The sequence below is a fragment of the Rissa tridactyla genome, chromosome 1, assembly GCF_028500815.1.
Source record: "Rissa tridactyla isolate bRisTri1 chromosome 1, bRisTri1.patW.cur.20221130, whole genome shotgun sequence".
In the NCBI taxonomy this organism is placed as follows: domain Eukaryota; kingdom Metazoa; phylum Chordata; class Aves; order Charadriiformes; family Laridae; genus Rissa; species Rissa tridactyla.
In genome coordinates, this window is record NC_071466.1 from 185,802,660 (window position 1) to 185,874,566 (window position 71,907).

Genomic DNA, 71,907 nt, shown 5'->3' on the forward strand with positions numbered 1-71,907 from the left:
GACTAACCTGGCAAAGTTTATATTGCTTTCAGGATGTCAGGACTGTAAAAAAAAAGCCCAGCAGGAGGTAGGAAGAGAAGTAAGTGTCGAGGCGAACTGCCTCCTCAGAAATTAAAATGGCAACAACAGGGTGCCCCAAATCTTCTAATGTTGTGGGCTGGATGCCAGTTTTGCTCCTCTCTCATAAAGCAGCTGTGGCTTGCAAGGTTTGGGAGGCTTGCAAGTGGCTTGTGTGGGCAGCTACAGCGGAAGCCCATATCAAACACAAGCCCACCCAGGCTCTCCCTGAGGCTGCCCCTTGCTGCTGCATGCAGAGCAAGACAGCAGTGGAGCTTCCTACTCCATTTTCTGAACTTCCATTTCCTAGGTCTCCCAATGCAGAGAAAATATCTCCAAATGGAGAAAATACTGAGCTGTCACAGGACCCCAGCCTGCCCACAGAGTACAAATCTAATTTTCCTCTCCTGGCATTAAACACTTGTCCAGCAAAAGTCTGCAAAGTGCAAGTCACCGCAACATTTTTTGGTGTAAGCTACCCTTAAGAGGTCAGCTTATAACACATTCATGCCTCACATCTTGCAGGTGTCATACTTTTTATTTGAACTGTGTCCTAAGGTTCCTGGTACACAAAGCAGCAGGTGTAAGCCAGAATAGTTTGGAGACGGTACAAGAACAAAGAAATAAAGTTATGGTCAAAACTTAAATCCCTCCTGCAGAGCTGGAGCTTTGCTCCTAGTTTGCTGAGTACCTGCGGTACTTCTATCACTGCTGTTCTGTGGTGTCTCTGGGTTGGAGATAACAAGAGTAGCTTGCACCCAGGTTAGCATAACCTGACAGTGAGTTGCCTTCTCAGCCAGGACACTCAGCCTCCCCATATATGATGATCATCAAAATGTCAAGGGAGTGATTTTTGAGTGGAGAGGGGAAATTTAGAGCAACATCTGCCTAGAAGTCTACAGCAGCTCTGCAATAATGACACTGCCCAGCCTGAGCTTGCCAAGCTTGTTATTTTTTTGAAGAACATACTTTTGCAGACTGTCATCTACCCTGCTGAGGTTAGACGAAACAGTGTGAGACACCTACCTCCAAGAGTGTGGAAAATGCATCTAACTTAGAAAATGGCAGATAATGATGTTATTAGAAGTGCATTTTGATGCGTAAGTCCTGGGCATTTTTTGCCAGAGAACTTCAGGATCAATCTCAAGAAGTGCATGTACACTTTGGCAGGACTCATGTCTTTACCTAGATTATCACTCCAAAGCTTACAAGCAGAAAAGTAGAGGGAGTATGGCATTACTTTTGCTGGAAAAGCGAAGTTGGAAATAATAAATGAGTGAGTTCAAATAGATGTCTCCAAAGTGTCATACACAGAATCCAGTAAAATTACGACTGGGGAGAGCTGCCTTTAGCATGCTTAAGAAAAGAGAGCATTAGAAAAGACCTGTATTCAATTACCTCATCTCTGTCTACTGCAAGCGGGCGTCTGTTTCTCTGTAAAGAACCTCATTCTTGGCTATATGGAATCAAATGGCAGTAATACAGTTTGAGCATCCCAGGCTGCCAGAGAGGAACATTGTTTGGAAGCACAGAGGCAGACGGTTCACACCGTGTGAGGTCTTCATACCCAGAAATGGCAGGTGTGCTGAAGTTTTTGTGTACCTGATTTTAATAGAATGTAAAAAGCATTTAAATGACTAATTTATCTTAAATCCATTTTAGGCATTTTATCCATGCTGATTGGAGATGCTTTTGGGAAAACTCGTAGTAAGAAACAGCACAGTGTGAACTTGCCCTGAGCTAGGTAGGACTCTTCCCCCTATTTACATGCTTCTTTTCAATTACAAGGCTTTTCAGCTGCTGTTGTTACAAGGTCCTGGAAAATACACCTTTTCCTGAGATACCTCTGCTACCAGTTTCCAACATAGCTTATGCAGTAAAATAAAGGGGCCTCCAGGAGCCTCCCCATTATGCTTTAGATACTTTGGAGTAATTTACTGGAGTGCAGACCTAAACCATAGCTGCTTAAACCTTAAGCAGCTGTCGTAGCCAGGGAGGTTCTCCTTGTCAAAAAGGGCTTGCAAAAAAAATTACATGTATGTAAATATGGCAAATAATGCGGATGCTGATTGAATCTGGTAGAGCGTAAAATAAGGAAATGAATAAAGAATTGTTTCTGTTATTTGGGTTTTGTGGTTGACTGCTGCAGCTTATGACTAGCCATATATTTGGCAGCTTTAGAAGAAAGTAAGTAAAATGTCAACAAGTTAGTAAGAAATTGCTGTAAAGAAAGTTAAGAGGAACATCTGATGCCTAATATGCATGCTTCCCATTAAGCAATGGGAACGTTTCTAAGAAAAGTTTGAACTAATGGCAGGATTCAGCTTAACGTGAATTGCTACAGGGAAGGAGCTGCAAGGGAGAGATCCCCCAGCTCAAGGATGGAAATGCCATCTGAAAAAGGACAGAGCTGATGTTAGAAGAGGGATCATTAGGATCATTAGGGAGACTTTGATTTAGCTGCACAGATCTGTTGCTTGGTATGTTAAATTAATTGTCTGCCTTGGCAGTAAGACCGTACCCAGGACTCCCAGTGGGGAAAGCATAAGAGAGAGTGCTGAGCATTTCAGGTATGTTTCATGTACCCCATTTTTTAAGGTCTGCCACCCAAGAAGTGTATCTTCATGTTTTCCAATCACCCAATACAAGCCAAGATACCCAGTTAAGGCAAACCTTCTTTAGTCTGGTTAAGGTAAAAGTACATTAATAAATTGTCAAAATCCAAACACAGAGGAAGTACCTTCCAATTTTGCAGAACCAAATGAAATGAGAGCTATTCACCATGCGAATAACATCTCTACCTACTGTATGTATCCAGGTAATACACACGCAATGACTTTCCAGGTGCGTGGCTAAGGATCTGTTTGTCACACATTGCCAGGCTGCATTCACCGGAAAGGATCTGGGTTTAGGGATGCCACTAGTTTTTATACTCAAATCAGTTCCTACTCCAGATCTGAATGAAGAACCTATACTTTCTTGTACTGTGCTTTCCAGCTTTTGACAGGTAACATCTCTTGGGTCTGACTGTAGCTGATTATCACATGCCCAGAGGATAAACAGAAGTTGCTAGCTACTGCTCAGCAGGGCTACGGGCATGTGTCCCAGAGACAAAGTGCTCAGAGGCTGCCCTGCTCTAATGAGTTCATTCAGCTATTCTACTCTACCACCCTTACTTAAGCTCACACAACTGGTTTCAGGTCTGTACTGGGAATCTCTTGAAAAATAGTATTTCCTGACTGTCTTATTTAAAACCTGGATGAGTTCTCTGATCTGGTTCAAGGTGCTTTGTTGGTACGGCTACGAGAGTGCAGCCAGAATATGAGTGAGAGGCCACTGACAGATGAAAGTGGGAGAGAGGAAGGGAGCTGCTTGAACCCACATTGCAATGAATGGGTTGCACTCTAGAGCAACAGATGAAGCCTGACATGAGTTGTTAACCAATCCTGTGGCAACTGATCACTCTCTTCCATGGAACACAGCGAATTGTCAAATGCTACGTGCGTTGGGCTTGTATTTCACAGAAATGTGCAACTTGCTAATCACACTTTACTGAACTACACAGCTGAGATTAACACAATAACACTTTGGCATGAGAAATGGCTTTGGAGGAAACCAAACCCCAAGCCTGTCTTTGAAGGCTACTGTCTTTGACAACCATCTTTTCCTTGGTGAATACCTTTGTTATTCATCCAGCACAGCTGGATGGACTAACTATACTTTCCCAAGTACTGAATTATGGTTTTCAGTATCTCAGGCCCTTGGGAACTCTGTGAGAACTTGGTCAGTGAAAGGAAAGACAGAATAAATCCTTAAGCGTGAATAAATTTATGAAGGGTAATTGGAAAGGCAGCAATGCTCAAAAGCAGGTGCCCTCCTGGGAAGAATCCCATTTCTGCATCTTAATATTACAATGATGGATATTACCTTCAGATGTACTCTGGGATCCGCCAGCCTAGATGCTGTCCTTTTCCATGGCAAGAGGCAACTCCGGTCTCAAAATGCTCACAGGTAAAATATTCGCATGAATATCTTGACTTTACAAAGATGAAGGCCTTCAGATCTGTAAATATAAGTGCTTAAGATAAGAACGGTCAGAGGATGGGAGTGTATCAGGGCAAAACTATCAGATACGCTCGTCATGGTCTTGCTCTTCCTCACACAGCCACTGCTAAAGACAGAAGGTCAGACTACATGGGCCCCTGGCGTGAAGCATCCTTACCAACTCTTAGGTTCCCGTTCACTGCAGGTAAAAACATCTTGGTGCCAGCAGAGTAAGTGCCCAAACTCTGGAGGGCCAACCTATCAAAGGACGTGAAGGAAAGCTTAGGACATCTAAGTGCTAAATTCACATCTCCCAAGGTACTACTTAGTACCGCAGCAGTTAAACCATCTTTCCCGTCTGCTGTCTGAGGACATGGATGCTTCCACTTCGCCAACTGGCTTTAGCTATAACTACCCTGATGTCCAAGGGATTATGTCCCTCCTGCTATACAAAAATAAGGGACACACCTGCTCCAGAGGATTTTGCAGGGAACATCCTTGAGATAACACTGGTGATTTTGAAATAAAAGGATTTCTCCGCAAAACAGGGAGATGCTTTCAGGTCTTTGGGAACGGCATCCGATTTTAACTTTCTGCATGTGTGTTTGAACAGGAAAATGAGACATCTTTGCCACATTACATGGTTTGAAGGAAAATAAATAAGAATACGTGCAAGGAAGCAGAAACAGTCAGAGCCACCCCTGCCAAAGGATGTTTATGCCAACAGAAAGCACCGTCCCACATCTCCAGGAAAACATGATTAACAGCGCCACGCTGATCTTAATCAGATTTATTGAGACAAATGTTGAAAATCCAGCGTGCGTGTGTGCATGCGGGGGGAGGAGGGGGGAGGGGGGGGTAACTAAAGGAAAAAAAAAAAAATAATAAAAAAAATAAAAAGGCCAGATAAAAATATCCAGAGGGAGTGAGCTAATGACTATCTTCCCATTACCTCATGGGATCATGAGGTCGACATGATTTCTCCGCGGCCAACACCGGAGCCACCTCCGCGCCGGGACGGAGGCCTTTCCCTTCCCCTCCACACAGGTGCAGCCCCGCAGCGGGAGGCCCGGGCCCGCCGCCATGTCGGGAGGCCGGGGGCGCCCCATCGGGGCGCCCCCGGCCTCCCGACATGGCGGCGGGCTCGGAGGGGGGGCGGGTAACGCGGGGCAGCCACCCCCGCGGCCGCTCAGCTCCCCGCCCTACCCCCTCCTTCCCCCGGGGGGCTGCCGGGCAAGGCGGCATTGTTGGCCGCGTCCATCACTCCCCGTCCCCCGGCTGACATAATGAATGCGCTTGGACACACCTTCCAGCCCCGGCGAAAAAGCGCGCCGCGTCTCCGCCGAGAGCCCCGCCGAGCTCTCCGCTCCCTTCCCCTCAGCCCTCGGGGAGGCGCCCCGCAAGCCCGCCCGGCCCCATAGCCCGGCGCCCCGTCCCAGCCCAGTGAGGGGCCGCGGCGGCCGGGCCGGGCTGGGCCGGGCCGGGCAGGGCGAGGGTGGGTTAAAAGCCCTCGCTATGCTGCCCAGCGCCCTGTACTGGGACCTGGTGGGCTCCTCGGCTCTCCTCAACCTGCCGGCGGCGCCGGGCTTCGGCAACCTGGGCAAAAGTTTCCTCATCGAGAACTTGCTGCGGGCCGGGGCGCCGCCGAGCCCAGCCCAGCTCCGTCCCCTCCCCGCCAGCCCCGTCCCCCTCAAGCTGTGCCCCGCGGCGGAACAAATCAGCCCCTCAGGGGGTCCCTACCCGACAAGATGGGCTTTTCAAGTGCTTAACCCCGCCGCGGCGGACAGCGGCCGCCTGCCAGCGCGGGCTCCGGCGGCAGAGAGAGGCGGCGTCTTCCCGCCGGCAGCCACAGGTGAGCGCCGGCCCCGTCCCGCGTCCCGCCGCCGGGGAGATGGGGCAAAGAAGGGGCTTTCGCGAAGGCTCCGCGCCTCCGCACGGCGGGGAAGGGCGGCAGGGAGATGGGGCGGCTCTTCCCCGACTAGCCCGGAGGCGGCGGGAGGCCGTGCCGTGCGGCGGGGGCTCCGGCGGAGGGTCTCGTCCTGTCGCCGGCGAGGGGACCCCGCGGCGCGGGTGAGGGCGGCCGGGCCGGCGCACCTGTGGGCGTAGCGAGTGGTTTTCACAGCCCTCGGTCGCTGTTCCGTCGGGTCTGTCGGCCCTTCGCAGCCCGAAGGGATGGTGGAAGAGCGTTACCGCCGACAGGCGCCCGGGATGGGATGAAATCCCTCGTTTTGGGAGGAAGACGAGCGGCCCCGTTCCCCCCGGGCAGCGACAGCGCGGGCGGCAGCGGCCCCCGGCCCAGAGGGACGGCGAGGGGTGAAGGGCTGGGCTCTTCCTACCGAAAGGAACATTAATTCAAGCAAAGCAGGCAAGGTTATGCGTTAAAGTGACGTTTTAAAGTATTTTTCGGAGTGCGCACTTCTCTCAGCCGTGGAACCGATTGAAGTTGAATTCGAAGTTAATTCATAAAATTCGGTACTAGACTCATCAGGTATATTGTATTTTGCCTCTCTGTCACGATATATCAATTTATTTCAGCCTTGTCTGCTCTCTTCGGAATTTTTGATTACCATCATGCATTTTTAAATGTACCTAAAATGAAAATTAGACAAACTGAATAATATGTATTGAAGTAAGGCTTTAAAGGTATGAAGCCAAAAGGCTCGTTTTAGAACCAGAATGAATAACAGTTGTTTTCTTTTCAAGCATAATTTTACTTCAGTTAAATCCTACAAACTGTTCCGCAAAATCCAAACCAGTTTTTGATCCTTTAGCATGATGTAGGCAGGAGAGAGTCAAAGAAGTGTGCATTAACATTTCTGAATATGCCAGACCTCAGCTGCAGTAAGTGTTATCTTAAGAATATCAGTTATTTAAACGTGTTTATTTTAACTAACTATAGGCCTGGTCAGGAAATGGGACAAATATAATTTTTCGGGAATTGGGTGCATATTCTTCCAGCTCCCAAAAAGCTGCAGACAAAATGCTACGTTTATGTGTACAGAGCACATGTAAAAGGGAAGATAGTAGATGCCCCAGCACTCACTGCTATAGGTAAACTTTTTTGAAGTATTACAGAAGTTCCTGGATGCCGAGTTTTTCAAATGCTTGCTTCCAGGATTAGTTCTTTCTTTGATTGGCCTACTGCGGTACTCGTGAATTTAGCAAAGTGCTGCAGGTCTGCCTGGTGATTTGGAGTCCGATCCTACATTTCTTCTGATCCTGCAGGGATTTCAGAGGGAGCTTTGGGCAAAAGCAGCAGGCCCTTACATTTGAGCAGTGAGAAATACTAGGTTTCCTCATGCATTATGCACTCAGAAAAAACATGTCCTGCAAATGTAGATGTACAACAAAGATGTATATATTCTAACAGGGATCTGTTGATTCTAGTCTGAATTAATGTCTTAAAGTGATGAGACATCTTAGGTGTCTGAACTTTTATAAATGTAAATTAGATTGGAACTGTCCTGCTGAGCCAGATTTTGTGGTTTCTAAGGAGTTTCTAGTTCAGGCATATGCTGGGGGAACTGTTCGAACTGGGCACTTGCGTTTGTGAGTAAGCCTGGGGTGTCTTGTTTATGCAATGATAGGACAAAGGAGTGTTTTTCAGAATAAGAATTTTAGCCTTCAGGTACTAATGAAGGTATTTTAACTAAGGAATTGGTACTAGGTAGGGTTTTTTTAATTTACTGGGTTTTTTGTGAGTATTCACTGATTTTTATGATTTTTTGGAAGAATAAACTCCTATTTGGACCCCCCAAATCATATAGCACTTTGGAAAATCTAGGTCTAAGTGTTTAGTAAGACTATTGAACATGATAAAGCAATATGTTTTTTTAATCTTTCTGAACTAGCAAGTGCTTTATAGATCACGCAAGGACTAAAAGTGCTCTGACAGACTAGCTTGGCATAATACAGGATTTTTAAAATTAAAAAAAAAAAAACATAGAAAAGAGAATTGAAAAATATCAGATTTTCTGGAATCAGTAATCTATGTTGCTTATGTAGTCCCAAATTCTGGTGAGGTCACCAAAAGCTCTCAGAAAGGAGGGAATATAATATCACACCAGGGACTGAACTGAATGAGCTGAACCTTTTTACAGTTCCAAAAACAACATGTATCCGCAGCACCTATCAAGGAAAGACATGAAGAAAGCACTCCGTTTTAGGGTACCTTTTAACACTCCATAAAAGTGCCAAAGAATGAAAATCCTGTGTTCTTCCTGTAAACTGAAAAACTCTTATCCATGGCTGCAGAGGAGACGGAGTGGGATGGCACGCTTCATCTGTGACGTCTGGTCATGGTAGCTTTTCCCTTTGTAACTCCTCATCAGCAGAAGTTTATCAGCAAATTTCCATTCCCATAATTTGCAAATTTAAAAGGATTTAGTTTGACCATTTAAAGTGCTTGTCTGCTACATATTTTGAGTTCTGCTCCAAAATTATCCTAAAAGAAAAAAGTACTCTCAAAGTATCACTCCATAAGATACATCATCTAATGAGTGGGCTTGAAATAAATATCTTTATGTTGTCTGTAAAAGATTAAAATCATCACTTTCCACAGTTACACTGATTTTTAAAAATGAAGCGTAATTAAATCATAGGTTTTCAAAATTAATTTAGTTTATTTTGACTTGAGAGTACAACCGCATGAATGAGCGGTGCATTACATACAACTTAAGAAGGAGAAGCTGAAAGAGCATTATTGCTAGAGGATAAACTCGCCTGCCTTCTGCAACAGTATGCCAGTTTATACCAGCCTGGGATTCCCGCAGACTTTCTGGCATCTTGCTCTGCAGCCCCAGCGCGGGTGACGACATGCTGAACTGGGCCCACCGTCCCCAGCGGGCATGGTGAACATTTCTATCCATCTGAACTGAATTTCTCCTAACCTCTTGTGCTGGAGGGCCTGATTCTTCTCTTTCAAGACCTTTTGCTGTGATCAAATATATGCATAAAGCTGCCTTCTGCTTTGTGAGAACTTTGCATATATGCTGTGTATTTGTGGCCCTGACTAGGTAAAGCAGTGCAGAATATGGTTCTGCTTTTTAAACACTGGATGCCCCAGACTGTGTTCTTCCTGGCTAAAAACTTTTTAAAATGCAGCTTATACTTGCACTGCCTCTTGAAGGAGGAGGGAAGATCCAGATAAAATTTCTGAGCAAACTGATAGACTCTTAAGCATGGAGGAAGTCCTCCATTTCTGTTTGCTGATCTGGGATTTGGTCCCTCTGTTTGGACTCCCCTGCTATCATTACCTTCTGGATAAATTAGAAGACTTGACAGTTTTCCTCAGTGTTTTCTGACATAGGAAAATTATCCAGAGGATGCTGAGATGCAGTTTGTTGTGGCACAGGCGCTTGAGAGGTCCATTCCACATCTTGCCTCATGACTTGGTTTCCAAAAGTATTGTCTGACACCAAGTCAGAGTGAACTCTGTGAGAAATGTGCAGTTACTTTCCTACCTGCAATCTTCCTAAAATCTCTGCTCTTCTCAAGTAATTTGCCCTGGAGGAGGATGACAGTAAGCGCTTTACAGCCTGAATATGGTCGCAGGTGGTATGACCACGAATATGAGCATAGATGTCAAGAATCTGTCTTTCTGCTTTAATCTTGGCATTTTGGTATATTAACAGAGAAAGGAAACTGAGAAGCACAGTGGAAAAAAATAAAGCAAAAGGGTGATATGGAAAACTGGTAGCATTGCAGGGAAATAAAACCATGCCTTCCTCTGCAGGTTAACTCTTTGGACCAGCGTCAGTTTTTCCCCCTCAGGTGATGACAGTGATTCTATTCTGCAACACTCTTATTTTAATCTATATATTTTATTTCCCATTTTTAGTAGAATCTCTTGTGTTTATGGCAACCAGGAGATATTTGAATTACTGTAATTAGGTGGGGGGTTTTTCCTTCATTTTGGACCCCCTCTTAGTGAATAAGTGCTTATTTTTAATTATTATGTAATTATTGATTTCAAACCAACTGTCAGCCAGAGTGTGTCCTCAAGTGATATGTAACACTGTAGCTTTCAGTAAAATAAAAGGCAGGAAAGAGCTGAGTGTTTTATCTCATCTCCCTCTAGGCTTGCAGGAGCCTCTGGGACGTGCTACCCTCACGCAGGCAACAAGTTGTTGACTGAAGTCTCGAGATTTTCCCGTTTTGTTGGTGTTTTCTGGGGATGGAAAGTTTCTTTAGGGTGGGGAGATCTATTGGCATCTCTTCTTATGTCCCAGTTGCCAGGAGCATTGAGGCTCCTTCATTGATTTAAAAGTTTGTCTTTGGAGACAGAGAAGTTTTTCTAAGTATCAGAAATCACAATCTGATTTCTCCCTGGTGCAGCGTCTTTTCCTGCTTTGTCAACCTTTTAATGGAATCGGTTTGGGGTGCCCTGCATACCTTAAGAGTGGCTGCAAAATGACTTTTAAAGGACAAATCTTTGTCCTCATTGTAAGGCTGCCAGAGCCAGACTGGTGCCAGCTACAACTCCGACCCAGCCACCAGTCTGGCAGCCTGGGCTCAGCGGGGAATACGAGCCTTGACTGGGCAGTGCTCTTGCCTCTGGTGACTCTTGCTGCGCCGTCTCTGAGAAAGGAAGAGGATCTCCATCGTGGTCCTTAGTAAAGATTTAAGCACTGCCAGAAGATCTCAAAGCTGTGCTAGAAAGACAAGTGGTGGGGTTTGTAGAAAAGCAGTTCACTGAGGGGAAACCGTGGAATTGGTCGTGCCTTCAGTTAGCGAATTAACTTCTGTAAAATGTACTTTGTATTGCAAGATGAGCTGGTCCTCTGAAATCTTGTACTGTATTCTTCATGTGTTTAGAAAACACATGAATGTGGTAAGGATTAATCTCATCAGGCAAGTTCTCTACTTGAGTGCAGATTTCAGGGTTCATTGTACTCTGGTTTTTGTTTGTTTGTTTGTTTGTTTTTTGCATTAACAAATTTCCCTGAGTTTTAGAAGGCAAGTTCTCTGCCTCCATTGCCCACCAAAGATGTTATGCATTCTCATATAATGCAGCTCTGCAAAATAACTCCTACTCTAATTTTTCTGAGTGGTACTTTTGTGGTCAGTCATGACCCATAGCAGGTAATTTTTTCAAAATGAAAACAAGTTGCGGGTATATAGAGCAGTAGGAGGCTGCTTCACATGTCAGATCTGTAGAGCCCAATCCTTATAAAGTTAGGCACCTAAGTATTTTCTGCAACCGGGGCTGTGTTTCTTTGAGGTGAGTTCGTCATGTTGGAGAATAAGTGGCCTTTGCTTTGTGGTGAAAATCTCTTGAGAGTTTCCCTTGAGAGGCTGCCCTTTTCTCAAGTTATACCACATAATTCTGTTGAGGTGTTTTGTATGTATGTTAAGGATTTTACCTCTTCTGCATGAATCTTGGACAATTTGGTGTTGTTAAAGTCCCCACCCCTGTGATTTTGTGACTAGGAATATCTCTGATTTCAACTTGAAAATGTATTTCCTTGTACACATGTAAAAATACTAAAAACCTCATTTGTTTAAAAAAAATAAATCCACTGTTTGTTATTTTTTCATTCTAACAATGGTTAGCTGCTGTTGAGACTTTTGTCTGGTTGGAGCTGCAATACTGCAACAAGTAAAGACTGGTCCAGGTAGGAAATTCTAACTAATCAGTGCATACCACTGGAATAAATGGTGCGGTTTTGCCTATGGTAAGATTTTGCATTAGGGCTGCAACAATGAAAAACAGTGAATTGCCCTCTTGTAGCATACGACCTGAATTTTGCCTTGCTTGACAAAATTGTTTCTACATAAATTGTAATATGTTGAAAATCAAAGAAAATAACTTTACGGCCGAACTTTATAATTTTTTATGGAGTCTTTATGGCTGTACAGAGGATTGTATTCTTTTGACGTTACTGAAGAAGGATAAGAAGAATGTTATAGTAATTCAGCTGTTTATTAAAAAATAGGTGTCTTGTCTAATTTAGTTGTCTAAATACCTTGTCTAATCCATAGTCAATACAGAGAGATGCCTCTGGAGAATGGCACAACTTGTCTTCTTAGCCGTCTGTTTTAAGGTGATGAATCGTGATATAGAGCTACTTATTGCTTCTCATTGACTGCACAGGAGGCACAGACAAGGAGGTTAGACAACGCACTGAACTTTTAGACAGAGAAGTGACAGTAATGCCCCTTTTGACAAGAACCGGTAAGCAGAAAGTGCTGGGGCACACTAGCACATGGGCATCTCCCTCAGGAGGATGACAAAGCTGGTGACAAAGTTGGTCAATCTACAGCCTTCCAGATCCTCATCTTTTTTCTCAGTAGCGAGGCTGTGTACAAGTCATGGAGAGGGTGGAAGCCACCTTTACTGCTTACACCAGGACACCCATGGAGTCTTTGGCAAATGGTGTGAGGTTTGGTTGTTGCTTTGGGTTGTCACAGGGGTAGATTTGACCACACGTTGTTACCGGCCTGAGGCAGGCAGGGTTCCTCAGGTGGAGAAAACCCAATCATACCTGTACAGCAAACCATGCCCTAATAATAAGGCATGTGAATGACACATCTGAAATTTGGGAGTGATTCACGTGATCTCAGCTAATCTGCAGCGTGACTCTGTGAACCGCTACATTGCTGTAGATGTAAGGAAACGATGATGGTGCTGTTGACACTTTTCAGGCCCTTTTTGGTGTGACTACTCTGCTAATTTTTGGAGGCCCCACCGAGACCCAACATAAAAATGCAAGCCCACTTCTCATATCCACTTTTTGCGTACGATTTCAAAATACGTGTTTAGAACTTCAAAACTCTTTCTATAAACGTTTGCCAATATTCTAAAACTGATCCGCGTCTGCTGCTCTGGTCTGCCTTTTTGGCTTGACTTCATCTGAGCTTTCATGCAGTCGTGTTTTACAGGAAGGAATGGGAAGCGAATAGATGGTGACTTTGGGAATGCAGGAGAGCCAGCTCTGAGGCATGCTGTCCTACAAGCTCTTGCAGTAAATTTTGCGAGGTCCATGTGGTGGTGACTGCCTTTGCTGGGATGTGGCAGGGGCTGTTTCTTCCTTCTCATGGCCAGGGGCTCCTCTTCAGCTGGCTGAAATGCTTTGGGGGTGCACAGCTGCTGCTGGAACATTACACCCTAAACACAGGAACTGCCAGGGACGGAGCCATGGATCATTGCAGGACCCAGGGCTTGTGGTTCAGGGGCAGAAATGGTGCCATGTGGCTCAGCTGGACCACTAACCTGGCAGAGCCGCTGCTGGACTATTTGTAGGAAGCTCTTTGTGACATTAAACTTTCCTGCAGCTGTGCAAAAGCCTGCTTTAGTCATTGCCAAGAACGGACGTTGATAGGAAATTACAGTTTACTTGTGCCCACTTCATGGGCCCAAAAGCATCCGAGTTTCTCAGATGAAATGGGATCATTTTAGTGATAAGATTTTTAATTTGCCTGCCAGGGCTGGAGCCTGGGAATCACTGTGGAGAGCAGTTCATGTGGACATAGCGATACTTGGAGAATTCAAGGGCTGTGTTTACGCAGCTTGAGGTCTGTCTGTTCCTGTGCTTACAGTTTCTTGTTAGCTGGCTGTAGGCAGCTTTCTCAATCACTCTTCAGAGTGTTTCAGCTCTCTTCACAAGACTATACCATATTTTTATCAGTTAGCTCTAAAAACCCCAACAAACAGCATGTGCAGTGAAGGAGCTCTGTATGGGTAATACCCAAAGTTTACTGTAATTTTTCTTTTTCTCAATAGCCATTTTTCCTTCCCCCCTTTCCTGCTGGCTAATGGCCTACATTATTTCCCAAGTCATTTCACAACACTAGGATTAGGGACAGCGAACAGTGACTTGAATAATGTACCACTTTTAAGTTACATATCCATTTGAATTGAATTTTACTTAGGAACCTTACTCTCAAAATGGTGGATAGTCAGGGGGAAAACTTCTAGTCACACAGTTGGTATGACTTTAGTATGGGAGGGCTTTTGAATTTTGAATATCTTCAGAGCTGGCAGTATATTTTAAAATATCAGTATCTGAACTAACATCTGAGTTTTAGCACTGGATGAGCTTGAGGTCCGTTGGCATGTTTAGTATCACTTTATTGTCTGTTTGTAAAATGCTATGAATTCACAAAGCTGAATGTAAATGAGCATTATTACTAACATTTTGCATGCAGCAATAGTGTCAAAATAATTTATCTTTTGTGAAAAAATAGAAATAAATTATTGATTTCATTTTAGATATTTCATCCTTTTATATTTATAACCCAATAATTTTTCTTTCAAAGCATATAGTACAGTTTTTTTGGGGTGCCAAAAGACACTTATACCCTACTCTGATATTTAATTTTCATGCATCTGTGATGCTAACCTGTAAAGTCTCACTCTTGTGAAATGCTTAGTTCCACACACTCTCTGTTTTTATGAAATGGGAATGCTAAGCAGAAAAATAGATATCTTGAATAGAAATTATTAGAATTTGGCCCATGGTTAATGTGTACTCTGCACGGCTGGAAGCAACAGCTGCTTTTTAGTTACAGTGTCCTTCATTCTGGCCAATAAACACAGAACTAATATTCTGGCGTTTCAGCAATTTTCAGCCTTATGTGAACAGCAAACAGGGTTTGCTTCAGATCGTTTGACCAACAAATATTGGTAGAGTAGCCATGATTATGTTGCCAGAAAAAAAAAAGCATAGGCGGTGCTTTCTGTATGTTGTCCTCAGCACTAATGGTATTGTGTCATTCCTACAGGTACAATCACAGTATAATTCTGAATATGATTCTGAAATACATATACATTAAATACATCATTTTCCTCTGAGCAATTTTTATTCTGTTAATGCAGTTTCACGCAGACAATGGAAGCCATTTAATGCAATGAATATTCTTTGCTCTTTCTATCAAAGATAAAAAATATACTTGTGTGTGTTAAGTTGAAGCATTAACATTTTTCTTTACATAGGGCTCCTGAGGTACAGTTGAGTATCCCTGTATTATGCCAGATTTTTTAGTGCTGTAACTCTGTGTAACTGCTACACATTGGTTTGAATGGTTTGAGTGCAGTAGATAGGTGTAACAAACTACACCCTCAGGTCCTAATATAGAAGTCACTTGTGCATCGGTGTAGTTGGAACACATTAAAGACGTTTGTAAACTAGACACATTTGCTATAGGTTTAGGGAGACATAATGCCATTTTTTTTATTCCACAGGATCTAGAATAAATAAATCTCGAGAAATGGTCTCAGAAATCACTTGGTTCAGAGTTATATGAAGGTATCACCTGCATCTTATTTCTTAAGCAAATGTTCTGCCTTAGAGGGATATGCACCACACAGGCAGAAAAGGCAGTGGTTGGTTGAGGGGATTAAGTAAAATGCCCAAGAAAGCCAGAAGCACGATTTCCATCAACTTGAGCAGAATTAATGCCAAGATCTCTACTGTTTGCATCATGATGCTGTGCTAGTGCACTAAATCATTGCCAGCAACATCCATGGAAATACATAGCTTGTTTGGAGTTTCCTTATGCAACGTGCCTCAAGTTTTGACCCTGATCCATCTCCTGACCTTTATGCTTGCTGCTTGCTTGTTGAGAGGCATGGTGAATGGAGAAAACCTGTCCTTTCCTGTTCCTCTATCTTTATTTGCAAGACCATGCTATCTATCTGAAGCAATAGCTTATTCAATTCTGATTTATCCCAATGTATCCTGGATGTGTCACATATCATAGAAGAGAATCATAGAATACCTCACCGAACAAATCATAGAATCTTCATGGTTGGAAGGGACCTTTGAGATTGAGTCCAACCATACACACACAAAAAACCCCCTACAATCTCTGCCATTAGAGCATGCCCTGAAATGCCAAATCTACACGTTTCTTAAATACCTCCAGGGATGGTGACTCAACCACCTCCCTGGGCAGGCTGTTCCAGGGCCTGACCACTCTTTCGGTAAAGTAATTCTTCCTAATATCTAATCTGAACTTCCCCTGCCGCAACTTCAGACTGTTTCCTCTGGTCCTGTCATTATTCACCTGGGAGAAGAGGCCAACACCCACCTCTCTCCAACCTCCTTTCAGGTAGTTGGAGAGGGCAATGAGGTCTCCCCTCAGCTTCCTCTTCTCCAAGCTAAACATGCCCAGCTCCCTCAGCCTCTCCTCATATGACCTGGTCTCCAGACCCCTCAGCAGCCTGGCAGCTCTCCTCTGGACATGCTCCAGCACATATCATTATGAGCACAGCATTATCAAAAAAGAGCAAGGAACTGAAGAGAGTTAAGAAATCATAACAAGGAATATCAAGGACAGGCCAACGTCTAACAAAAATCATATGAGTAAGGTGCTCAAGCAATGATTAAGAGTGAATAGGACATCATGATAGTCAAGGAATATATGGGATGTGTGAAAAGGAAGCAAAGAAATTGAGTGTAATACCTTCTGTATACTAAGTTGTATTTTTAGAAGTGGATGACTGTAAGGGAAAGTTGATAATGGCATGAGGAACATGGCTCCCAAGGAAGGGAAGGAAAACACTTTACCTGGGAGTTCAGAAACTGCAGCAGATAAAACATCAGCAGCAGATAAAACGTATTGTAGAGAACAAGCTCTCATGTTCAGGAGGAATGGATGAGGTTACCTCGCAGGTATTTTCCTTCCCCATCTCCTGTGCTTCTTCAGTTAAGGTCAAATCCTTTCCAGCTTACACACCCCACCAGTTGCACTGAAGCCCTTTGGATATATAAGACAGGTAAAATTTGGCTGCACACTCTCGACTCTCTTAAGCTCCTTAGGACACAGTTCCACATGGGATGGTCTCGTGTGAAAGAGAAGCATTAGAATACTAACGCCTGATGTAAATCATTCCTTTTTGTAAATGTTTTGCAAGCATATACCTCAAAATAGGCAACTAGTTCCTCTAGGAGTATATTTGTGTTTCATTAGAAACAGTAAAGTGTTGATGAAAAGCTGTAGTAATAAAATGCTTATCAATTTGAAATTATAGTTGAAGAAATTTTCATCTAAGCTTGTATGAAATAAGACAAAAAATAGAGGCAAATATTTGCAAAATATTTAGAGTTAGGCTTCTACAGCAATAGTTTATTGCCTTGGGAGATCAGCAGATTTGAACATCCAAAAAGTTATTAAGATGCCCTAATATGTACCTAGGAACCTAATTTTGCATGATCTTTGGTTTTAATTTCAGTAGAAAAATCTTTAAAAATTGAGAACATGGCTTAGAAACATTTATCTATTTAGCTATCTTTCTTCCTGATTATTCTTCATTTTTTTTATCTAAGTATGCAGTTAATTTTTTTTTAATGAATCAGGTTATTATAGAAATTTAGAAAAACTATAGCACAAAGTCTATAGCTGTTTATTTTCTGCCTAAACCAAAACAGGAAAGTGACAAATGTTTTGATGCTGTTCCCATTTTACAAGTGTACACTTCTAGCAAGCATGATGTATCTATTTTCAAAAGAAAAAAGTACTCCAGGTTTCACAGCTGACTAGTACGAGCAGAAATTAATAGGTATTTAAGATTAATGGAAAAGCCCATGAGCTTAATAGAAAAAAAACTAAGGGATTATTAGATAATGAAGATCTTTCCAAGATCTGGAAGCACTTTTCAGACATAACAGGAATTTTGATTCATTGGTTCAAAAAACCCTATAGAAATTTTACCAAATATTACCTAATTCTGTGAAATGATTTTGCATTTTTTTTGTTATATTAAGCAGAGCCTTCTTCAGCAACTGTTTTATTAAATTTAGAGCTCTTTCTCAGCAAGAACGAGTTTACCATCAGGATGGCAGAATCAGGCCCTGTAGTTTGTGCCTGTAGAGCTCAGCTGGATCATCACGTTGCATTTTATAGAATTTATTCATAAAAGTTTCTTATTTATTGATGACCTTATTGGTTTGAGTACTAGTAACAGCATTGGAGTACAAGGAGAACAGACAGGATTCACTTTTTGATTCTGTTTTTCTAGGTTATCATGCTTACTAGAGTTCTTTAAAATAACTTTTTCAGATGCATTATACTCATTATTTCAACAGTGTGTTATTTAAGCAACATGTTCAATCCCAATATTTAGGAAAAACACTCCATAATTATAGCAATTACAGAAGTAAATTTCAAATCTGCAGGGTTTCATTCTTAACGATAAGCATATCGAGAGTTTTGCATATTGTATTTAAGTTACACATGTAAAATAACCTTGCTAAATTAAAGAGCAATTACTTGGTTTATCATTGTTTGCCTTAAAAATATCACCATCTTGAAAAAAGGAACAAGACTTTACAAGGGGCAGGACTTTACACACTGACTTTTTTGGAGGACTGTTGTTATGAATATCACCTAATCTCAATGGATAATCAATTAGATCTATGCTTTCTTTGCAGCTCTTTCCAAACACTTTTTTCTCCGAGCCCCGCCATTCTACTCAGCGTGCTGCGGTGGGTCCTGTCAGCACCCTGCATCCCCCACTGCTTTTCCAAGTAAGTTTTTATGCTTCATCAGTAATGCTTGAGTTATTCTGTAAACCAAAGCAGCAGGATTTAATGTGTTCTGGAAAACTAATTGGTGATGCAATGGCAGCAGCTAATTCCTTAGTAAAATCACAGCAATCCTATTCAGAGGCTTTCCAAAGATTTATCAAACTTAAGTACACTGAGCAATTGTGAGAGGTTTCTAATGGCATTGAGACACCCAGACAGAACTAACCTAGGAAAGCTCCTTGTTTTCAGTTTGCTAGAAAAGATTCTTTAAAATCAGTAACTCTTTTAAAAACCTGTGTCAATAAACGTTTGCAAATAAGAAAAGAAAAGAGCTGAAAGATCTTAAAATGGATGCTGCATTTTAATGTCTGTTAGGGATAAATTATGATTCAGGAAGCTCCAACATTATTTAAATAAAACAGTCACTCTTTTTGTGGCAGTCAAATGCATGCACATGTTTAATTTTTTTTTCTTTTTTAATTATAATTCCAAAAAAATGAAGTAAGTTGAAGAGAATTTTGGCCAGTATACACTATACACTCAGGATTAAGACCTGGAACACACTTCCATTTATTCCAAATCTAAATTTAACCTCGATTGTGAAGTTTGTGTGCCATAGTGTAAGAATGGGTATTCATGATTGTACGTGTTTATGGCTCAGGAATACAAACAGAAGAGGCATTTTGTAGTCCTTCAAAATGGAGAAAAAGCACAAATCGCCTTGCAAATCCAAATGAAAATTGGAGTTTATGTATGCTCTAGCATATCGGGGGTTTTTTTTATCACAGTTGCATTTGAAACCTTCATGACTACGTGCATGCGTTCTATGAATGTTTCAGAAGGGCAGTTGCTAAGTTGAATGATTCTTGACAAGTGAGGCAGCAAATGCTGGCAGTTTAATGAGCTGCAAGTTTCTGAGCACCTCTTTAGGGGGCTGACACTTTCCCACAGAGCGTTTTACATGGCCCCGGCTCTCCCACAATGCCTGACAGCACCATGACCAATCACCACTTTCACTTTACTCATCCACACGCGACCTCACCACAATTTTTCACTGTGCAGATGAACTTTAGGAACCATTTCACATTGAAAAGGCCTGGGCAAGGGTCAGTTGCCCTTTTGTATGTCCATAAAGCAATACTCTATGTGCCAGTCTTTTCTCCTGTCTCACATTCCAAGAGATTTTCTGGACACCATTTAAAGCACTTGACTGAAAAATAAAGCAGTGAATGAAACTGACTTTTATAGACTCATTCTAGCTCATCTTCCCATATAACCCTGTCTACCTGAAAAGGGATTTAGTGGATGAGCTGAGTGTATACAGGGACTTGCTGAATACATAGGCCCATTATCAACTGTGGGGATTGTTTATTAACCAGGACTGATACACTACTATTTTGGAAGTGACCTATTAATTGTCCATTTAACTAGAATGTATTGAATTCAAATGAAAAAATGGAAACCATGACTAAAGCTTTTACTTGCTCCTTCAAGGTGGTCTCTGCCATGAAGGCAAATGAAGATTGTTCCACAGATTAAGAGGACATTTATCACTATATATTAGGGTACAAAGGAAAGACTTAAAAAAACAAAAAAAAAACCAAAGCAAAACAAAAATCAAACCAGCAACAGAGGAAATAGTTGGTAACAGATTCACGTTTATGTCAGCAGAGCACTAAACCTTTTCATGCATGTTCAGACCGACAGGCTGCAAGCTGACTTATTTCATTTTGATGGAATTGTTGTAATGTACAAATGACTGCCTATCCCACTGTACTGAAAAATCCTTTAATCCACAAACTGAAATTTGGTTTTTGTGTGAGCAGTCGGAATGCACTTTGGAGTATGGGGTATTCTTAAAAAAATTCTCTAGGCTAGTCAGTTGGGGTTGACTATTCATTATCCCAAACATGAGTTGCAAATTTGTTGACCCAGTGGCTGTTTGCTGATGCTTGTGAGCATTCTGCACATCATTAAATTTTGTTTAGTTAGACCTTTAAAATCAGTCACATACTGTGCCTTAGAGTGTGTAGATTCTTCCCTATTAAATTAGTCTAATACAGGTGTTAAGCTGTACCCTACATACTGCCTGCACGGGAATTAATTGGCGCCTCGGGGCTCTGGCAGGAGGTTGTTTCTTTGCTGATTGACTGTTAACAACTAGCCAGGCAAGACAAATTTTAAGGGGTCACATAATCTGGCGTTCTCTGTCCTTGGCTGACAACTCCATTGTGGCATGAAGGCGGGCAGGCGAGGACCAGCCCTGTTACGCCTCTTCCCTCGCTGGTGTCTCTTGTCCCGCGGCGGGGATGAGGGGATGCACCAGCTCCTCCGCTATCAGACTGTACCTTCTAGTAAACTTGAGAATGGCAGATCAGAGACTACGTGGAGGCTACCTGGAAAAAGGTACCTAAATTCACCAAATTCGAGCAAGAAGGAGAGAAAACATGCTTGAGAAAGAAAGGCCAGTGTTTGCCCCCAGCTTCATGGGCAGGATGGGAGCTTGGGGTGGGGGTCGTGAGGGTGTGATGCACTCCTCAGAGAAATATGAACCTAGCTTGCCCTTTGCAGAAACCTTCATCGTGACATTTTGACTTTTGTTCTGCAGATAGTTTATTTTGGTTTGGATGGAGTCTGACTGTGTCTCACTGTGTCATAAATATCAGGACAGTAACCAGTAGGTTATGATTTTTGTATCTGATCTCAAATATAATTTTGAAAATTGAAATACATCTATATAAATTTAGACTGCTTTATATTGCAACATTTTAAATCATAATAATTACTTTTTGCCACAGGCTGTCATGGGGTACAAATGTAAAGGTGGCTTCTAAAGGTGTAGAAAAATTGAAGAAAGTCATGCCTAGCAGAATGCAGTCGTCCCTAAATCAGTTGTGTTTGACAGTGGCAGTGTATTTTAGGGAAGGATCATTGTATACTTGCTGAACTTCTAATGTTCTTCCTCTACTGGTCACAGCTGCAGGCAGGATACAGGGGTAATGGATGTAGTATGAAACCAGTCACACATACCCGACAACTTTAGTCAACTTTGCAAGACATACAGATATACATTTCAATTTCTCAACATTATACATAGACAGTTCTACAATATCCTCAGTGTACATGTGTTTGTTTCTCAGTGGCTGTTTAAAGATACACATACCCATGCGTATATATGTATAATATACAGAAGTTGAAGTGCGATGTAGCCCCAAGGAACAGTTTGTGAAAGCTGCACCTGGATGTAATTAGTATTTTCAAGGCCATTATATCCACTGAGCAAATGTGTTTAATCCCCCCTACCCCATTACAGCTGACTAGAATAGATAGACTTTTTCACAAAAAAGTGCAGTCTTTTAGACAATCTGCTTTACATGGGGAATTTGCCATTGGCTTTGGTATGTAAATGATCAGATCCTTGACAGAAATTGAACAGCGGCACACCTTTGCACCTGCTGTAACTATAAACCAGGACGGCAATCTTGGCCCATGTACGTGGGAAGGTGGACAACAGGACAACAGCTTGCACCTTTACAGTCTGAATTGAGTGGGAAATGAACTAAAGCCACATTCCTTGCTACCCTCCTACAGGAAAACCATTGGTGTCGGTGGCTATATAGCCATGGCACAGGTTCCTGAGTCAAAGTGCAGCTCTTTCGTGGCCTGCTTGCAACTGCCCCTTGCAATTGTCACATGCCATCCTTGGTGACAGGCCCTATTCAACTGGCCTCTGGTTCTGCTCCCTGGGAGAGCGTCTGGGGAAGCTGGGAGTGTTGGAGGTGTCCCCAGGCCTCACTAGGGACTGCTCCCCATACCCCACATCCTTCTAGGGAAGAGGGAGCAAGGAAAAGCACTATGGCTTTAGGCTTTATTGGGTGTGAGGAAAGCGAGAGATTTATCTGGATTTGGGGTTTCTGTGCTGTTTGTGAGGCCAATGAAGGGACAGTGTGAACACTTTACTTCTCCACTGCAGCTCTGTCCCCTGACTTTGAGGCTGTTTTCCAGGGTAGGGTTCCCTGTAGGCATGGATCAAGGGGATGTGATTGGATTCATTGAAAACTGCCCTCCCAGGACTTGCTATGAGATGTCAAAGGATTAGAAACCAGGCTGAAAGGAGTAAGTTCAAGTACTCCCCAAATCCCGTAATAAAGAAATTGCTGCGGTTTCTAGAATAAGTGAGTGAATGGCCAGGGATTTTCTGAGAAATAGTTCACTCTGAAAGCCTTTCATTAGTAAACAAAACTAAAGAAAGCCTATTTAGTTTCTTTGAAGCAGTATTACAGACCACTTTTATCTGGTTCTACGTTTCACACAAGGAGAAAATAAACTCCTAGGAAAACTTACTGCAGTTTACTCAGTGATGGTAACATGCAAAGGAAAAGTGGAGAAGTTTCTGCTTGACTGTATTTGAATTTTACAGTAGCATGGGCCCTGTGTTACTGTTCCTCTATGAACTCATCTGATTTACTTATTATCATGTCAAGGGGAGACTTTTGACCACTGACAACACCTCTAGATCCAAGTGAGGATTTAATCCTTAATGAACATGACTGAAGCATTACGACACACTTATAACACCAACAAATCAAAAGTGGGACAGTAGTCTGCTAGCATATAATGAACAGCGCTTAATATTTCTCTGATATGTGTTAGATATTATGTGAAACTCTCATCCATTTCCACTAGGAGAGGAAAGTGTCCTGCCTCTTCTGACCCAGGAGTCTAACTCCAAAGCCCGGAGAGGTATATTAAGAAGAGCTGTCTTTTCCGAAGACCAGAGGAAAGCTTTGGAGAAAATGTTTCAGAAGCAGAAGTATATCAGTAAAACAGACAGGAAGAAACTGGCCATTAGCCTGGGTCTAAAGGAGTCTCAGGTAAGGAGTGGCAGACCATCTGTGACTTTCTGTCTTTTTGAGGAAAAATCTTTAAAATGGCTTTGAAGGAGGAAAATCGAACAGCACAGGGGCAGCCTTGAGCTCCTTCACTGAGCAAAGACCACAGTAAATCAGTGGCAGTTTTAACCAAGGAATGCTTAAACAGGTTCCTAGTTTATTTTCTGAAGGTGTACATTCAAAATTTGATCACTTTATTTTTGCACAAAGTGGGACAAACTTCACCTCTGCGTTTCATTTCCAACTCCCATTTTGCTGTCTGACAGAGCCCCCTCAGGAGCTTTGGGGTGGGGAACTGTGCTCCATCCCACTGCCTGATAAGCAGTGATCCAGAGCATAGAGTCCTCCTGCATTCCTCTGAGCACCCTTTGCACTCACAGGTGAACAGCTAGTGACAATGCAATCAACAGCACTTGCTCTGAAACCATTCTGTCCCAAGGGACAGGCAACCATCCCTACAGAAAGAAACTTAGCTGCACAAGGAAAGAGATCCTCGGAGCTGGGAGAAACTGTAGAAGGAAAAATTTTGCAGGGTGACCTTCTAAAATGCTCCCACTTTACTTGCTAATTCACATTTTGTGTGATTTTTCACGTGGGTCTGAGTTGGCTTACTGCAGGACTTCAGAGTTTAGCTGAGGGTCTGATACCTCCAGTGAGCTGTTCTCACTCAACGAGTACATTAATGGTGGTGCTGAGTGTCAGTAGCCCAATCTGGAATCTCAGGGGCCTGACCTAGCTGCAGATAAAACCAAAGGAAAAGTGCCTGGCCTGAAGAGCAGAAAACCGGAAAGAAACTGGAAAGGGTGTTTGTGAGGGCATGTAACAACAGAAAATGAACATGGTAGCTGCTGGCAGGTGGGATTCTGAAGGTGCTGGAGTAGATGCAGAGCTCTAGAGTACAGCTGAAAGAGAGCAGAAGTACAATTTTATTTCTGCACGCAACAGGAGTGAAAGTGTTTAAGATGTGTATGGCAGAAGCTGTCTGGGGGGCAGAAAAGCCTGGGAATGGCAATGGGAGCTTTCATCATCTTTATTTTGGAGATTTTCAGAACTTGACAAGGCCCTCAACGACTTGATCTAACTTTGCAGTTGGCTTCACTTTGTGGAGGAGGTTAGATCTTCTGGTCTGTGGTGGTTCCTCGCAACCTGAATGATTCTTGACTCCATCGCAAGCACTACAACTATAGACAAAAAGAAGCTCAGTGTGATGAGCAGAGCTGTAATCTCTGCAGGATGAACTATTTCAATCAAAATGTGCACTTGCACTCACCAGTGTGCTACCTAAAAATTTCCCAATATGTAGTCAAATTCCTAATACTACAGTTGTTTCCTTGTGTTTTTCTTCTGTTCTTGTTATTCAAGAGAGCCCAGGGGAGTAAAAAATAATGAAATGACACACAGATAGCAACTACCACTACATGAAAATAATGTCATGATAAAGCAGATGATATGTCTCTCTCTCTCTCTTTTTTTTTTTTTTCCCTGAAAGGGAGAGCAGTTCCTGTGAAGGTTACTTCAATTTTCTGACCAGTTGTACTGGAGGAACAGTACCTGCCATCTAAGGCAACGATTGTCAGACCTTTGAAAGCATAGTCCCTTTGTCTCCGTATCAAATATCTAAATACCAGAACAAAATGCAAATATTTACTGGAAAACAGAACATAATCTGAATAATTTGAGTGATTCTGCCCCCCGCATTTCTTCTTCTTATGTAAAACCAGTTCCTAGATGTATATTTCCACAAACTTTTCCCAGCATTTCATAAATGCCATTGAACGCTTGTGATCAAGCTTTGCAATTCAAAGTTTTTGAAAATGGATTTCGTCTCAAAAGCACATGGATTGTAGGCTGGAAACTCCTGGAAAACTGTCGGCAGGCAGACAAGATGTCTTTAAGTCCTCACTGCTTTGTCATATGTCATCACATACATTTTGAAGCTATAAGGCTAGGCTGTTTTTAGCTATGCTTGTGAAAGGGTCAGTCATAGTTCTTAGAGCCCCTTTTAAATAAAAGGCTTCACATTGCCAGTAATATGAATTAGTTTTGTTAATGACGATGCTAATTTACTCTGAGAATCCTTTTCTGTCTAAAAGCATGTTGCTGTAGGAAATTGCTCTATCCCTAGCCACTGGCCTGTCTTTTTTACAGTCTAAGCTAAAAAATCACCTGTTTGAGGTGGTGAAAGTCATGGAGAGTATTTGACCCAGCTGTAGTAAATAGTGATGGGAAAACCCTCAGCGAATGTCAGTCAGTCAGCTTCACTGGATCTACTATGACATTGAATAAAGAAGGAACATGAAACTAAGGGGATGGAAAATAAAAAAAAACAACACCTTGTTAGGGCAAAGTTGTTTAAAGAAAAGAATGATAATAAACTCTCGTTAACTTGCAAACAGGTGAAAATTTGGTTTCAGAATCGAAGGATGAAATGGCGAAACTCCAAAGAAAAAGAAGTGCTTTCAAACAGGTGCCTCCAAGAAGAAGGTCTTCAGGAGAACTACCTCTCACGATCCACCATGAATTTTACCTCCCCGTGCCCATCTGTGTGGGAAGTGTCTCAGGAGCAGGCAAGTCCAAGGTGGAGGGAGAATTCTCCAGGAAATTCTGAAAGACTGACCAGTACACAACCACCTCCAAGAGCAAATTCATCGCAGAGCCCGCTGTATTTGTATCCTGACCAAGACACTGCAAATAAGGCAGTTACATCATCAGCCTAAGGAAATAGGGGCAGTTTGTAAATTGAGTGGAGAGCACAGGCTTCAAATGAGCAGTCTTCTAAGACTAACAATATTTGGACGTTGTAAAGCTAACTAGTTTATGCCTCATAAATTTGCTAAAGTCTAACACCATTAAAATGACAAACAACTAATGATTTAAGAAGTATTCTTCAATACTCAGTCTTGTCTTGTGTCTTTTCCAGTCTTGTACTGACCTTAAAATGAAATAGGAACTGAGGGTAAGTAAAATGAAGCGAAGAACATGAAGCTGAATTTGTGCTCTGATTTATACATCTGCACTGTATACGATATTCATTAAAAACATACTGATAGAGAATCACTTCTATCTCTCATTGCAGTCAGACCAATTAATTTCTCTTGTGCACAAAGTAAGAATAACCCTATTTCCCTCAAGACCGTAAGTTACTTTGGGTTCTTTTTGAGATCCATTGAATGACACAATAGGTTCATATCAGACAAATGTAAGGATTTTTAGTGTTTCCTCCATCTGTCCTCATCTATCACTATTCAGTTAGTTTTAAATAGCATGGTCACAGGTCAGATGATAACCCTAGTAAAGTATTCAATACTAAAAGACAACTGACCAATCCTATAAAATATTCCGTCTTTAAATCACTTGGATTTGAATGCGTGCTGGGAAGCACAGTTTGCTAGCTCCTATCTTTTCTCCTGTGGATGAACCTTCTGGCATTCTTAACTATGAATTTCAGTGGCATTTGTCAGACTGTTAGTGCAATCTCTTGTAATCTCTTCTCTGTTTCAAAACTGTAATGGTGTTACGCAGAATTGTAGCCCAAATGCTCTAAGCAACAGAACTATAATTGGAAAAACTGCCACTACAGCCATCTCGGAGAAGTACTTAAGGAGATGGCACACCATATTGCCTTATTCCTGACTTATTCCCATTTAAACTGGTGCCAATAAGTACGCATTAGCATATATCTGTATCAAAGACAGGACAGTATATTCTGTATAATACAAGTAGCCTGAAATAATATTATTAAAACTGCTTTACTTAAAATAATTTGCTTGCTTCATCCACTTTAAGGAAATCACTCTATGAATTTAAGTATAATTTTTTGTTTATTTGCAAGTCTTTATGGCTCAAAATGGGAGCAGAACTTTTTTTTTCTTTATCATATATTTATAAATGCATTTGTTGAGAAGAAAGACTGAAGGTATTTTATGTTACAGGCAAAACCTTTAGGACAACATTATGGTTTTTTAGGGACTATTTAATTTCTGGCTGATTCATATATTTTGTAGCCAAAAGAGATGGTTATTATAATCTAGTCTGGCTTTTGTCATCACACATGCTGTGAATGTTTCTAATTATTCTTGCCTTGAGCTCCAAAGCTTTTTGAACTGTATCGTACATCTTTCAAAAAGCCATAAAATTGTTATTTAACATTTTACCTTTTGGTGGATGATCTACTATTCCCCTTGTTAGGTTGTATTATCTGGCAGGTGAAGTTTAGATACATTTGCAGCTAAATAACTTGAGATTGCAGTGACGAAGCTTGTATCATAAACTTTATGCGTGATTAGGCTAGTTTTGTATCCCACCTTGTGCATGTCTTGCCTTCTAAGTGGTTAACTGTGCAGTCCTAGTCCTGCACTATATGTCATTCTTTGCATGTGATTTCCTATGCTTGTTTTAAAGAAAAAAGAAATTACAGAAAAATTAAGAGGTCATCTCCTCCTGTGGTTGCAAACCCTCATTAGTGTAAGCTGCCTAGATACCTACCCTCAGAAGGCACTTGCAGACATTTAGTATGCCATGTGTATATGCTATTCGGTAACATGAGAAGTTTAGTCCTGTCCTGCAATTGAAGTCTGAGAACTAACTCATATTCTGCCTGAAAGCTTTAGGGATAAACAGACAGATTGCAAACACATGGGGATGAATTTACTGTCCAATTGTCCTGTTGAAGTTGTAGTCCTGCCCTGCTTGACTAACTCCTACTTGAAGGACCAGCAAGTGTTGGTGGCCCAGATTCTTCTGAAATGGCATTTGCTTGTGTCTGCTTACAGTGAAGGGCATGCAGGTATTTCCAAATTACCATCAAATGATCAAGTGGAGGTACGTGTGTGTGTGGGTATTCATCAGTGCTTCCCATTTTGGAGGAAATCAGTGTATGGTGGGGGTGATTGGGATTTTCCCATCTCACCTTTCAGGGAAAGGGAGTCTTGACAGCTGTTCGTAGTCTTTTACTGCAAATCCATCGAGCATCAGTATTAGAAGCAGCATTTCTGGAGAGGGGAGATGGAATTCAGTGTGTTCCTTGGGAAATTCTTTCAGTTGATGGTGTTGCAAGCACCAAATGGGAACCGCTGTCAAAACTCTAAGCCCATGTGCTAAACAGAGTACATCTGAAGGATGTCTCACTGAGGCAAAGATCAAGCAAGGCTCATGCAGAATTGGTTTCACAGTTATAATGTTATACGTGTTTTAAATTGAGCAAGTTCTGGTTTCACTGTAGCCTATTAAAATTTACACCATTTCACGACCTTCCAAACCTCTTAACACGTCCTACCAGTATTCTTATTCCACAGCTAGAATAAAGTTTCAATACGCCAGATAAAACATTCTTCACTTGAAAACGCTGATCAAGCTTTCTTAAAAAACCTAAATGTATACATGTGAATTTTGAATTATACCTAAAGTAGTCTGATTCAGTCAAAATGGATTTAGGCCCATAACACATACAACCTTGATTCCTCTCATTCTAAGCTATTTAAAGAAGTTTCCCTCCAGTCCATGCTGTGAAAACTTGGTAAACGAGAACCAGGACTCAGCATGAATACAAAAGTATGATATACTTACAGTGCCAGTATTTTCTGTATGAAGGACCAAGTAGTAAGTATTTGTTTTCATAGAATCATAAAATTGCCTAGGTTGGAAGGGACCTTTCAGATCATCAAGTCCAACCATCAACGTAACTCTGACAAAAATCATCACTAAACTATCTCTCTAAGCACTATGTCTACCCGTCTTTTAAATACCTCCAGGGATGGTGCCTCCACCACTTCCCTGGGCAGCCTGTTCCAATGCTTCGTAACCCTTTCAGTGTAAAATTTTTTCCTAATATCCAGTCTAAACCTCCCCTGGTGCAACTTGAGGCCGTTTCCTCTTGTCCTATATCTTGTTAGGAGAAGAGACTGACCCCCATCTCTCTACACCCTCCTTTCAGGTAGTTGTAGAGAGCGATAAGGTCTCCCCTCAGCCTCCTTTTCTCCAGGCCAAACAACTCCAGCTCCCTCAGCTGCTCCTCGTAAGACTTGTGCTCCAGACCCCTCACCAGCTTCATTGCCCTTCTCTGGACCCACACCAGAATCTCAATGTCTTTTTTGTGGTGAGGGGCCCAAAAAAGGACACAGTACTCGACGTGGGGCATCACCAGTGCCAAGTACAGGAGGATGATCACTTCCCTACTCCTGCTGGCCACACTGTTCCTGATACAGGCCAGGCTGCTGTTGGTCTTCTCGGCCACCTGGGCACGCTACTGGCTCGTACTCAGCCAGCTGTTGACCAGCACCCCCAGGTCCTTTTCTGCCAGGTAGCTTTCCAGCCACTCTTCCCCAAGCCTGTAGCACTGCATGGGGTTGTTGTGACCCAGATGCAGGACCCACCACCTGGCCTTGTTGAACCTCAGACCATCGACCTCAGACCATCGATCCAGCCTGTCCTGGTCCCTCTGTGGAGCCTTCCTACCCTCAAGCAGGTCGACACTCCCACCCAACTTGGTGTCATCTGCAAACTTACTGAGGTGATAAAGATATTAAAGAGAACCGACCCCAATGCTGAGCCCTGGGGAACACCATTCGTGACTGGCCACCAACTGGATTTAACTCCATTCACCACCACTCTCCGGGCCTGGCCTTCCAGCCATTTTTTAACCCAGCAAAGAATACTCCCATCCAAGCCATGGGCAGCCAGTTTCTCCAGGAGGTTTATGTCTTCAAATAATGCGTGCACACTAGTTATAAAAGAACAAAGCACAAATTGTACACAAAATACCCAGAAGGTGTTTGAAGTGCTCTGTGACGGGCGCATTGCAGAGGTGTAAGGCGTAGAATGCATCTGGTATTATGGGGTGACATGGTAGATACCTATGGCATCTCACGGTTAAAACCAGCAATGTATCACTTTGACTTCAAATGTATGACCTGGTGGATGACCTTGCAGCATGGTTGTAGGGTATCTATCTCAGGTACTTCCTACGTGTGGCATTTTGAGACTGCAGCTCCAGACTGTAGAATATAATGAAGGACATTGGGATCCTGGGGCTGGGTAGAGTTCAGGTACCTCAAATTCCAAACTGCAATTAAAAAAAAAACAAGTCTTCAGAGGCCATTAACAATGCAGATACTTATACTTGCTGGGCACCTCTCTGTTTAGTCTGGCAACTTATCAATGCTAATGTAATACAGAATACAACAGGGAAAGGGAGAAAGGGCCAAGACTCAGTACTCACTTTGTTACTGGAGCTGCAGGCTCCCGTGCCCTCGGGCTGCGCTGCTGACACGGGGGTCTGGCTGCACAACCAAGCAGCCTGAGGAACAGGAGAGGCTTTTCTCGCCCCACCTATTGGAGATCCTCCAGACAAGTCTGCTTGTGGATCTTGAAAGTCTGTTCTTTAAGTCAGGCGCTCAAAGGAGCTTCTCTGATACCTAACAAAAAGGTGCCGATTTTCATTTCTAGGCCTGGCTCTTGGTCTATTAAGAGGTATTACAAATAATACAGATTATGCCAGCCTACATCCGCCACAGTCACATTTTATTGCGTGTAAACAACTGTGAACATGAGAGGCCAGCTAGCTCCTCCGTGGACCTCATATAACATTGCTAAAAGCTGGCTTTGCTGACCACACCTGTGTCAGCACTTACACTTTGCTTGCACAGATTTATAGCATAAAATAATTTTCTAACAGTTCTCCTGTTTGTATTGATTCTTTGCCAAGCAGGAATTAATTGTTACGATCTGCTGAGGAGAACAGGACTCCTTTAAGGCACAAAACTGCATTGCTAACTTCAGTGTCAGAACAATAGTACAACGGTCAAATGTCACTCCTGAGCTGCAGTAATACATCAGATTTGTTTTATCCACTGGGATTTAGTAGTACTGGGTTTTAAATACCGGTTGCCATCACTGTAGCCACACAGCTCCTCTGACGAATATATGTTCTGCAGTCAAAAGATCGACATAAATTAAGTACATTCACATGCCTCAGCGTGCTCTTTCCAAGAAGACTGTTACTGATTTTCACAAACTAGAAGGGAAGACAAACCAATTTCAAGCAAGTTAGCTGTAAATTCAGTGCCTTAAGAAAAGCCCAGAGAGAAATTAGGGCCCAATTAACTTGAGACTTAGTTTTGGACCATGGGGAGACCAAAAGACCCGCACAGGGATAGGTTCACAGTGGACAGAATTGCCATTGACTGTAGAAGTCTTTGATGAACGTGCTTTTAAGTAAGTTCTGTGCCTGATGAGTGCTGCTGTACAAGGTAAACCGAGGTACATAAACCTGGAGCCGAGATGCTCCCCATGTGGGCTCGCACCTAAATTAGCTGCCAGGTTGGTTTCCTGTGGATACTGGTTGTATTTCTAAGCAATGAAGCTGGGCATGGTGGAGGGGGATGTCGCAAGGCAACATCTCAACAGCGATCCTCCAGTATGCACTCAAACACACAGACATCTCACCTTCTATAAACATCCAGCCCTCGAGGAATTCTTAGCTTTTTCCAAGTAATTTTTGCTTTGCGCGTCAACATTCGAATGTAATACAGGGTAGCTGAACATTGATGCCTGTTGTTCAATGAAGTCTGTTTCCATTTGTTTCTGCTTTGCTATCATATGGTTTTAGATCAGAGTTGAACGACAAGTCCCTCTTGTGACATCTGTCACTTAATCTATCATGCAAACATCAGCACATATCCAATTCAGTCTAAATTCAGCATACACTATCAAAGCCATTTAGCACATTATAAAAGAAACAAAATGCATTTTCAGTCACCGAGAGTGTCTCTATCATCCTTCATCATCCTGAAAAAAATGGAAAAGTTATGACAAGGGAATCTCTAACGTACAAAAGTGATTGGAAAAAATGAATTGGACTATAAAAAAGTCAATATTCTGGGGCTACCCTGCAACATTTCATGGAATAAGGTGTGAAGAACAATGGAGATATTTTTAATTCTTAAATTTGTTTGGCTGACAAGGAAAGTTAATGGATACAGGTTGTTCTGCAAACTGAAATTACATGATGATTTACGTATAAGATACATGGTTACAGATAGATACACATGAGCCCAGCACTTCACTGAAAGCCAGTCCTGAATTTCTGATTTTTCCATTAATTTGCAAAGTTGTTTCTCTTAATATTCTCAGATGCAAATGCTGCATTCTTAAGCTCCAAAGCATTGGATTGTAGTGCACAATTTTACATTTTCAAAGGTTCCTAACTAGTTTCACTGCTGTTTTGGAGAGAAATCCTGCAGGAGATGAAGTATTCCCCTGTGTAAAAGGCAACCATCACTGGTATTTCTGTTGGAGGCATCGGTGACCAGAGGGAAAAATATGCCCTTTTCAACCAACTGCTCAGTTGTTTTCTCACTCAAAAGAGGAAGCAGGGCGGCAATATAGGAAAGCACTTGTTTTACCAACGCGCCTTGCTTCAGCCAAAGGCAAATCTTGAAATGTAACACTAATTAGTGACGCCAAATGAGTATGAATGACTATGGGTAATACTTTGGTGCATTGTTGTTCCTCCTGTGGCACCCGCTTCCTCATTTTCTCTATTTTCATGTTTCACTACAGCAAAGCATTCCCAGGGTTTTGCCCTGTGAAGGAGATGAGAATTACTTTTATGATCTGCTCCATTTGCAACATTTTTTTCCACCTGCCCCTCAGCTGCAGCCCCTGGGGTGTCTTCCCAGCTGCGGAACTTCCTAGTAGCCAATACGGTTGATTTCCAAGTCACCTTGCAGCATGCTCTGAGAGCCACCAAGCTCCCGCGGGCCCACCTCCCGCCCGCAGGGGCACGGCCACCTCCCGCCTGTGGGGACACGGCCACTTCCCACCTGCAGCTCCCACGGCCACCTCCCGCCCGGAGGGACATGGCCACCTCCCGCCTGTGGGGACGCGGCCACCGCCCGCCCGTGGTGCCCGCGGCCACCTCCCGCCCGGGGGGGACACGGCCACCTCCCGCCTGTGCGGACACGGCCACCTTCCGCCTGCGGTGCCCACGGCCACCTCCCGCCTGTGGGGACGCGGCCACCTCCCGCCCGGAGGGACACGGCCACCTCCCGCCTGCGGTGCCCACGGCCACCTCCCGCCTGTGGGGACACGGCCCCCTCCCGCCCGGGGGGGACACGGCCACCTCCCGCCTGCGGTGCCCACGGCCACCTCCCGCCTGTGGGGACACGGCCCCCTCCCGCCCGGGGGGGACACGGCCACCTCCCGCCCGCTGGTCCCCGCGTCGCCCCCGTGTGGCATCGCAGGGCTCAGCGCGTCACCCCCGGCCGGGGGTTCCCGGGAAGCGGGACGGGACGGGGCCGGACACTGCCAGTCCCGGGGGGAGCCTTCTTCCGTCAGCCCCTTCCATGTCTGTCGCCTGTCGCTTCTGGTGGAGAACACATTGTCGGGCCTGCTGTGACAACGGCGTCTCTTCGCCGGGCTGGAGGGGGGTGACACCCCACCCTGACACCGGTTTTCTCCTCAGCGAACGCACACTTTCCCGGTTTCGGCATTTCAAGGGCAGCGATAATCCCTTGGTGGCACAGGAGACACACCACGCCAGCGTGCTGCCATCCTCTGAGTCTGCGGCTGCGCTAGGTGACAGGCAGGGAGAGCATCCCTCTCTGGTTCCATCTGTTTGCCCGGAGGAACCTTCCTTCAGTCTCTTTGGAACTGTGCTTTATTTCCAGAATTTCTTCAAAATTTGCACGAGTGCTGTATTGCATTGTGTGTTCATGGTGCCGACCTGCCTAAGGAATTGCAGCTAGTAACATCTTCAGGGCAGGCACTATATAACCCCTTGCATTCCTACCATACCTGGCACGGCAGGGACAAGATATGAAGGTGAACATTCACAGCTTCTAGCTGAGAAAGTACCTCAGCTGTCTACTAGACGGTAGATACCTGAGGATATCTGCAGTTACGGAGATATAACTGAAAAGGTTCTTCCTCCGTTCCACATAAATGTTTCTTTGAAACGTTTTCCTGCTGAGTTTCTCAAGCCCAAATCCAGTATCATTATTAAATAATCACCAGCATTTTACTCTCCATTCTTGGCAGCCCAAGCTCCAGCTACTGTCAACAACCATCAAGATCAGGGGAGGCCAGAAAAGAGCATTCAGGGATGAAATAGTCAAGAATATTAAAGATAAATCCATGTTGATTATAAATGCCTCATTCAGGATCTGAATGCAAAGCTGTTTTACTCTAGAAACAGTCGTCAGCACCACCCCACTGCTAGGAAAACGTGATTGCTATAAAATATCTGACAGCTTTCAGATTTTTATTTACTGTGGAGTTTGTCATCATTACTGCAAACCCCAAGCCCTGTGTCAGCACGTGTTATGGGAAAGAGACTTATTTCTGCGTCAGCCATCCTCAGCCCTCGGACCAAAATGGTATTTGGACCAGAATTCTGACTTACCTTTCAGATAGAAACTTTTTCTTTAGGAGTTTCTGCTGAAATCAGTGAGGCCATCACAGGTATAAAAGAGCATTCAAAATGAATAAAAGTACTAGGAACTAGATCTTATGGGGCACACGTGAATGCCCATAAAAATTAGTAAGTATGTTATGAACAAAAAAGTCTGCCATGGGCCCTGCAGTTACACGAACTGATTGACAGCAACACCACTCTTCAGCGTTAAGCAACATTCTGCAGGTAATTATGTACGTAGAAATAGGGGGAAACTTTTTTTTTTCTTACATAAAAATATACTTTATTGATAGTATATAGATGTATTTGTACCGAGGTTTAACAAACTGAATTTCACTTTCAGCTATGTATATATCTAAACTGCGTGAATCAGACATAATACAGTCTGTCACAGTGTGCAAGGACATTTATTTATCTACTGCTAGAGTACTCCTTTTTATCTATCATCTGATGCGTTAACTCACATACACACACGATGCTTTGTTTAATATTTCATCTGCATAGGTCAACTGTGTCAAGGAGCTGCCAAAGAATTTCAAAACCACTTTCCTATTAAAATTACTGCAAATGTGGTAATTTATAAATTCTATTTTTTCATCTTTATAAACAACATGCTGAAGATTACTTGTCAAGAGACTACAACTCAACAACTATTTTCTGGCATAATCCTACATTTAAGGATTTTTAAGTAGCTTTGTACTTTATTGGAGTCTCTCCTGAAACAGTGAATAAAGTCAGAGTCACTCATCATGTTTGCTTCATTACTAATTGATAAACCAGCGGCTTCAGATGATGTCATTCCATTTAACGAGTTGCTGATGATCCCCATTGACTGCATCTGTATTGAAAACAGGAAAAAAAGTACAACTCGTAACTACACATACAACAAATCTTTAAAATACTAGTGCGGAAGTCAACCGAAGCATTATTATGTTGGACTGTTCGACTCCAGACCTTTCACATGCTTATTGAAGATAAATGTGAAGTTCCTTACCTAGAATAACATTGTCTTTTAATCTTAACAGTATCTATACAACCTTTAGACTGATATACTAGTAATGCAAGAATACTGGGCTGTAACTCCATCTGAGTGTAAACAGAGGAACCCGTTTGGTAATCATTATTTCCTCTTGAAGTAATATAGCAAATCATTCTTGAAATTCTTTAGCCATTTATTTTAATGACTTTTGTGAAGGGTAGCTTCGAATGTGAGCATTCACCAGTGCTGTTTATCTTGGTGAACTCTACAGGCTGTTACCAGCCCTCAGAGTAGGAGCTTCACAACAGAACCAAGCTTAGAATAAGTGTCTTAAAGAAAAGACACGGCTGCAAAATATTGGAATGCATTTGCATTGTTTGCTTCATTTTTCTAAATTATATTTCTACCTTGTGGTATGCCCATAGTACAGAGAGGTCAAAACTTCAAAGCCTTCCTGCTTAGTAATTCCTTCAAAGTTGTTTTAGAAAATCGGGAAAATATACCAGAAGGGTGCAGCTAGCTCAGAGTTTGATGGCTTGCTTCAGTTACAGAATGAAGCCAACAAAGGTCAAGCTTTGAGGTTGAACACCTTTGAACTTTAAGGCCATTTTAACCCCGAACCTTGGCTGTACTGGGAAGATGGACTCTTTCCATTTGTAGCTCTCAGTGTCACCTTCATCAGGGCTGCATTCCAGAGCAGGGTACAATTCCTCCTATTCCAGTGATGAGCTGCTTACCATTTTAAAACTTTTATTCCCCACCTGTGTTCATAAAGCTGAAAGGTGATCTACTAGTGTAAGATATTAATTTATTATTCGCTTTTTAGTGCAACAGACACCTTGGCAGTGTAGCCATTTCAGAGAATGGACACGCAGCCCTCTTCTGTTTAGCCCAAACTACAAAGAAGTTTAGGCATGAATGCACAAGAAATACAAAGATCAGGACTCGTAGCTAGTAATAAGAAGACAGAAATGGAAATGACAAAAAATTGCATCCAATAATTTATATATGATCTGCCAGAATTTGGAGTGGAGTTTTGAAATTGTTTTGTGACTGGCATCTGACTTCAGCAATGCCACTGTTGTCTTGAAGAATTTATCCCAGCATAAAATTCTTGCCTTAGGAAGGAGCTCTTTGCAGCTGACAGCAGTGATACTTGAATTACTTGGGATGTAAATCCAAATAAAACTGAAAACAATAATTAAGTATTTGTCATGCTTTACCCACATCTCCCCTGCTGCCCTAGAAAATTCAAGTCATTACTGGCTCTTATATGAAGCTGTAAATGGCTCTACTCTTTGTACTTGTGCCTTTCTTTCATATATTTCAAATTAATAAAATATTGTTCTACACATATGGGCATATATAATGTCATCTATGTATCTGCCAGCACATAAACTAAGTCACATCCTTTGGCTGAAAAATTCCTGTATCTCTAACAAAGTCCAGCGTTGCTGGATCAGAGCCCCTGTTGGCATTAAGGCCATAGACCAAGTGAGAGCAGGCATTGCCCCCCTCTCCCCCCGACAAAGTCACTCACACCACCTGACTGGTGTAAATAAAAGCTACATTGAAAATCTTGCCTTTTCTGTTACTTTCTCAACTCCAGTCTTCAGCTCGTGTACCATATTGCTGATTTGCTTAGCTTTGCTAAGGCTGTCATCAGGAAGCTCTTGATGGTGCTGGTTAAAGTGGGAAAGTGGTTCTTTCCAGGCTTGCAAAAGTTTCAGTATCAAGTGAGTTAATTCTTCTCTCTTATAAATTAAAACAGTAAAGAATTTCTCTGTTAGTTTGCAGCAGGTCGTATGAACACTGTTAGACAGTCTCCTGGTGAAATCTCAGTGAGATTAACATCTGCAATTTCAGAACTCAAGGATCTGTCTCTGGTTATTAGCTTAGATATAAGCAACTCACAGAAGTTGTGTTTGTCTTGTTTTCAGGTTTCCTAGATTCCTAAACTCTGTTAATACCTAAAGCTATGGATTGCAGCATCCGCAAAATGGTGGCACTCCTGTCAAGCTTACTTGGTACTGAAAAAGTTTTCTGGAACTCCTAGATGTCTCAAGAGCCCAAGGAGCCTCCTCTAGACGTCTCTGTTTGCTGGTGTGGAAGTGCAGGTGCTTCCTCACACCTGCCGTGGTTGTAGCTGTGTGGTTAGAGGTGCGCTGCAGACACACTTCCCAGAAGGTGCCTGGTGGTCAGGGCTTCTCTAACAGAAGCTCAATGGCCATAAGACTTCTCTTGCAAAATAAATTCAGAGAGAAGTTCGATTGGTTAAAGCCTCCTAAAGCAGGCAGGGCTTCATTTCTCATTTCCCCTCCAGGGGAGCTTCTACATGTCTTGGGGGAAGCTCCTCACTCCATCACAACCAAAGAGCAAAGCATTAACATTTGTCTCCATCTGCCTCCTCCTAGAGGCAAAAGTTTCTCCCGCTGTTGTATCCTCAACTTTACAATCTGCTTTTTCTCTGTCTAAAGAAACTCCTCCTGCTCTTCTCTAAACTAATAACGATTTTTTCCTCTTTGCCATTACATCTGTCTAAAACAATTTGCTGCTCTTTTCCCCTTATCTAACTACCGATTCAGAGATAATGACTGTTATTTCTTTCTCCTGATTGCTTTTTGTACTTTTCAGTGACACTGATTAATTTAATTTATCTGTCACCTGCACAGCTCCCTAAGTTTCCCTTCTACAGAGACTGCCACAACAAAATCAAAGGGATGTCTGTCTGTCAGTCATTTGCACAAAGTACTACTGCAATACCTCTATTACAACTCATAATTTAAGCATATGGAACCATATACAGCTTTTTTAATAGAACGAAATGATGATTCATATGCAATACCTCTGTCATGTGCACCTGTTTGGGGTCAAAACTTACCAGCTTCTTCAATCCAAACTGATGATGAAGCACCGGAGGCATAAAAACCTCTGCCCACTTCCAGCTCGACTGGGGTGAGGGACCACCGCAGCGAGATGGGTGAAATATCTCGGGGCTCTGACGGGACGGGTGATATTTTCCCCTTTCTTCAGGGGGGAGAAGGAGGCGGTGTGACCCGCGGAGCCCTCTCTCAGCCCCCCCAGCCCCGCGGGGGGTCCGCGGTGCCCCCCGCCCGCCCCGTCTCCGCTCCCCGCCGCAGCTCAGCCTTACCGGGATTTTTTGGGCGTATTCTTTGCCGTTGGGGGTCAGCATCCCCGACGTGTGGCACTTCCGAGCGGGCTTCCCCAGCTCGTTGTCACGGGGAGGAAAATGTTTTTCCTATGGGGGAAGAATACCTAAAGAAACACCGAGAGCACCCCCCCCGCTCACCCCTCCCCGCGCCGACCGCCCGTCCCAGGGCGGCGGGAGCCCGCTCCGCGGCGGCGGGGCCGGCCTGGCACTCACCAGCTCGGCGTACAGCGCTGTGGAGAGACTGTGGATCCTGCCCGAGTGCCGGATCACCCGGTCGAAGAGATCGGCCACGGTCAGGAGGCGGCAGCCGGCCTCCCCCGGGGCGCAGACCAGCAGCCACAGCAGCGCCAGCGCCGCGGCGGCACCTGCGGAGAGCCCGGCGGCGTCGGGGGGCGTCGGGGGGGGGTCGCCCGGCCGGCTCCGGCCCCCTCCGCTCCGCTCCCCTCCGCCCTGCCCGCCTCCCTCACCTGCTCGCCCCGCCGCCCCGGCGATGGCCATGTCGCCGCGGAGCCCGCCGCCCGGCGCGGAGCTGCTGGGATCGGACGGCGCCGGAGCTGCCCCCGCGTCCCCTATATATGGCGGGTGGGGATGTGGGCGGCAGGGGAGGCGCGGGGGGGGATCTCCAGGTCATGACGGGTCCCCGCCTGACGCGCCCAGCCCGCGGCCACCGTGAGCAAGCCGCCCGCGGGGCTACCGGCTCGGCGGGCGGGCGGGCGCGACCCTGGCACGGACGGGACCATCTGCCTCCCCCACCCGGCAGCCCACGGGTCCCAGCAGAAATGGGTGTTCCAGGTTCCGTGGTGGGGATGCTACCCCCCGACGCCGTGGGGAGGGGGCTACCCTGGTGTCGGTGTCACAGCCCCCCCCGCCGTGGTCAGAGGGGGGCGGCTCCTGCTCCCGCAAAGAAGTGGCGTGGCCAGGTCTCTACTAGCACGCCCACTGCCATCGGAGGGGGTAAGGATGTGACAGCTGAGACCAGGCAAATAAACTGCTCTTGTCAGTGATAACGGGGGTTTATACAAGGACAGCAATGGAGCAACGTGGGGGGTAGGACAGAAGCCTGGCCTGATGACATTCTTCTCTTAACTATCTCTTCTAATGACACTGTTAAGATCAGATCTGCTTTCCCTGCTCTCTTTCAGCTGGTCAGAGGTAAGACCACTGAAAGTGTGATAGCTGGTGACTGCATGCTTGGTGGTGCAAGCGTGCCTGAAGACGCCCCGTGATGCCCCATATGGCTAAAAGGTTAAGGGAGTAATACAGCAAATCACTCAGATCAGGATCCCCAAAGCGGTGCAAGTTGTATGGACTCAGTTGCTCTCCTCAATTTCTGTGTGTGAAATCCTGAGCAACCCGGCAAGACATACAAGGAAAGCTGAGATGCTTGTTATGAGGTTCAGCGCTGCTGACAGGTCAAACTAGGAGCTGCTTCAAGCTGACCAACAGGGGAACCTGGGTACAGGGTATTTCTGCTGTGTTTTCTGGGTTTTGGCACCCTACCCCTTTGAAATCCAATGGGAACAGCTCAGAGTCTGGTAGAGCTGGAATTAGGCACATTCTCTGCCCATGGGTATTCAAATCTGAGGTTAGCTGGAGGACTGCTGTAACTGGTGGCTCTTATGACTTGGTGAATGAGTCAGCTCTGCCCTTCTTGTTGAAGGTTTTTCACTGCCAAGGGAGTAGTTTGCTTAGAAATGAGGATACATCTGACATGAAATTCTCCCCTTCTACTCTGCTCTTTTGAGACCCCACCTGGAATACTGCATTCAGCTCCGGGGCCCCCAACACAAGAAGCACATGGACCTGTTGGACTAAGTCCAGAGGAGGGCCATGAAGATGGTCAGAGGGCTGGAAAACCTCTCCTGTGAAGACAGGCTGAGAGGGTTGGGGATGTTCAGCCTGGAGAAGAGAAGGCTCCGGAGAGACCTTATAGCAGTCTTCTAGTACTTAAAGGGGGCCTACAGGAAAGATGGGGAGGGACTTTTTATCAGGGAATGTAGCGATAGGACAAGGTGTAATGGCTTTAAACTAAAAGAGGGGAGATTTAGATTAGACATTAGGAAGAAATTCTTCACTGTGAGGGTGCTGAGGCACTGGAACAGGTTGCCCAGAGAAGTTGTGGATGCCCCATCCCTGGAAGTGTTCAAGGCCAGGCTGGATGGGGCTTTGAGCAGCCTGGTCTAGTGGGAGGTGTCCCTGCGCATGATGGGGGGTGTGTGTGTGTGTGTGAACTGGATGATCCTTTAAGGTCCCTTCCAACCCAAACCATTCTATGATGTTATGATTCTATGGAATTGTCATCTTTTCCTCTGTGACTACCGCAGCCACTATGCTACAGTCATGTATCTGTTTCCTAGTCCCTAATCCCAATTTCTTTTGTGGAAAATGTAATGTCCATACCTCCACCAGAATGTTGAAAAATGTCCCTCTCCCCCACTTTTTAAGGCCATCTGGGTGATTAGGACCCCCTCTGGACGTGGAAGATGTGAGTTTGACTAGCTCTGGGTCAAGGAAGAGACTACCTTGGTCTTCTATAGTCTGTGTGAATGCTAAAAAAATGGTAGAAAAAAAGAAGAGGCAGCTACTTCTTTAGCCAAATTTTAAAAGTAATTGTCACCTGCAAATGCATTCTGCATGAAATAAAGTGGCGTTTCCAAAGGAATTATATTTTGAAAATAAGAGCTTCTTCAAGGAGTTAGATGTCAGTTTTTAGGCTCTGAGTAGGTGTCTGCACGGCTATCCACTGAATGCCAAAGCCTGTCAAAGCTGACGCATTTTGGGATGTGCACAGATTCAAAATGTTGAGAGGTAAAGACCTTCGTGCAGAAAATGCCAGGAGAAGCCACTGCTAAGTAGGGGTCCTCTTTCCCTTCTTGTGCTCTTTGCCTGGGTTCTGTTTTCCTTGTTTGCATCTGCTCAAGGATTTGGCTTTTTGTTAACAAGACTGATTTATAGGTGGGAAAAAAAGAGATTTGGATTTCCTTTCGCCCAAAGAAAGATTGAAAAGATAGCACATGAGAAGGAATTATTCAAATGTCTTTCTCACACAGTCTACATTGCCTTCATTCACGCAGACATTTCCAGTGAAGGTTATTTCTCACCGAGAGTTACCCACAAATCTTGTGACCTTCCAGGGAACTTGTCTTGCCCTGATGTGCGCTGAGCTAGCTAGATTTCATTTAGGTAAGTGCGTGCAATATCTGAAAAGAATGTACTTTTTTCTTGACAGAGTTGGATAGATATATGCAAATACTAGAAATCTCACTATTGGGCTAGTCCACACGCTCCTCAGTCTCTACCAGCCCTTCAAACCAATACATCTCTGAGCCCAACAGACCAAACTCCCTTCTCCAAAATTCCCCAAAGTCACTTCTAAAGTTTGATAGCACCATGGGTCCATTCAGATACTTTTTATCCCTCATTTTTTTTGAATTTCTAAAATTAGTTTTAAAAGCAGTTCATTAAAATGTGTTTAATGATCTACGCTATTCAGCAGAGGTTGTTCCCATTCTCTTACCTCTGCTTTATCTCTAGTGAACAAAACAACGCAGTTCATTTCAGTGGTTAGAGCTGCTGAGCCAGTGGGGGATCATACAGGAAGCCTTGGCGATAGCTCTGAGCTCTTTGGTAGCTGATAAAATACTTCTGGCTTGTGGTCCAACTAAAGGCTTGGAATATTAGTATTATTTCTGATAGCTAGCAGAAAATGAGAAATCACACATATGACAGGATCTGGAAAACACTGATAGTGTGCATATGGGAAGAACGTAGATCAGTGACTTATTTTTATTGGCAAATAGCCTTTCTCTTTTGGTTTTCGCATGTCTTGGAGAAATACTGACATATGAAAATCTTATCCTAGAAAAGGTTCCTTAAAATGTTAAGACAATTTGTGAGTTATGAAGGAGCTGTGAACTTGTGCTGTGTAAAATGTAAATGACTTGCACAGCAAAAAAATGCATTACAGCTTAGAAGAAATGATAAAGTTTTATTTAAGGTTCCAGTTTTGAAAATGAATGATGTTTTCTTAACCAGTGACATATCAATGTCCAAATAATTGTTTTTTCTGGCTCTTCACTGGTGTTTTAAGTTTGTGGATGACACCAAACTGGAAGAAGTCACTTGCATTTTAGAAGTTAACGTGATCTTGAAAATTAGAGAAATGGCCTGAAGAAAGTAAGGTACGGTTCAGTAAAGAAAAACGCAAAGAACTATACTGGACAGGAACTTACAGAGAACAAGGCAGCAGTTGCACTAAAGGCGGATCATGACTTGTAAGAAATAACAAGCTGAATCCAAGTCAGTAGTATCTTACTGTTGCTTTGCCTTGTTTATTTCATTTGTTTTGCAATCTGGGGTATGTACTTTGAAGAAGAGTTCTTCTGCCATCCCTTGTGTTTGTAAGGCCTCCACTAGAATACTGTATTCAGTGTTGGACATCCCATTTCAAGAGAGATATGAGCCAGATGGAAAGAGCCCGGAGGAGAAAAACAAGAATGATCAATGGGTAAAAGACCCCATGGCCTACAAGGAAAGACTGAAGGAAGCGGGGCTCTTTACTCTCTAGCAGGGAAAGAAGAGGCAGGGATACAGTTTTCAGACATGCAGAAGGTAGCAGGAAAAAGGAAGGGAATCAATTATTCACCATATTCATTATGGATACAAGATATAATGGGATTAAACTGCAATGAGGGAGATTTAAATTAGATATGAGAAAGAACTTCTTAATGGTTAGGAGAGTTAAGGACTGGAACAGATTGCTCAGGGACACCGTGAAATCTCCATCATTACCTAACCTTTCTTATAAACTTTCAAACAGCTTTCAGACAGTCAGCAGTGGTCTTCATCCTACCGTGGGCAGGAGAGTGAGTGGGCAGCATCAGACCTCTCCTCCTTCCAAGTTTTACAGTGCAAGACCAACCGGAGTTCATTATGTATTCAAAATCACTCCTAAATTTACATCATGAAAGAGTAAAAGCTGAAATGAAAAGTTTGTTTCAACCAAATAGTGCCCACTATTGATTGGCCCTTTTCTTATAGCATAGCAACAGGCACATTTTATGGCATGAGAAGGGGCAAGTCACATGCTTTTGCTCGGAAAGTTAACAATATGAGCTCTTGAATAAAACAATATGGAAACTACGTAACCTGGATCTTAGAAGTGAAATGAAAAAAGAGCTGACTATCCACTTGAAGGGGCTGGTCATTTGCTGAAGGCTGTTTTTTCCTAGTTCTATAAAGAAAAAGGCATACTTCGCTTTCATCACTTCATGTAGAAGTGTTTGGCTTTTCTCTTCTCCCTTCTAACTTCTCTGATCTTCTGTTTCTCCTCTCTTGAAAAAAGCTGTGTCCAATCCACTGTCTCCCACCCTATATACTATACTCTAATCACCAAATTTACTGGTTTTGTCTTGATTTGGATTGCTCTTGATAGTTGCAGCCTTGAAAATCCAAAGACATACACAATACAAGGTAAGTAAGAACAGATAGTATTTTTCATTCGATCAATTTATATAGCTGGAAAAAATGGAAACAAGCTTTTGGGCAAACATGACCTTTCTCAGAGTGAATCTGAAAAATTGTCTGTTTGCCCAATTATACATTAAAAATGAATTGTTAGCAAACCTCGTCTTGCTCTCGGTTGTATATTTCTTGCCTGTATATACTTCTTCTCCTCCTTCCTCTCACTCTTTCTTCACAGTATAACTATTCATTAGTCCCCTCATCTTAAAACAACAGTCCTTGCCTCCATTTGTCTCTCTGGGCAAAATCCTTCCTCACCCTCCATCTCTTTTAATAACTCTTCACTCACTGAAAAGTTGTTTACATTCACCAAATAGATTTCTCTCCCTTTTATGCTCTTTTCAGTCACGTTTCTCTGTTTTGGTCTCCACTGAATCTTCTTTTGTTTATATCTATATATTATAATCAAAGCTCTCCATTGTCATCTATAAAGCCTCCTGCTTTCCTTGTCCTCTCTTGGCTTGTACAAGCATACCCTTTACTGTTTCTCCTGCTGCTTCTCTACTTTCTTACACAAAGAACCCTCACCATTTCTTCTCCAGTTTTATGTGAAGGCTTTACAGGAGTCTGTCTTGCATTTTACAATCTCATCAGCAAAAGCAAAAAATTCAGCTACTGCTTCTTACTGCCACTTGGAGCCTGCCTTTCCTGCTCCATATTGTTCTCCTTATGTCCCAACAGAAATCTCAGCTTGCCTCTTCAACATGTGCTTTTGTGTGCTTAGCTTTCAGCTCAAACATGTAAGAGCTAAAGGAAACAAGGAAATTCACAGCTCTTTTTTTTTTTTTCCATAGAAAGCATTTTATTTTTATTCTCTGTGCACCTCAGAGAGCTTGAACTGGAGATGTGCATGCGTTTGGTATGTTTGCTGCGATCCATGGCATTATAGAAAAGTAGTTTGGTTGAAGACTGGCCTCAGCTGCTGGATCTGCTTTCTGCATTTGTCATGTTAATTTCACAGAATCACAGAATTACAGAATCACAGGGGTTGGAAGGGACCTCTGGAGATCATCTAGTCCACCCCCCCTGCCAGAGCAGCATCACCTAGAGCAGCTCGCACAGGAAATTTGGGGAAGATGGTTCAACAGAATAAAGTGTACCTCCCTCAGCTCTCCTTCCACAGACCCACCTTGTTCTCTTCTGCATTCTCTTGGTTATGGCCTTACTCTGACCCAAAGAATAATGTCCATAAAAGATCATATCCTCCTTTCAGCACTCCGGAAAACAAGGCATTGAAATAAGAATTTTTCCCGTGGAGCACCAGGCCTTTATGGGACAAAAATCTAGAGGGAAGGATCTTGTCCTCTTTCATTTGTAAAATACTGAAGAGAAACATCAGTTCAGAGCATGCCGTGTGATCCTCTTCTAGTCATTCAGGATAGGATTTCTCTCCTCCAATTTTAGGCATCTAGAGTTTATAAACGGACACTTTCTGAGGTTCATCTGGAGAGAGGTGTTCATTACTAATCTCTGGTGGTGCCTGGTTTTGCCTGTTGATTGCCAGAGGAGCTTAGTAAGTGAGGGCAGAGGAATCTCATTTTCTGTTTGCAAATGTAGACCTGGAACTGGTGGAGCATATGCTTGACCCATCAAGTGGCACAGGAGTGCTGCTTCTCTTGCTACTTCACACCTGGACAACCTGTTACAGATGTTGCGTGTTTGCCACTTCTGGGGCTACGAAGATTATCCTTAGCAGCCAGGAAAACCACCTCCTTACTATTTGTGACTGTGATGGTAGAAAACAAGTAGAGAAATGTGTTTTTGAAATATCTCTCTGGAGAAGATTGCCAACCGTATCCTGGGCTGCATCAGAAGAAGTGAGTCCAGCAAATCAAAGGAGGTGATTCTGCCCCTCTAGTCCACTCTCGTGAGACCCCACCTGGAGTACTGCATCCAGCTCTGGAGCCCCCAGCACAGGAAAGACATGAACCTGTTGGAGTGGGTCCAGAGGAGGGACACGAAAATGATCAGAGGGCTGGAGCACCTCTCTTATGAGGACAGGGTGAGAGAGTTGGCGTTGTTCAGCCTGGAGAAGGGAAGGCTCCAGGGTAACCTCATTGCAGCCTTTCAGTACTTAAAGGCGGCTTGTAAGAAATATGGGGACAAACTTTTTAGCAGGGCTGTTGCGATAGGACAAGGGGTAATGGTTTTAAACTAAAAGAGGGTAGATTTAGACTAGATAGAAGGAAGAAACTTTTTACAATGAGGGTGGTGAAACACTGGACCAGGTTGCCCAGAGAGGCGGTAGATGCCCCATCCCTGGAAACGTTCAAGGTCAGGTTGGACGGGGCTCTGAGCAACCTCATCTAGTTGAAGTTTTGCCTGCTCATTGCAGGGGGGTTGGAGTAGATGAATTTGAAGGTCCCTTCCAACCCAAACTATTCTATGATTCTATGATTAATTCCTTAGCTGATCTATTGCCTACTCATCAGAGTGAACTGCTGTGCTATTTTAGAGAAGAACTGTATGCACATAAAAATTCAGTAAAACTGAAGGTAAAAACCCAGTTACAAATTCAGGTACTTTAAGTTTTGGAACTCTTCATTATACATCCTGCCAAAGAGGTAGAATCAATCATGTGACGATGGATTGGGGTCTATGTGGAGTGTCTGAACAAAAAATTGCCACGTTAAAGAGATTACTGTAAATCAGTGATATCCGCCATACTAAGCATCACACAAGTCAAGTGGGAAAATCAATGTCTCAATGTTTTATTTATGAAATGATAGGTTTTTTGGATATTGTTTCAGTTTATTCTTTAAGAGGAGGATATTTCCATTCTCATCTCTGGTGACTGCAGTTGGATTGCTTGTATGTGTGAATTTAGTTCTACCTGATAGACTATTTACTTAATATTAATGATTTGGAGGGACTGATCCAATCACAGGGAAAGGTCAGTTCTATAAAAACTGATCTTCCCTGAAACTTGAAAGGGTAATATACCCTATTAGGTCTTGACTTTGAATTTTAGATCCTTTTCTACACAAATTTTTGTTTGTGAAATTTAATTATTTCAAATTTATGTATGTTGTATTAGATTTTGTATATTTCAATCTTACAACACCTGAATGTGGCCTGGAGAAACAAACTACTGAATTTGAACTTGAAACATAGAATCTATAATTAAAATATTTGATATTATTTAGACATTGAAACGTTAGGAGAAAATAAGCTCTGCACTCTGGGATGTACAATTCCATTGAAGAATGCACTTACTTGTAAAATATTTATAAAATATAAGAAGAAAAGAATACAAAAATAGATTTAAAAAAGAGAAAGGCATGATTGAGTAGTACTATTTAATATCTACAAATGATTTTATTGCCTAAAAAAGACAGAGAGAGATGAGGTGTCATATTTTACCAGCTACAGATTTTGTAAAATGTTCAGTGGAACTTCATTTTCCTCTAAACTGCTATAAAGGATGCCAGTCTTGTCAAAAGAAGCTGCACCCTCACTATAAAGGTACATCACCACCCTTTCTACTCCTTACAGTGTCCATATAGGGTAGTCTGTATAGTACCTCTGATGAGCTATAGCAATACTGAATATTTCAAGGTTAGCCATGCTTCCCCTGTGTCAGCAGGATCAGTGGTAGCATAATAAAGAGGTGTGTAGAATTTTAAAGGAGATGGACTTGTATTTGAAGAAACCTTTTTTGAACATAAAGGTAAAATTACACATTTAGTGTTTGTAGGTGCCTCAAGCAAAAACGCATTCTTTAGCTCACGATCAACATTCTTTGGAGATAAATTTCAGGCAAGATCATTACTCCAAATCTGAGATTTTTAAGGAAATATCTTTTTCCATCATACGCTGGAGGCAATCTAAGGGTGATACCCTAGCGCCCATTGAAATCTCTAGTCAGCTTTGGCTGACTTTTGGAGACCTTGTAGCAGCCTTCTAGTATCTGAAGGAGGCCTACCAGAAAGCTGGAGAGGGCCTTTTTACAAGGGCATGTAGTGATGGGACAAAAGGTAATGGCTTCAAACTGGAAGAGGGTAGATTTAGATTAGATATCAGGAAGAAATTTTTCACCATGAGGGTGGTGAGGCACTGGAACAGGTTGCTCAGAGAGGTGGTGGATGCCCCATCCCTGGAAGTGTTCAAGGCCAGGCTGGATGGGGCTTTGAGCAGCCTGGTCTTGTGGGAGGTGTCCCTGCCCATGGCAGGGAGGGTGGAACTAGATGATCTTTGAGGTGCCTTCCAACCTGAACCGTTCTGTGATTCTATGACTATAGTAAACACTGTGTTAGACCATTGTGCCGTTATAGCTCTACTAACTTGGATGAATTACTTTTGGTTCACACTTTTGTTGTCACAGAGAAGGGGTTCATGTCCTGAGTGTGTATTATTGATAAGCATGAACAGTAGAAAATGAACTGTAACGCCCGGGGTTAGTTCTGTAATACCCATCTGGAAAAAATACATGCTATGTCCTCTGTTTAGGAAATCAAATTATTTAGAGCATTTAGCGAAGTAGGGAAGGAGACAATAGCATTATCCTATGCATATTTTGTTTTTTCAAGACTGTCCACAGATTTGAAATTATTCTTCATTTAAATTGTGACTTCCCATCTGCCACCATATTGAAATCATCATTGCAGAAGAGAAGCATGTGAGAGGTACCAAAGGTCCAAGTTTTTTATGAGTGTAGTATGGACATAAGTTAACTACAGTTCATTTAACATCTGGCTAGTGTCAGGTGTTGCCAAGCTGTGTCTTCCCCACTGGCATGATAATATTTTGCAGCACAGAGTAGTTGGCAAGACCTCAAGCTTTGCTTTTTTATAGCAGGACTCATGGGCAAAACAACATAAATATACGAGTCCTCCATTTTATCAAATACTTCGTAATTTCTGCTACATTTTTTTCATATTCTCAGATATTATAAAGAAATTTGTTATTATAAAATGCTTCTTACTGCAGTTGAAAATACTAAGTATGCCATGGAATCTTCCTTCACACTCCTTGTGCATACAGGCATAATAGCTTTTAGTGCCATGACTGAATGGTATTTTTTTCCACAGGTTTTCTGCGCTGGTTAGTATACTGTTTTTGGCTCAGTAAGCAGCTGGTGAGTTTAGGTTTTCTCTTGCTTTTCACTGTGTTGTTCACTGTTCATTTAAGGCTCCCATGCCTTATTTACTGCACACTGTTCAAACCCATTCTACATACATAATCGTTTTCCTCCTGGATTCTCTCTATTGCTCTTGAATATCTCTGTCTGTTCACAAGTATTAATTAATTTATTATCCCAGAATATTCCTGAGGTGAGGAGATGCTATCATAACTATTTTACAAACAAGTGGAGAGGCAAAGTGAAGTTACATACTCATTTGGACAGTCAATTTGAGATGAAAACGATATGAATAGTCTTGAGGAACGGTCTCATATCAGATTATGAAAAAATTCATATGTAAGCACTACCTTTACTGAATTCAGATATAAAAATCTTTTGTTTAGGTCCCAGCTCTGCTGTTCTCAAGAGGCATTTTCTTTTGCCCCTACCATAAGGGAAAAAATATGTAGTTTCACCTGGCTCTGCTTCAAACCCTGAGGTCAGTTTTCAGACTTTTTTCTTTTACAGTGAGAAATTGATAGCAGTGGTAAGTTGTCATCTATGTCTGGGGAAAGGGTAAAGATACTGGCTGACACTAAGGTAACGCTAAGTGAGACCTGGGAACATTTTGCTCCGTCTCATGTTGTAAACGGGCTGTGCTGTGGTCGGATACAAGTGATCTCTGTTTTAGTCTTGTCTCTTTGATACTGAGACACTGACACATGGTTAAGTATTCCCTTCACTAAATATGCCTAGTATCTGGATATTTTCTCCAGTTCTCCCCCGCCTTCTTGTTTTGAGATATCTGTTCAACCCATTGCATCCTTTCTTCCTACCTCTCCTAGCAGTCTTTCTCCTCAAACTAAGCTTCTAGTTATCCTATCTGCCCCATAATCTGTCTTCATTAATCCCCAATCTTCATTCCCTTCCTTGCAACAGACTTTTGGCTCCATTCTATCTACCTTCTCACTAGTCAGGCCTGAATCTTGATAGGACATACCTGAAGCTTGGTAGGACAAATTCAGGTCCTGCTTTCCTCCACCTGTACTTCCCAAACTGCCGTACACAGGACTGATCCATATCCTCTCAGTATTTCAATAGGGCAATTTCCTCTTCCAGGGTTTCAGAGCACAGCATGGAAGCAGAGGCAAAGCAGACGAGATGTTGCATACTCTGAATTCAAGTGTCATGGCCAAGGTCCTTAATCATTTCATCATCTCTGTGATGGGGGATGCTGAGTGGAAGTTGGATCGCTTGGAAAGCTTGCAGCTAATACCAAGAAGGTTATATTGCATGTATTCAGAGTGTTTTTCTTTGCCAAAGGGTTACAATTTGACCATATGAGGGTGGATTTACACAAGAATAAAAAAAATACCTATCCCAGATATGAAAACAACTCCTGATATCATGTGTCCAATCTCTACTTTGAAAGAGGAGGTGAAAGAAGAGTATTGGAATTTTATAAAGAAAATGTTGCCTGATCTTTTTGGAACGTAAGCAGAACAACCTTTTTCCTCCCTCCCTCTGTTTGGAAACATCCCCAATGATTCAGGCTGAAGTCTTTCAGAAAATCAATTCATATTCACTAGATCCTGAATTTTTGGTCATTTCAATATGAAAAAAGCAAGGCTTGGGAAATGATAAGGAATCAGGAACTAGGGAAGTACACAGCCTCCTTTGTGATAGGCACTGTTACCTGCCTGAATGACAATAAAAAATAACAGAAAAAGATGAGAAGTCATTTTTAATATGCAATTCCCTAATGATCTGTGGAGGCTGTGTATCCAAGACGCTCTTCAGTCATAACACCTTCCCTACTTTTCCTTTTTTTAAGGGAGGGTGACTGGGGATTTTCTGAGCTATTTCCATGAGCAGTATTTTCTTATTTAGCTCACTAAGATGCCAGTATGTTGGCCAGGCTGCATGGGTGGAGTGGAAACAAGGTGTGGAAACTATGTCCTCTCTCCAGTTCTCCAATTCTTTCATTCCAAGGAGGAATGCGAGCGAGCTAGCAGGCAGCTGGCCCCATTACACCTGCAGAATGAAAACCAAGGAGATAATTGACTTTTTTTTTTTTAAACTTTTCCTCAACATGCCAGGAATTCATACGTCTGTATGCGACAGGAACAGTCTTTCCTATTTTCCTTGACAAATGTTTTTCCTGGATTTGCACTACTGCTAAGATTCCCTGCCCTGAAGCTTACAGGATACCTGTGTAGGACAGCTTATAGCTCATAGCTGTCCTGTACGTGACTTCTGCTGAACAAATGCTGTTCCCTTAACTCAAAGCTTTTCTAGTCCCTGCTCACCACGGCAGCAGTACTCAGGGGTCGGGGGAGGCGGAGAACCAGATCTCTTTCTCATAGGAAGCGCTAACAGTATGCACTGTCCCACTTAGGGGTTAGGAGGTGTTTTTTGATTATTTATAGATGGAAGAAACATTGAGTGGAAAAGTGACTTATCCAAGATGGTGCAAGGAGTTTTCCTGTCTAGGAATAAAGCCCCTGTTCGGTTCCTGTGGTCTAACCTCAGGAATCCTGCCCTGAACAGACTGGGTGCTCCTTGCTGAGGCAGGACTGGTGCACGTGCTTTGGGCATTTATGTTCTGGGATCTGTAGGAAGTTCCAAATTATACTCTTGTAGCTTTTTAATAAATATTGTATAAAGTGACAAATTATTCAGAATCAGAAAACAAAAACTGCTTCCTCTTGCTCTCTTAATGTTGTTTTTTCTAGAGGTTTTTTGTGTGTTTCCAAATCACTGACTTGTACTTCCTTTTATATTCACATGCTTATGGGCTTTATTCTTCTGTCATTCCCTGACTTTAGCCACGTGACAGCATAATGATAGTGAGAAAGCCTGTAGGTTTTCTTACCAAACTGCTGCAAACCATTTAATAGATTGGAATAAGTGGCTAACCTTCCACTTTCTTATGTAAGATGATGAGCATAGATTATTTATAGAGGCTGCTGTCTCTAAATTCATTTACTGTCACATGGAATGTGTGTCTGTCTTTCACGTGTCTCTGTCAAAACTCCTTGGAAAAAATCAACATACCAACAAATGCTAAGAACTCACTGGTCCTGTTGTGTGTTGTAGTTGACAAGGATGAAAAATGACATACTTGTAATAAAACAAATTGGAATGAGTAATTGTGTGTATATATATAATTATTGTGCTCATATGTTTACATCTAACTCATGCCAAAGGAAATCATTAAATACCAAATTACTGTAATGTAAGTTAAGGTTTCATTTCGGTGTTTCCTAATAATCTTTTGCATTCCCAGGACAGGATTTATTCAGAATGGGTGGCCAGAATGTCCTTCCAAAAGGAAGAAGCAGTCATGCAAGGTAAAATTTGCTGTGTATCTGCTGTAACTGACCTTTGTGTGAAAAGTGCAGAGAAGTAAAAATCTTCCTACCCTGAACCAAGCAGAATCTGGCAGGAGTACAAGATCCTTCCAGTCTGCTCTCCTCATCCTCTCGTATTTCTTAGAGAAGGAGTAATCATCTTTACTACACTCCATACTGGAACCATAGGATCTGTGCAACTGCAGGGCTCTTCTGGACTGCGCTGCAGGGCCCAAGGTGTCACTTGCCAAGATCTCCACAGCTCTTGGGAGCAGCCTTTCTCACTCCAGCCAAGCCCAGGATGCAATGGAAGCAGGAGGCCAAGGATTGCTGGTTCCTGTCCTCTTCCGGTGCTCCTCATGCTCCATCGGCGTTACAGCCCTGGGCACATCAGTATGCCTGGTCCTGTCAGGAGACAATGCTATTTGAATAAGAGAGTTTAAATCACAGTAACATCATGGAGTTAATCAGAAGCGCAAACCATTACACTCCGTAGCAGGCCTTGCCTTGGTCACATCCTCTGCTCACATTGTTCTTCCTTCTTTTCTGTCTTGTGGAATAGAGGATCAGAGAGGAGTCAGGAGGAGGAAAAGTCTCCTCTGTGCCAGTGTTGCACTTGGCTGTGGACTGCTTGTAGCTTCAATTCCCCTTTTTTCTGACAGTCCCTACCCTGCCTACTTGCAGCTGGAACAACTCATCCCTAGGCAGCAGATGCGGACTAAGCGGTGATAGGGTGTGTGGTATATAAATCAGGGATGTCGGCAAGCATTTTCAGAAACATTTTCTGGGTAAGACCTCTTCCACCACTTGTGATTTAAACTCCGTTATTCAAATAGCACCAGTCTTGTGGTGTTGTGTGGTATATGGTCTGAGCGCCCTGTTCAGCTGCATCCCCTTCTGAGGGGTTCATAAATCTGTCTAAGTGTAGGTGGCTGACTGTTCGGTACCCTTAAGGCATAACTAAGTAACACCCAACTCTCTTCTTATTGGGTGTCCAACGTGGTAAAGAATACTGTGTTGAAAGAAGGAAAAAAGTGGAAAAAATGGTATGGAATGAATCGGCTTGGGCTAAGAGAAAAATCTGGGAAGGAAAATGTAAACAGTTAGTGTTACAAAAAACGTAAGCCCAGCTGGAAGGAACTAATGGACTTTCCTGCAAAAATGTCTGTAATTACTTTTCCCTGTAATGACAAAGAAAAATGTGAAGCCTGGAAGGAACGGGACAAATAGGAAGGGAAGCAATTCTGAGGGCGAGCTACCCTGGTGAAAGGAAGAGGATCCCAGGGGAGCCAAAGTGTTCGGCATTTCAAGTTCACTGCACAGACTGGTCTGTCACTCAGCAAGTGAGAAGAGTGAGCAAAGTTTTCCTGAGCTCTGAGGTAGGCCAGAGAAAGCTTTGTGTTCCCATCCCTTCTGATTTACATTTCCCATTTACTTGAGAAGTAGACTGTTAATAGTGGTTTGGTTTTTTTTTTTAATGTCAGCTGAAAAGATTTCTGTGGGAAGAAAAAAAGAGAAGAAAAACCAGGACTGTGCTTTTCTCTGTGTTGTCCAATGGATGTGTCATGGGAGTGTTCAGTTGTTCTTAGGTATACAGGTATTTTAGTTCATGTTTATATAAAAATGAATGAACCATCACATGATCACATGGAAAACTGTATGTGGTGTTAAGAAATAAGTTATAATTGTGTGTCACCAGCTATGAATGGTGTTTAAGAACTGACAATTCCTATCAGTGAAAAATTGTCCTAGCCTTTGTAGTGGAACATGTGAACCCTGAAGGAATCGTTACAGGCAGACTCATTAGCAAATGCTCATTTCTTTAAACTACAGACAGAATATGTTGACAGTGAAACTTAATTTCCAAGAATGTATTTGGTTTAGAATTACTGAACCAAACACTGGGAGACTTTTACAGGGAAGTACATTGTCACACCATCTTTCTTATTTAAATGGGGCCATTAATCATCATACTACAAATCCAAAGCTTAGCATGAACAGTTCTGGTTTTTTAAATGTGTATAGATTTTGAACTATAGCTATTTCACCGTTCTTCTCTCCTAACGTGTCATTAATATTTTCCTCTCTATCTCCCACTGTCAAGTATAACATGTAAGTGTGTGTAAACTTACAAGGCACTAAGTGTGTGATTAAGTAGCCGTACTGAGTTATAGTAACTATTTGCAATGTAAGTAAGTCTGAAATAATGTAATTAAAATGGTGTGATTGTCTGTTTCTTTGTCAGTGGTAGAGTATGTTTTTATAAGGCAAAAAACATCAAAGAAAACAAATATAAAGACGATAGCTCCACAGAATATGAAAGCCTATTTTTGAACTGAAGCCTGAAATCTCCAGGGGTAGATTCAGATAAGACCTTCTGCAGCTCTGGAGAATCCAGGCCCAATACAGTGGTGTGAAGGACCGATGGCACCGAGGAAGCTCTGCAGAAACACCGCATTTTAGGAAATGACACAACTGAAATCAAACACTCACAGCTGTGATTTTCCTTTTATTTGGGATTGTTGTTCACAACCAGAGCCAATATAATACCAAGTCCAGGTGAGATTTTAAAGGAGTTCTTAATTTGAAATGATGGCTGTTTGTAATACCAGAGATGTGACAAATCATATTAACTTGCATGAGTATTATTAAAGTCTACAGTGCTAGCGAATAGGTTGATTTGCTATTTTCTCTGTAGTTTGCATTGCATGTCCTTTAATGGGAGAGATCTGTGTTTTGGAGTCACATCTTTGCCTAAGTAGCCTGACATTTATCAGATGATCTTTCAAAGGGACAGAAAAACAGAGCAGCAAAGAGATGAGAAAGTCAGTGGGAGCTGGAGTCGGGGTCTTTGCAAATGTTCTCTGTAATTGTTTTTTAGGTAACGTGTAAATATTATCTGAGAAGTTCAGTCTATTGTTTAACAAGTTAATATTTTGTCTTTGCCCATTAGCAAATATTTGACTCATACAATTCAAATCATTAAAAGTGTGCTTCAAGCATGAACATGTGTGGAACTAATTTTTGACTGGTGTCCTTATCATGCGGTAAATTTTCAATGATTAGGAGGCATCGAATGAGTCACTTCATAACGCGAGGTTAAATAAGGATGACCTTTACTAGGGTTTATTCTGTCTTGAAGGCAAGGAGGTCACAACATGGGTTTTTCTCCATTGCTCTGTAAATTCACCTTAATTTTGACCTGCAGCAGTAGCCTCTAGTTAGGCAGCAGGGAATTCTAGTTTTATACTTAATTAGTTTTTAGTCATCCTTTGACGTTGGATGCTGGCCTTACTGCTTTTGTCGTAATTTGTGGTATTTGTCAGTTACATGACAAAGTGAAGTTGATTTGAATTAAAGGCTACCAAAGGCCACCAAACTCATGTCAATTATAAGCAATAAATCCAAAGATGGTATAGTATTAGTGGTTTATCTTGTTGTAACTAGAATTTTCTTTCCAAAAGCAAAGATATCTATTGCACATGGTTTGTGTTGCCTTTACTGTTAGCTCAGTTTTTTATCATAGTTATTTGACACAACTTCACTGACCTCCGTGGGGCTGTGTTTGCTTATAGCAATGGATCTTCCAACCCTAACAGGAAAGTTTGATACTTTTGCCTTGCAGATTAGAGTTTCTTTCTCTCTTCTGCAGATAAATACTCCATAACACTTCCTAATAGAGAAAATCAAGGAGGAGATCAGTGAACTGAGCAGAGGTGGGTGTTGGACAGCAGAAGCAGTACTTCCACAGAGCTATGGCAAGGTATTAGAGCACAGATAAATATCAGCTTCCTGTTATCCACCCCAGTCAGCCCCTTCCTCTGTGGGCAAAAAGTGGTGGCGTAGCATTTTACACTCAATTTGAAGAGCTTAAGGAGGATCAAGGAGCAAGATGGCAAGGCTGAAGGTGACGACAAAGTGCTTCTGATGAATCTGGTGTCAGTGCTGAGCAACTTCATGGATACAGTGACACTGAAGCTGATGAAAGGCAGCATCAGGAAGAACAATAAGAAAGACATGCAAAAAACCATAGTGGAAATGGGAAGGGAGGATGAAGTATAACCAGCCCTGAGGACCAGTGTGACTGCCCTGTGGCACTCTTAGCAATCAGGATGGTCTCACACAGGACAGAAGTACAGGCAGATCTCCCCAGCATGGTCTCTGGGAAGCAGATGGAGGGGGCATGATTTAGTGGAAACCCAAGGGGGGAGGATGGGGCCATTCAGTCAATTTGTGAGGATATTTGTGGACCGTGTTGGAGAGGAGAGCACTATTAAGAGAGAGCGAATGGAGAAGAAAAGCGCAGGGCTGGCTCACTTACGAGCAGAGTGGGTCACTGAGGGTGGCAGAATTACTAGGGATGGATAGATAATGTTTGTTTTGGCTTGATGAAGTCAGTAGGCCATCCACTTTGATGAAAGGTGCATGACATTTTAATACAAGTGTAAAGCTAACTGAAATTACATGGAATTCAACAGCTGAAAGCAAAATCATTTTTCAGTCCTTCTGGGAGGAATAAATCAAACCCAAATAAACGTGGCAGTTTCCTGATGGAAAGAACAGTTCAGTGTGATTTCTAATCATCCAAAGAATCATCTGGCCAAAGTAAAAAGCCATTCAAACAACCGGCCCTCAATTGAATGTAAACGTGCCAAGCCTCCATTGTATTTGTAGATGCTTTAGTTTAATGTGCATGTATATACCCTTTTTTCCCATAGAAATGTAAAAGGTATGGAGGCAAAGAATTACTTAAAAATAAACACTTTTATTGTTAGAAGAGTTTAGCATTTATTCAATTATAAAAAATATTTAAAATTATATTTACAGTCATAAGGCAGTTACTGAAGAAAATATTTTGTAGCTTCCTAAAACTTCCCAAAACTTCACACTTTCTTCCCTTATCAATTCTATAACCTGTCAGTCACTGGAAAATGTCAGGTTATGGGGGCAGCGTTTCTAGCAGTGTGAGTAATGGGGAAAATAGCCTGAAATACATTAAAACATTTGTGGATGTTAGTATTACAAGCTGTTAATTGTGTGAAATGTTTCTAGAGGAAAAATTTCTTAAACAGTTCAGTGCTCATGTTTCAGTTCAGCCGAATGGCAAAAGAATCAGCGTTTTGATATCTAACTCTGCATTGTGGTCACAAGCAACACTTGTGTTTGCAATCAAGGAGCTAAATGTCAGCACTCTGCTTTTTATTCAGATATGAACGCAGAGGTCCTGGCGAGGGCTCTTTGGAGATGTGACCTACATGTCTAGCATGTAACTGATAATACATTTTTAAAGACAGAAAGGTAAAGGAGAAATTGAGATTCAGACCCAGCTATAGCAGGTAAAGCAAAGTGGCTGCTGGGAACAGGGTCATGGCTTCAGGAGTTGCTTCACTGCAAATTTATGCCTTTTGCCTGTAAAGACATATGTAGATAGTTAACAGAGGATTGGTAAAAGTACAATATATCCTAGAGTAAAGAAAAAAAAAAAAACCCAACCTCCTGAACAAGCAAACCCTTCTTTCTTTAATGTTGAGACTTTTTTCTTTGCTAAAGTGAACACTGAAGAGTATTGCATTTCATTCCTCCTTTCTCTCCTTCTTCCTCTAAAAATAAATTGAAAAGAAAAGGAGACAGGTTATATTTTCACGCAGAGGAAAACTCCAGAAAATTTAGAGCAGAAATTTTTTCCCCCAAAGTGTTTCCGTTAAGACATTCAGTTTTATTTACTTTGGCTGGGTAGTTGCCTTCTTGAATTATGCAGCGTTAGGGTTGCATGTAAATATTTGAAGGGCTGGAGCTATACTCCTTGTCTGTAATTTCTGTTGGACCAACCGGATATCAGAGCATGAGTCTTTAGGCCATTGTTTGTTATGAGAAAATTTATAATAAAACAAAGCTCTCCAGTAGAGCCTCTCAGCTTTCTTATGACCTTGATTATCCACCTGCTCTTTCCCCAGATTTCAGTTTTACTCTGATGTTTGTTTTTTTTTTCTGGGCATGTTTTGTCATTAACAGGCTTTCTGGATTGATGATCTTTTAATTCTGACCTACTCAAGGCTTTCATTAATCCAAATGTACTTCTATTCCATGACCAGATGATATACCCTACATCTTCCAAGTCTATGGTTATTAACACTGCAAAATATCATCAGTTTTATCCTCTTGCCCAATCCATGTTAGTCTAGTCCTGGAATCTTAAACTTAGTTTCCACATTTCCCACATTTTCTACCTATGTTTTATTTATTTTCTTTTTCCTTTTTTTCCTTTTCTTTACCAGGTACTGCAAATATCTCTGTCTCTAGCACATGTTTAGCCAGCATCATCACACATGCCATCCTCTTTCACTAGATACCTGTGAGAGGAACTAAGACTGATCTAAACAACTAACATATTGTGTAATGCTTTTTATCTGGTTGTGAGCATGCGGGAATTAGATCTGACAGCAATTAAATATTCTTAGATTATCACATGTATGAGTTGAACCTGATCTGCTCTGCATACTTTGTCTCTGCCTTAAAAAATTGATTGTTATTGACTGTAATGGGCTGGGCAGTTGTCACTGGTTGGAACACTCAAAAAAAGCAGGATTTCTTCAGCTATCTGAATAACAGCCACTGAATATGTAAAGTAAATTTATGATCCTTTAAAACAAAGGATTCAACAACTCACTTCAATGATTTTTCCACTTTATGCATCAGAACTAATAGACTGTGCAAGCAAATGAGTGAATTTTGGTTTCTTTCTGTCTTGTTGGGACTGACTTGTTGAGACTATCTGCAGAATGATGATACTTCATCCAAGCACTGATGTGACAAACCACTATATATGAGATTTTCTATCCCATTATGATTAAGTACAGGAACACATCCTAAGGGAGCTCAGTAGGGGTTTCCAAAGCCTGAAGCTGTTCATGAGAGGGATGGCAATGCCTCTAAACTAAAGATTCACAGAGAAAGGTTTCCAGATTTCTTGCTGGTGCCAGTGTAGGTTTGAGTGGTAGCTGTTGTAGCAGTATTTCTGAAACAGATTAAAAGCGTATTCAGCAAAACTAAAAACTCTTACTAGGAGGAAATCTCTCAATGCAACTACAATAAAATAGTCAATTTTTTGTAGTTCTTTGCATGATATTCTGTGCAAGCAATGCTCTGAGATGTATATTATGGCAATATAATGGAAATTAAGTATACCATCAACACAACCTACCTAAAACAGTATATCGTCATCTGTGTGGGAGAAAAAGATGTAGAAATGCTGGAGCTAAGGATTGAAGACAGGCTGGCGTCAGGACCATCACACGGAAATAGATGCTGAGAAGTTTCTGGGCTGGTGTCAGGGACAGGGTATTGGACACATACGGGGTTATGGGACCGTGAAAGCAGCCAGGCTTTCTGAGGGCGTTGTGGATGCCAAAAGCACCCTGAAGATGTGAAGTTGGGACTGTTGGTTTAGAGGACAGTACCTCAAGCTACCGATAATGTCAAGAAGTTTGTGTGTTTCCACTGCTTAAAGTATAGAAGATCTTTTATTGTTGGGTTTGACACCACAACTCAGTGGAAGAAGCGCTTTCCTGCCAACAAGAGGCCACTTCTAAGCACTTGGGAAACCCTTCATGGAAATGTGACGAAGAGTGGAGACAATTACTACCTTGTACTTCTTTTTAGAAAACCTCTAGCATAGGATAGTTATTCCTCAAGTCAGCTCATCTGTTTAATTTTTAAGGCTTTTTATTTCATTTCCCTCTTAGCCACAAACGGTACCCTATTGTCAATTTTAAATGGATTTTCTGCCACACGATGGCACTGCAATCCTGAAGATAACAACGAGGGACGGTGGCAAACTTTGTTAGTTCTCTTTCTAGACACAAACTTTCAGAACATCCACACAAAACAACACTTTGAAGAGACTGTTTCCAACAGCTTTTAGAGTTTAAGGAAAAAGGGCACGATAGTTGTTTTAGCTGTTATCATTTACAGTTATGGCCAAAATAATTACTCCTATGCCTGAACATGCACAACTGCTGTTTAATTATTGGGCACATAAAACTAGTTCCATTAAATAGATTTGCACAGCAAATGGGGGAGTTTGTGGTGATACACTTTATATGCATCCCAGATGGCTGCAATATATGGATGTCTTATTATAGTACATTTCTTTTGCGTGTACCTAAATGCAATCTCCTGCTGCCTGGAAGAAAGTTGGATGTCAGAGTGTGCCTTAAGTGCTTTGCGGAAACGAGATCCTAGACCACTTCTAGCTCGACGTCTGGCACTTCCTTAGCTTCCCCAGCCTCCCTGCCGCAGTGTAAAATTAACTGCAAGAGCGTTGTTGGGTCTTATTTTTCTTTTGTCAGTCGCCCAGAAGTTTCCATCTAGGTACCAGCTGGGATAAATTCTGTGAAGAAATGAAGAATCCCAGCTCAGAGAATGAATCAAAGATGGCAAGGTAAGAAAATAAGATGAGCCAAAGACCACAGTTCACTCCTCCAAATGCTTCCTTCATAGAGCTGTGATAAGCTGTATGATTTGGAAAGTTCCTTGAAGGAGTTTTCCATTCTGTTTATGTACAGCCAAAGGCACTCAAAGATAGTTTGAAAAGATTAACTTGAAAACCTGCTTTGTTGTTAAGGATTTAAAACACAATGCCTGCCATCAGTATATAAACAGCATATAATAAAGGCAATCAAGGAGACACAAATTTGTCTAATTAAATATTTATAAGATATGCCAAAATGTCGCATTTTTGTTGTTGCATTGACTTGCAAAAGCTGCTTTAGGTAGGACATGGTTAAAGTCTGGGCTTGGCACTCAAAAGCAGCTGAGTGCAATTCTGCTCGCTGCCATGCTTCTGTGTGACCTTGGAGTCAAGGAGATGCAGAGAAGAACAGGGAGAGTAGTTTTTCTCTCGATGTCTCATTCCTCATCTCTGAAAGCAGAATTACAACTCATTGCTGCTTCCTCATCTGGATATCCCACCTGCGCTTGAACATAAGCACTTTAAATGCTTCTGTTTCTCTACATTTGCAAAATGTACTCAACTAAATTGTATCTTCCAGCTACTACTGTGATACAGCTAACTCTGTAATTAAATGCACTATCATTGTAAGAATAACTTCAGTGTGACTTGGCAATCTTGTGTTAGATAAGGCGTTTTCTCACAGATATATTATACCAGTTCAGTGTTATGCACTGTCCTTATTTAGGTGCTTGCTAATATGGAGATTATTTTTTCTCCTCAGAGTATTTCCACTCACCATTTTTCTCTAACAACATCACATTTCTCTGGCAGTACAAAGTGTTACAAACAGGCTTTTTGTTTAGCTGAATTACTATCAACAGTCAGGACAGGTGTAAGTGAGGTTAACAGGAGCTAGGGTGACACGTTCGTGGAAGATTGCAGTCTACTACATGCTCTATAATTGATAAAACAGTTCAGCTTTTGGGGAATTGCTTTCATAAAGTTTATCTTTGTTCGTAAAAATAAGGCAGTGTTGATGCATGAGAGCCACAATCTTTTCAACTTTAAACCTTTCCAGGCAAGCAGGCCACAAAGCTTCCTTTAATGGTTCCATCTCCTCAACATATACCCTACAGCTGCCTGGTGCAGCGTTCCCTGCTTCTGGATCCACTGAGGGCATGTGCAGGTAAACCCTAGCTGCTGTCATAGACTGACCTTGGCAAAGGCGGCAGCTAGCAGTGACCTGTTCATGGCAGAATAATCATATAGTTCATTCCTAGGTCCCTTTTTGGGCAGGTCAGAGGCTGTGGGCTGGATGAGTTGTTTCAGCCATGCCTTTCTGGGGACCTCATGCCACAACAGGAGGTGGACAGGACACAGGGCAGCCAAGCCTCAGGAGATGCAGCCACCCAGTGCCACCTCCAGAACAAGGTGTTTGCTCTGGGACAGCTGCTGGGGAGCATCCAAGGAGGCTCAGAGGAAGGAGGAGGGATGTGGGTGCTGTACAGGCTGGGCTGGTTGGTTGGTTGCAGGCTGACCACCTCCACCTTAAGGAAATTGCCAAGTTGGGAATGGTTTGTAAATAGAAACTAAAAATTCTCAGGCTTCGAGTAATAAGTGAAGCCCCTTTTTTCTTAACAGTCACCTTGTCCCCTCGAGTTTTGCGCTGTATGAGGAAGAGCACGAATGCACGAGACCTAGTTGGAAAGAGCTGAGTTAGTGTCAGGAACACCTACACTTGTTAATGAAGCATGAAATAAATCTGTGTATTGTAGCAAAAGAAAATTAATATTGGCCATGAAACTTTCTGTTTTATAAATTGGAATAAGTGTAGCTGGTGCAGTATATCACTTTTAATAGATTACTTTGCTTCAGTAATCTTAGAGAACTGACTCTTCAGTATATCTGGGGCCTGTAGCACTGCGTACCACTTAAGCCTGCCTGATTATACAAGACCATTTTAACCAATTTTTATAATCAAGCTAAAGTCTGTTTCGTTTGAAATTCTCCATATTGAGATTATAGCCTCTCAGCAAAATTATTTTAACAGTTTCAGCTAAGGCAGTCCAGACATTCATTGAGAAAGAGATGGTTTTGCCCAGCGGCCTAGGGAAGGAGGCCAGAGGCTGGGGAGGAAGCAAGGACACGGTGGAAGATTTGGATGACTCTAATGTGAAGACTGAGACTGGGTATTACTTGGCAGGAAGAGACTGGAGAGAAACTGAAGGGAGGAAAGGACTCTTCTGGAAGGAGAATTAGCACTGAGATAAAACTTGAGATGTGGAAATACAGATTTTCTATAAAAGATAACTGAATAGAGAGGAAAGAGACTGATAAAGCATCTTGAAAGCAAATTAGAAAGAGCTACAGAAATAGCAAAAGCATTTGCACTTGTTAGTGAAGAGCTAGCGAAGAAACAGGATGAGGACAAGAGTAGGAAAGCAACTGCTCAGAAGCAAATTTGGAGGAAATGGTCAATGAAGGTCACATATCCCTCTGTGCTGGAAAGGGAACCCTAAGATTAACAGCAAACACCTTTAGACTATGTGTAAATGTAATCTGAAACTTGTTACCGATTTTATAATGTACAGACTTTTGTTGCACAATGTTAATTTCCCAAGCACAAAAATACTATACTCTAAAGGAGAGATTTCTCAGATTAGGGAAGGAATTATTAACCAGGGAGGGAGAAATACATACAAGCAGATGAGGTCTAATGTCTGATTTTCTGCACGCTCTGAACCCTTCTTGGACAACAATTATTCATTTCCATCTTGGCTTTTGTTATCAGATCAGAACATCCCACACATGCAAAGCAATCTTCACAGAAGTCCCATGAGACGTGTGTATGTAGGGTAATCGGGATCCTCTTCCTCAGGTGAAGACTTTAAGCCTGAAAGCTTAAAGGCAAAAGTACCCACTGGTTCTGAGACGTTCTGAGACTGGTTCTTTTCATAGCACTCTGTCTGTCAGTTTCCACGCCAGAATGTGCCTTATATTTTGTCTGGGGCACCAATAAGTTCCCCAATGACCCTAATTTTTATCCAGCTCACTTGATAAAACACAGCCCTACCAGAACTGGAAACCTTGCTCTTTGGTGAGCCCACACATCATCATACCTGACAGAAAAGGGAAAATTTGGATCCAAGCTCCTGGAGTCTGACCCAAATATATGAGGTTGCTCATGGTGTTTCCTCCCCTCATCTTTGTAGCTCTCTCTGTGGTTTCCTCACTCTCTGCAGGTACTCTGACTTTTCTGTTCCTGAAGTATTAGTTGCTACAAATCACTGCAAGACGGTGTTCTGTTTTCTGAGACTTATTCCCCCTTTCTGAAATTTCCTTCTACAGAATTTGTTGGATTCATGCAGCAGTGCATGCTGCGTATGGTGTTTGGCAGCGCTTCACCTCAACCAACCTGAAGTTCCTTCTCAAATGCTTGAATCAACATCCAGGCAGCCCAAACACACCTCTCCTTGGATTGCTCTGTGATTTTCTCAAAAATCCCCTGTGTATACACATTATATGCAAAGGATTGAGCCTAAGCAGGTATAAAGAACTGTCATATTCAGAAACTTACCGAGCTTTGAAAGTATCTGTTTACTGTGCATGGAAACACCCACAGAGAAGACCATTTGACTTAAATAACAGGCATTTGTTTTCACTAATGACTTTTCTTCCCTTATGCTTCTACCAAATATTAACCAAGCAATAAGGATAAGTTCACCAGGGCCCAGACCACCCCCGTGCACGTGATATGATGATCCTTACTAGTCACTGGGCTTTAGTATTCTCCTGTACTGGCCGTCCCAGGCTGTAAGCTGTGATGCCACCCATCAAACATCATCATCTTTCCACATGGCTCTGTGTCACCAGAGCCATGCAGATTAAGAGGCGCTTGAAAAGCTCTTGTTCCATTCTGTTTCTTGGCAATCTCTGCTTAAAAAAACCCCATAGTTCCTATAGCCCTAAACCTACATTAAACAAGGTTATTATGGCTGGAGGCCGAAAATTCACACTCAGTGACCTGAGTCAGGTTGTTATTTCTTCTCTCACCTGTGAGCGCCTTCTGTGCTAGCAGATGAACTTTTTACCAGGAGCTTGTGGTACTATGACATCAACATGCAGAGACAGTCAGTAAATGTTCTAAAATTGCAAGTGTTTTAGTGTGGGTCCAGTCACAAAATGGCTTCAGCAATTAATGGCTGTGTTTGCATCATTTGGACAGATTTTGCAGGAAACAGATATTCCTTGCTTTAATTTTTCTTTGCATTGTTTCTGATTAGGTCCCGAAGGTCATTCAGCTTAGCCAATTAAATTGTGAGGAATTGCATCTTTCCTCCCCGAACCAGAGTAATTACACCGCTGCAGCACTGGCTGTGGTTGTCCCTGCTAATAAAAGCCTGGAAAACGCAGCCATAAAATCCTTGTTGATTATACAATATGAAGGAATCCATGAATTTATATGCACAGCATTTTTTTAAATAGGAGAGAGTTGTAAAGAAGAGTGTATTCACCAGCATAATGGAGAAACACATACTGACTTCTCCTTTGCTTATGCTGAAGTTAGCTTAAAAAAAAAAGCGCAAAACCCAAATCTACAAGCCCTCCACTTGCATCAGGGCAGCAAACCAAAACTGGGCTCATGGTTAACCATCAGAATGATTTAAGGCAAAAACCAAAAGCTGGAGAAAACACATCTGACCACTTTCTGCACCACTTCACTGTTTCTTTTCTTCAACTGCTCTCTTCCCCGTCTCCATTTGAGATACACTGGGAAAAGCATAAAAACCAAAATGACTGAAACGAGCACAAGAAAAGGCAGCTGCAAGAGGACAAATCAGTCAAAGTAAATATACCATAAGGAAAAGAATTCAAAGAGCTTTTTAGAAATTTTTAGAAATTATGACATGAATTCATCTGACGTGATTTATCATTTGGGGCATTTCACCATTGCAGCTGAGAGTCCTTCACTGAATGAATTATAAGTGTTTGGGTACAGTATCTGTTTTACCATTTCTATGGGAAAGGAGATCTGAAAATGGGCCCAGTTAGTTCACAGCTGATACTTTGAGGGGAATAAAAATAGCCGGTGTGGGGGAAGGGATCATGGAGAGTGGCAAAAAGCAGGGACTCGTGGGTGTAAGCCTGGAGGACTGGTAGAGAAGCTCCTCTCTCTGCTGCAGCAACCTCCTTCCAAGGTGAACATATGCCATTCAGCCCCCAGAAAAGCAAACAGTTTGTGGGAGGTGGTTTTTAAGTCAGATTAAAAGAAGCTTTAGCAAATCTTCCCTGTCAGCAGTGTGGTGCACAACATCCCCGTTGGTCTGTGGCCCAAAAGGCTCCTCAGTGACTCACCACCTGGGGCGAAGAGAAGCTGCAGGCACTGGCTGAGGTTTTAGCTGGTTTGTTTAGAGGAAAGTGAGGCCTCCAAAAGACCTGTGTGAATGTGCTCAAATTTTCTAAGGATACTCGACTTTCTCACCTTCTTTGCTGAGACTTGCTTCTACCAATGCTCTGTGTAGCCGGGTTCAACTAAATGTCCTGCCATTTCATCTCTGACAGACTATGGACATAACCTTTGCCAGCTATGATTCTTATTTCTTTTTAAGAGGACTTCTTTGAGAAAGTAGATCTGTCTAGTGAGAGAAATCTAGTTTCGGTTTAACCTCTCTAGGGCTTCAGGGACTTTAATCCTTTAGGTCGCCTGGAAAAGTGGAGATGTCATGCTAAGAAAGACAGAGAGAATGGTTTCACAAAGGTAACGGCTGCAGAAGTGACTGTCCAGATCATGACATTATAAGCTCTCATACAGGATGTTTTTGAGCTATCACTTGTTACCCAAACTCCAGAGAGAGAACGGAAGTTGGTACTCGGAAATGAAACTTAGTACTATACTGCTTGTTCACCTCAGTTTAAGGAAATACTATTTCTTAAGACAATTCAGCGTCGTACATAAAGGCTCCATTAAGCTCTTCAAAATGACTAAGTCTTTCAGAACAGACCCATACATCTCTGGCAAGTAGAGATGTCTCACGGCATACAGCAAAGCTGATGGTAGAACTTGGATCAATTTTTCTAACTTGCTTTATGCTGTAAAAAACTTGCTCTGCCTGATGATGAATTGGTACACATCTAAGTCTGAGCTGGTCATCTAGATTTCCTTTATAGAGAGAAACGGGGTCTTCTCTGATATTATTATCTCACCCTGAAGCAGACATCTAGAATGGATCAGATGAATCAACACCTAGAAGTGTCTCCTTCAGATGAAGGGAATTTAGTGGGATAACCTCAGATGGAATCACTTGTATTGCAAGTGTCTCAAGTGAAGTAAAATGAATCTACCTATCCATCTTTTTTTCCTGGACTGTCCTGTAGAAGACTGAGAAGTTTTCTCAAGAAGAATTCAATCCCTACCTTACTTCTAATTTCTTTAGTTCTATTGGGCCATGTTTCCTGGACTGCCTGTTTGAGATCATTGGTTTTCAAAGCAAGAAGATCTTAATTCTCTAGAGTGATCAAATCTCAGATATCTTGAATGATTTTCTGCAAGCAGCATGATACAGTTTATCTTGAACAATACCTCATCAAATTGTTAATAGTGGTCCATATTAACAAAAAATTATTCACTTTGCCATGTCTTCTGTGATGAGAGAAGAACTGAAGAAAAAATTGATGCTTTCCTCCACAGGGTGATAAAGCCACAATCCAGTCAAGTGCAGGCAGGGAGGTTGTGTTATGTCACAATATTGTATGCCCCAGGTTGAGGGACATATGGGCTGTAGTAGGTAATGCTGGTGGTGAAGTACAAGAAGGGTGAAGAAGGGTGGTTACAGCCCCCCGACCTTTCCCTTCTCTCCATCCAATAAATCCACACCTGCCTTACTCTCATCAAAGTCAATCCGAGAGAGAGCTGATACCAAAATACAGCATGCTATTCATCAGTTGCAATGGGGGAAACACTCCTTCCTTCGGGGAAGGAATAACATCTGTCACACACTTGTCTTTATACCTAGTCACCACACGCTCATACAAAATGAAGTGCTGGTCTACCCGTTTCGACTTCCCAGAAGTGCCACTGTGGCACTCTGCTACCCACCGCCCTAGTGCATGCAGTGATTATGATCTGATATGAAACATTTTAAGCTTACCCAATAATACCAACTCACCCACCCCACCCTCCCCCCCCAGCTTTTCAATCAGTTCGGTGTCATTTTCCAAGGCACATACTTATTCCCTTTTCTCACATGCAGCATTTGTATGACTCAGAAGTCTAAGCAGGTAGAAAGCTGGCACAAACAATGGATAATTGTAGAGACACTTAGCTGTCAGACAGAAGATCTAAGATGCAAAACTCCGGACATTCAGTTGATGCTGTGATGTGGTTTTCTAATATTTTTAGAAACAAGCGTACAGCGTGTAGAATATATACTAGAAGATGAAACACAGCTCTGCCTTCCTGAAGAAAATAGAAGTCATGTGGAATGTTAACTAAATTGTTCTTGCTTTCTTTTTTTTCTCTTCTGCAAAGGAAAAAAGAGTTTTTTTCCTGCTCTCCTAAAAATAAAAGATTGATGAAAATGATGCATGACATGCACATCAGGAAAATGCACCCTGACATTTTTGCACAGAATATGCGTTGCATGTTGACAGATTTTTGCTATAAAACTGACAGTTTTGGTGCAAGCTGTTCCTGCCATGACTATAGGGAATAGATAGCAAAAGGGAAAAGTATAATTTACACTATGCACACGTGAAATGAACCTGACAGGCTACAAGGTGGCTCAGTTGTTCTATGTAAAGGTACCATAAAGTATCTAAAACTAGTTCCCTTGCCCTTTATAGAACAACATCCCTAAACATTACACTTGTAATGTGGTGAACTGATTACAGGAAAATCACAGGTCTCTAGATATTTTCACACGTATTTTAAAAGTATTGGTGTGGACCAGTGAATTGAAGTCTTTGTGACATTCCCTCTCTTACGCCAAACATTTATAGTGCAAGACCAAATTTCCTTAAAACATTTACATGAAACAAGACTTCTTATTTATGAAAAGATTAGCAAAGGTGACCGTGTTGTGTCTGCATAGTTCTAAAGACTTTTTACAAGAAATACAAATGGTAGCAGTCCTTGTAGCAAATTAAACATTTGGCTGCACAGAATGTATATCTATTAATTTTAAATGAGAGTACATCCAAAAAAATCTTTCTTGTTGTATAAAGGTTATCATCAAAGCTATAATATATTCAAATGCAATACAAAATGTCATTTTACTAATAAATTCCTTATGCTTTGAAATTTCAAAGAAGTGGAAAGATCTTTAAAAAGCAATGATTAAATATGCAAATGCGATCCTTGCAGCCCTTTTTTTTTAGAGAAATGTACCTTTTAGAAACCTATCTGCAGCGAAATCTTACTTTTTTCTCATCTTATTTTTCTTCTCCGCCTCTTCTATTTTTAATGATGGATTGCTGTACAGTAGGCTGAACACTGCACAGTTTCAGTCTTCCCTATTTAGACTAATCTAGGGAGAACATTAGATTTCTAATCTCGGGCAGTCTCACTTCCATTCTCCCATTGCTTGAGGGCTTACCTCCTGTCACCTCAAGCTAAATCCTTCTCATGAACCATCAACTTCCACGAGGCTGCCAAAATAAATAAGACCAGCAGGATACGGCCCCTTATTTATTTCAGCAACAGCTTTCTTCAGTGTAACTCCTACACTAGGGTTCTGCTCTTCACTCCGACTAGTTTCAAGGAGAACAACTTAATTTTTGTTTTCTTGCAACGTGAGCTAATTGGTAAAATTATAAGAAATGGGTAGGTTAGGCATATCCTCCAAATCCAACTCAATTTTGAGGTATTTTTTTTTCCTTGGCATTATGGTTTGCTGCTATTCTGCTCAGTACCTCTTGCGGCTCTCTTTTTTTTTTTGACTTTTATATGCCTGTTCTAGGTTTGGCTCCTTTTTAGAGCTATCTCAACAGGCCATGTTTGGTAAGACACATGATTGATAGAACTAGTCTGATGAAGTACAAGCGGTTCAAGGTGGAAATTTTAAAGCTTATTCTAAAGGTAAAAGAATATGATCCTTCATATGAAGAAGAAGAAGGAGGAGGAGGAAAAGGACGAGGAGGAAGAGAAGAAGAAGAAGAAGAAGGAGAAGGAGAAGGAGAAGAAGAAGGAGAAGGAGAAGAAGAAGAAGAAGAAGAAGAAGAACAAGAACAAGAACAAGAATCGTTCATATTCAGAGAAGCTGCTGCACACTGGCTAGTGTCAGAGACCTGTAAAACAGCTGGAGCTCAGTTGCATCCTTTGCTGCTTATCCCATTTGAGTGCAGGAAACTGGTCCTGGAACTATATAGGAGAAAGCTGGAGTAGAGCCTTAAAATAATTTAAATGCCCCTGTAACATGTTGTGATCCTCAAGACCGTCATCTTTTGGAGTCTTTTTATTGGAAATTAACATTTCTCTGGACCCTGAACTGTATGTATGCTCTGTTGACCCAGAGGTACTCCTGCACCTAGGTGGTCTAGCAGGCTGCTGTGGTCATGACATGCAATTGTGACCAGCAGTATTGAAAGAAGTCACATGGCTGGCATTACATCTGTCCATTGTCCACCTTTCATTGTCCACCTTTGAAGACCCTAAGACTAAATAGTAAAGGCAGCTACTGCCCAGGGCATAAGGGAAGGCAGAAAAGGGGCAGAAAGTTGTTCTGGGTCAAGCAATAGCAGAGAGTCACAGAATCATAGAATCATAGAATGGTTTGGGTTAGAAGGGACCTTAAAGATCATCTAGTTCTAACCCCCCTGCTGTGGGCAGGGACACCTCCCATTAGAGTCCTTGCATCCCATCTGACTGCTTTGTTTAATTCTAGAGCAGTGGTTCTCTGGTTTCTTTGAAGAGCCCATATGGGGTCTGCTGCCTTCTCCTTGCTGAAAGGGACACATGGCATAATCAGTCTCCGCACTCTCTCTCTCTCTCCCTCCCCTTCTCACTCTATTGGAGCTGCTGTGCTACGTCTCCCAGCATTGATGCTCCCTCCCAGTCAGTGGTGGAGCAGCTGGACCCGGGCTGCGAGGCAGAAACACAGCAGAGGAGGGAGGAGGTGGGGGAGATGGCGCAGCTGGTCCAGGGTATGCAAGGAGAGACTGACACTAAGCAAAATGCATCCCCGACTTTTGCTTTTTCCTTATGCATCCGGTCAATGCCTACTGCTGCATCTTCTTAAAAGTCAGAAGTAGGGTTAGAAAAGCTGCTGCTGCTGCCTATCCCCATCTCTACATTCAGTGTCAGGTTGTCTCACTGCTAGGGGAGACCCTCTGCCAAGGAAGCTGCTGCTCGCTTGGTACAAGCAACAGCAGTGGGAATGCAAATTCTCTCCCAGTCTATCCCTCTCCCACAGGAGATGATACAATTTGGGGGCAGCTGAAGCTTTACATCTGCCATCTGCTTCCACAGAGCTGTAAGAAAGAGACTACTGCT

At 42.4% G+C, this 71,907-nt stretch overlaps 2 protein-coding genes across 2 annotated transcripts; one reads left to right on the forward strand and one right to left on the reverse strand.

Moving 5' to 3' along the window:
• The first annotated feature begins 5,601 nt into the window (after positions 1–5,601).
• Positions 5,602–26,216, forward strand: DBX2 (developing brain homeobox 2). Its single transcript, XM_054182440.1, has 4 exons — positions 5,602–5,953; positions 18,477–18,572; positions 23,259–23,446; positions 25,861–26,216. Exons 1-4 carry the CDS (start codon positions 5,617–5,619, stop codon positions 26,179–26,181), a joined length of 942 nt encoding a protein of 313 aa, XP_054038415.1. The 5' UTR covers positions 5,602–5,616; the 3' UTR covers positions 26,182–26,216.
• A 9,304-nt stretch (positions 26,217–35,520) lies between these two features.
• On the reverse strand, positions 35,521–39,526 carry LOC128904311 (prolactin-like). Its single transcript, XM_054188430.1, has 5 exons — positions 39,496–39,526; positions 39,242–39,393; positions 39,008–39,115; positions 37,440–37,610; positions 35,521–35,715 (listed from the first exon to the last, which is right to left on the reverse strand). Exons 1-5 carry the CDS (start codon positions 39,524–39,526, stop codon positions 35,521–35,523), a joined length of 657 nt encoding a protein of 218 aa, XP_054044405.1.
• Positions 39,527–71,907: the final 32,381 nt, after the last annotated feature.

What these genes read in the sequence shown, in the direction of transcription:
- DBX2 (XM_054182440.1), top strand. Translation starts at nt 5,617, where the DNA reads ATGCTGCCCAGCGCCCTGTACTGGGACCTGGTGGGCTCCTCGGCTCTC. An exon ending in CTTCCCGCCGGCAGCCACAG is followed by an intron (nt 5,954 to 18,476) that starts GTGAGCGCCGGC and finishes CTTTCTTTGCAG; the next exon opens with CTCTTTCCAAACACTTTTTT. An exon ending in ATCCCCCACTGCTTTTCCAA is followed by an intron (nt 18,573 to 23,258) that starts GTAAGTTTTTAT and finishes CATTTCCACTAG; the next exon opens with GAGAGGAAAGTGTCCTGCCT.
- LOC128904311 (XM_054188430.1), bottom strand. Translation starts at nt 39,526, where the DNA reads ATGGCCATCGCCGGGGCGGCGGGGCGAGCAG. An exon ending in CAGCGCTGTACGCCGAGCTG is followed by an intron (nt 39,116 to 39,241) that starts GTGAGTGCCAGG and finishes CTTCCCCCATAG; the next exon opens with GAAAAACATTTTCCTCCCCG. An exon ending in TTGAGAAAGTAACAGAAAAG is followed by an intron (nt 35,716 to 37,439) that starts GCAAGATTTTCA and finishes TTTTCAATACAG; the next exon opens with ATGCAGTCAATGGGGATCAT.